At 44.8% G+C, this 70229-nt stretch overlaps 5 protein-coding genes across 9 annotated transcripts; 3 read left to right on the top strand and 2 right to left on the bottom strand.

Annotated features, from left to right (window-relative positions):
* Positions 1-7506: 7506 nt before the first annotated feature.
* LOC136524588 (protein ENHANCED DISEASE RESISTANCE 2-like) lies at positions 7507-10896 on the top strand. Its single transcript, XM_066517899.1, has 3 exons — positions 7507-7578; positions 9872-10123; positions 10297-10896. The coding sequence occupies exons 1-3, from the start codon at positions 7507-7509 to the stop codon at positions 10894-10896; spliced, it is 924 nt and encodes a 307-aa protein (XP_066373996.1).
* Positions 10897-18579: 7683 nt separating this feature from the next.
* On the bottom strand, positions 18580-32025 carry LOC136519536 (E3 ubiquitin-protein ligase BRE1-like 1). Of its 4 annotated transcripts, XR_010774948.1 has the most exons (23): positions 31567-32025; positions 29331-29483; positions 29051-29213; positions 27552-27713; positions 27381-27468; positions 26782-26982; positions 26521-26688; positions 26036-26229; positions 25860-25943; positions 25590-25709; positions 25311-25497; positions 25059-25219; positions 24900-24971; positions 24683-24759; positions 24198-24392; positions 23938-24010; positions 23766-23852; positions 20531-20668; positions 20252-20454; positions 20007-20172; positions 19788-19927; positions 19178-19249; positions 18580-19043 (listed from the first exon to the last, which is right to left on the bottom strand). XR_010774948.1 is itself a non-coding variant. In XM_066512922.1 (21 exons), the coding sequence occupies exons 3-21, from the start codon at positions 29102-29104 to the stop codon at positions 19796-19798; spliced, it is 2562 nt and encodes an 853-aa protein (XP_066369019.1). In that variant the 5' UTR covers positions 29105-29213; positions 29331-29483; positions 31567-32024; the 3' UTR covers positions 19318-19795. The 4 variants fall into 4 exon arrangements, 3 of the variants coding, with proteins under 3 accessions (XP_066369019.1, XP_066369020.1, XP_066369021.1); XM_066512922.1 differs by lacking the exons at positions 18580-19043; positions 19178-19249 and having other exon boundaries at positions 19318-19927; positions 31567-32024; XM_066512923.1 differs by lacking the exons at positions 18580-19043; positions 19178-19249 and having other exon boundaries at positions 19318-19927; positions 26782-26976; positions 31567-32024.
* An 8156-nt stretch (positions 32026-40181) lies between these two features.
* Positions 40182-41021, bottom strand: LOC136520328 (cleavage stimulating factor 64-like). The gene has a single exon (XM_066513795.1). The coding sequence runs from the start codon at positions 40907-40909 to the stop codon at positions 40229-40231; it is 681 nt and encodes a 226-aa protein (XP_066369892.1). The 5' UTR covers positions 40910-41021; the 3' UTR covers positions 40182-40228.
* A 1448-nt stretch (positions 41022-42469) lies between these two features.
* Positions 42470-45158, top strand: LOC136520327 (probable protein phosphatase 2C 59). 2 transcript variants are annotated; one of them, XM_066513793.1, is made up of 8 exons: positions 42470-42892; positions 43274-43419; positions 43643-43741; positions 43822-43980; positions 44205-44291; positions 44391-44482; positions 44594-44668; positions 44744-45158. In XM_066513793.1, exons 1-8 carry the CDS (start codon positions 42846-42848, stop codon positions 44909-44911), a joined length of 873 nt encoding a protein of 290 aa, XP_066369890.1. In that variant the 5' UTR covers positions 42470-42845; the 3' UTR covers positions 44912-45158. The 2 variants fall into 2 exon arrangements, with proteins under 2 accessions (XP_066369890.1, XP_066369891.1); XM_066513794.1 differs by having other exon boundaries at positions 42473-42892; positions 43292-43419.
* Positions 45159-46214: 1056 nt separating this feature from the next.
* LOC136520329 (uncharacterized) lies at positions 46215-49271 on the top strand. The gene is made up of 2 exons (XM_066513796.1): positions 46215-46730; positions 46876-49271. Exons 1-2 carry the CDS (start codon positions 46299-46301, stop codon positions 47053-47055), a joined length of 612 nt encoding a protein of 203 aa, XP_066369893.1. The 5' UTR covers positions 46215-46298; the 3' UTR covers positions 47056-49271.
* Positions 49272-70229: the final 20958 nt, after the last annotated feature.

The following is a 70229-nucleotide window of genomic DNA, read 5'->3' as shown; positions in this document are numbered from 1 at the left end:
TACATAAATTAATCAAGAAAATCATTCATAAGAATCAATATGGTTTTATTAAAACCAGAACCATACAAGATTGTCTAGCATGGGCATTGGAGTATCTACATCTTTGCCACAAATAAAAAAAGTAGCTAATCATCCTAAAGCTTGATTTTGAAAAAGCTTTTGATAAGGTAGAACATGAGGCCATCCTTCAAGTTTTAAAGGCAAAAGGTTTTGAGGACAAATGGAACAGATGGATCAAGCAAATTCTAGACACTGGGACTTCTTCTGTATTACTAAATGGAAAACCTGGAAAGGTCCTCCACTGTAGAAGGGGGGGGGGGGGGGGGGGTCAGACAGGGTGACCCACTGTCACCACTCCTTTTTATGCTGGTGGCAGATCTATTACAAACACTACTAAATAAGGCCAAGGATATGAACTTATTAAAGCTGCCTTTACCAATCAGATGCACAAATGACTTTCCAATAGTCCAATATGCTGATGACACCCTCATAATCATGGAAGCATGCAGTAGACAATTGATGACTCTAAAGGCTCTCCTTCATTCTTTCAGTGAATCAACAGGCCTAAAGGTTAACTATAGCAAACCAGTCATGGTTCCAATCAATCTCCATGAGCAAAGGCTAGCAAGAACCTTCAACTGTGAAAAAGGGTCACTGCCCTTCACTTACTTAGGTTTATCTCTGGGCTTAACAAAGCCAAGAATCATCGATTTCTCCCCATTGGTAAGCAGGTGTGAAAGGAGACTAGCTGCAACCTCAACATTTCTAAACCGGGCTGGCAGACTGCAATTGACCAACTCAATGTTTTCTGCCTTCCCCACTTTCTGCATGAGCACCTTTACAGTTCACAAAATAGTAATAGCACAGATTGATAAATACAGGAAAATTTGCCTCTGGAGAGGAGCTGACATAAATACAAAGCAAAGGCCTAAAGCTGCTTGGGTTGATGTTTGTAAATCAAAAGATGAAGGAGGTTTGGGAGTTATTGACCTCCAAACATAGAATGAAGCACTGCTACTGAAGCACCTGATCAATTTTTTTAACAGAGAAGACATCCCATGGGTTGCCCTCATCTGGGAAAGCTATTATGAATCTGGTAGTTTGACACTGCGGACTAATAAAGGGTCATTTTGGTGGAGGGACATCCTAAAGCTTTTAGACAAATTTAAAGGTATGGCAATGGTAAACATCAACAATGCAAAAACCTGTTACTTATGGTTAGACCTATGGAGTGGAAAAGTGCCATCAATATCATATCCAGAGCTTCACTCTTATACCAAGTCTGATACTACAATCCTGGCTGAAGCGAAAATTTTAAATAATATTCTAGATATTTTCAACCTGCCACTATCTCAGCAAGCTTTCAGTCAACTGGGGCAACTTCAGCAAGATATAAATGCCTTATAAGTAAATGAGAATAATGATTACTGGACTTGCATTTGGAATTTAAGGAGATTCACAGTTGCCAGAGCCTATAAACATCTAAAAGGTCACAGATCAATACATCCAAGCTTCAAATGGATTTGGAAATGTTCTTGTCAAAACAAGCACAAAGTCTTTGCCTAGCTAATTCTAAAAGATCGTCTAAGCACCAGGGAGCTACTGAGGAGAAAGAACATGGAACTTCAAGACTACAACTGTATCCTTTGCAACAACATGATAGAAGAATCTCTGTTTCACCTTCTTATAGGCTGCCCTTTCGCAGAGGCATGCTGGAATCAAATTGGTATCCATGTCAATCATCAAGATGATTTACTACAATGTTTTGATAGCTTCAGAAGGCAGCTACAGGTTCCCTTTTACATGGAGGTCATCATCATAATGAGCTGGACAATTTGGCAAATGAGGAACGGCCTTATCTTCAACAATAAGCCTCCTTCTCTCCAGGAGGCGTCAAGAGCTTTCAAGTTAGAATTTGCAATGCTTCTGCAACGTGCAAAAAGGAGCTACTTCCCAAGCATGAATCTATGGTTAAACAACCCTATTTAATCTTCTTAGTTATGCTCATCTTTTTCTTTTCCTTCTTTGTATCTTGAACTACCCCCCTCTCTCTCTCATACTTTCTGCTTTGTACTGTTCCCTTGTTGTGAACTCCTGTCTTGTTTTTTTTTTTTTTTTTTTTTTTGCTAATAAATTTCAGTAGGGGCGCGCCCCTCCTGTTTCCCGTCAAAAAAAAAATCTCGTCTTCCTTTGTTCCAAAGGAGACCGAAAACTGCTCTTTGATTTCAGCATTGCAGTACGCAGAGCAATGCAGTACGCATGGGCAGCAGACATAAAAGAGAGAGGCTACGACGATCAGGCGGATGGAATATTGGAATGGAAGGTCGTGTATCGCTGTAGTGCATTAGCAGCACGAGGCACAAAGCATAATGGGATACGTCTAGTACTTCGCTGGTACTGGCGGTATGGCTTGACAGAAAGGAACACAGCAACGCCCTTCATTGCCCATACCAGTGCCTGCCTGCCTCCAGAGCTGCAGCTCGTTCTTCGCACACTAATCACACTGCACGCACTGGAGCTGGACATACGGAGAACGGAAGATCGACGACGAAGCAAAGCAAACCATGCCGGGCGAGAAAAAAAAACTGCAGACTCCGTTCCGCTTATTCCATATTCGGTTTGTTTTTTCGGCCGGAACAGTGTTTTCTCTCCCAATAATTCAGCCAGAACCGTGTTTTTCAGCAAGTTTCAGCCAACATTCACCCAGCCGAACGGGTTCCAGGTTTTCAGCAATGTACGACTGGTTCGTAAATGCGGAACTGGATGCCCGCACGCATGATCCGCACGCGTCCTTTTCTCTGACTCCTGCAAACCACGCCACAGCATGCACAGCACCGCCGTCCACACCACACCGTCTTCCCAACCACTAGTGCGGCCTTCTTTGAAATCCTGTGGACAGGGCTAGCAACCGTTCACCTGTCGGAAGAACACAGGGGGGAGCTGGGAGCAGCTTTGCTTTGCATGGGAAGTGCTACTACGTGCCATCAGATCAGCTGCCTGTGAGGATGTGGCAGAGGTCTTCAGCAGAGCAATGTACACTCCGTCGCTCCTAACACTTGGGGTTGGCGAAGGAAAATGGCGACCATCTCCATTGACAGACTCCTGACTTGCTGACTTGCTGAGAGGCTGGGATGTGGCCAGTTGGTCAGCTACCTGGACCTGAGTGGATCCATGCACGGATGCGAGGGACAGAGGCTTTTCAAGTACAGCTGCAGTGCTGCACTTTGCCTGATGTGATGTGATCTGATCTGACTTGGTCGGTTTCGTGCATTTCTTGCTATTCGGAAAGGGGTCAGAGTACTTGTTTGTGTGAATATAGGCTCAGGATAGAGCTCTGGTCATGTGGAAATTAGTTGCTGCTAATCTGCCGGCAAACTGCTGGAATGTAAACATGGCCTGCAAACTGCTGGAATATAGCAATATGGACTGATGGGCTGCATTGGGCCGGAAATTAGGCATTTCTGCATCTAGAGGACCAGTTAGGTAAACGGGCCTTTTTGTATACATACTGTTGGAGTTTGTCACTTATTAGTCCCTTGTTGGGCTTGGGACTGGGCTTCTTCTCTATATGTAACTGCAAGATGGATCCCTTTTATTTACTGTCTGAAAGAGCATCTTTACGATATTTAGAAATTCCGTTTTTTTCTTGAAAGAAAAAAAATGCTCGGGTGACGTACAAGTACAACCAAAACTGCCAGTATTTGTTAGCATCAGTACTCAACTACTCGTGCCTTACGCTTAGAACTTGAGCTTCACTTGCCAGACACTCGTAACAATTGCACATCCCTTCACTCCTAGTCTGGCACCACGGCACCACGCATCATCCTGGTTTATCTCGCACTCCTCGATAACTTGGCCTTTTTTTCTTCCGAGCAACACGCTTTGCTTGCAAACATATACTCCCTCCGTCACATAAGGAATATAACTCTTACTTTCTGAAAAGTCAAATATTTTAAATTTTATGATGCTTAAATAACTATACAAAATGTTTATGATGCTCAAATAACTATACAAAATCACAAATGTTTATGATGCTACGTAAGTATCATTAAGTTCATCACCTACCAAATATTGAAGCCATAAGTGTTTGATATTCTTTTTTTATAAGTATCGATTAAACATGAACAAATTAATAATTAACAGCATACATAGAGTTGTATATCCTTCTTAGGACGGTGAGAGTGGTAGTGTCCAGTGTCCAGTCCAGATGATGAGGCGAGCAGCGAGAATCGTGCAGGGAGGCCGGCCGGTAGCACGGTAGATTACTTTCCATTCACCGTTTTCCCAACCACTTGTGCTCGTTCAGAACTTCAGCCTAGATGCTGGACGAGCAGGAACAGCCCGGTGATTGTGCGGCACTGTTCTCCACTTGGCCCTGCCCTGCCGTCTGCTGCTGCTGCCAATAATAATTGGCCGGCCTCAATCCTGATGAGACGAACCCATGCATCAGTCAGTGTCAGTCAGCGAATGAATTCAACGGGGTCGTCAGCGGCAGGGGAACCACAACCATAACCACTAGATGCTGGGCTGCTGTAGCATTCCGATGCATGCCAGGATCTCTCTCCCTCGCTCTCGTCGCCTCGCCGAGGCCTTTTGAAATTTGTGATCTCTGCTGGTTGTGCGCTGTCCGTCCCGCCGGCGAGCTTGTGGACTCAGCCGGTTCGGAGCCGCATTGCATGTGGCAACTAGGTTATCACCAATAATCCACATCGTATTATGCTTGCTCGTCGGATTGTACTAGCTGACAGCCATTTTCCAGATGGGGTAGCATGCAGTGCAGCTGGCCAGGCATTTCGAGCGGTCAGCCGGTCAGGGTATTGTTCTCTCAAACTTTTGCCGTGAATTATTTGTGGTGTCAGCTGGACATGCGGTGCCAATGATGCGCTGCCGATACGTACCGTACTGCAGGGAATAAACAAGTGAAGAGATGCCAGGAGCCGGAGTGGCGAACGCTGCTCTTGCGCATCGACTGGAAAGTTGCTGCTGATCGTGCAGTACTGGCGTCCATCTGGTATTCAGGTGAGACGAGACTATGAGAGTATCAGAATCGAACAACTGTGTTGGGCGCCTCCGAGATTATTTTTAAGCGCCTGCGCACATGCTGGTGCGCTGTTTCCGAGAGACTAGCGAGCACAGGCATCGTTCTTCATGGAGTACGTATATATATTTGATGGCAGGTGGCAGGCGAGACGCCGCCGGCCGGATGAGGCGAGCGATGAGCCCATGCATGCTCCCGCCGGCGTGCCTTGCGTGCGTGCAGTGCAGTACGTGTACGCCGGCCGGTGCCGGTGCCGACGCTGATAACCGGCGTGAATGCTCTGCTCTGCTAGCTTGCGATCCATTCGAGCGGCACCGCTTGTTAGGTGGGGGCGGGGCCGTTTGGAGTATGGCGGGCGGCGGATAGATACGGCGAGAATCGATCGGCTCGGGGGATCTGAATCCAAATCTTGTCGGTGGCGCTGGCTCGTCGCATCACACCCCACGTGCCGCCCGCGCTGCTCCCCTACCCTACTCTCCCGCCTCGGCGTTCGATCGGCGAGGACGCTCCACGCCTCCACCCTCTCCCCACTCGTGAGTCGTGATCGTGACGTGAGCGCGGCGGCCGCGCGCGCACTGCACGTCTGCACCGCGTGTCTTGGTGCGCTTGCGCTTGTACACACCCGCACCGATGGGCGATGGATGCCGTGCGGTACGGCCGCCACCGCCGACATGACAGCCAGCGCCGTCCGGGACATGGGGACACCCACGCACGGCGGCCGCGCTCGCGCAGCGCGCACTGCGCGTCCGCACACCGCGTGTCTTGGTGCACCCGCACACGCACCGATGGATTCCGTGCGGCCGCCCGCCCACCGGCGACAGGAACAGAACAGCCAGCGCACGGCAAGCAGGTCGCTCTCGCCCCGATCCGTGCCAAGGACGGCGTGGCCAATGGTTTCGTTTTGGCCCGGCGCGTTTCCTTCCTTCGTTTTTGGCACGGTTCGTGACTTCGTGCCACGTTTTCGTTCTTCTTCTTCTTTCTGTTTCGCGCGTTGACAACGCCGCTCCTGGTGTCGTGGTTTCTTCCTCGTGATCGCGGCAAAGCGGTTAGCGGCGGCAGCAGGGTACCACTCCCGTATTTGACTTCCCGTCATCATCCTAGGCCTGGATTAACTAGACTTAAAAGATTCGTCTCGTGATTTACAACCAAACTGTATAATTAGTTATTTTTTTACCTACATTTAATGCTCCATACATACGTCCAAAAATTAATGTGATGAAGAGAGAGTGAAAAAACTTAGAATTCGGAGATGATCTAAACAAGGCCATACTCCTGGCGCACGGCACGGCATGGGGTGGCCGGCCAGGGTAGTGGCATGCTGCCGTACAAGACGACTTCAACGTAGCCGCCTCTAGAATACAGACAAATTTGAACTCCGTTGGGGCTTGTTCGGTTTCTTACCAACGAAGCCTTGAAATAATTTTTACCTAGAATGGTTCACTAATTTGTATAATTTTGACATGCTGAAATTGTTGCTGGGTCCAATCCTAAGCAACCGAACGGACCCTTAAACGGATCCAAAATCAGATTAGTTTGCACTCTTGCCCACCTTCACATCAACTGACTGTGACTCAGAGCATTGTGTAAAAAAAAAGTGGCTTAGAGCCGGACAAATGTAATCAAACGATAGTAATAGTCTCCTGAAAAAACTTACAGACTATGTAAACACTGAAATTTTAAGACCATTATTAGACGCTCATGGAAAGCCATGCTTTTTTTTCCCTACGATGACCTCACTCCTCTTATTTCTCTTCTCCACGAGCCACTCCTCGTTTCCCATCCCTCTTTTTAAGTTTTCTCGATAGTGCCAGCTCTAGCTACAATTCATCTTGGGGGCATTGCATTGCATACTTTGGAGAACGATAAAGTTTATCATAACACACCGCTAGCTAGAGCATTTTAATTCTTCTTCTTCGTAGTTGCAATTCTTTATGCTACATCTTATAGCAATTTCCTCCACTCAATGGGACATTTTCCACTTTAATTGCCCCTTTCTATGGCGGCGCAACAAAATCTCCCACATCCAAAAAAAACCATTACCCTTCTCTTGACAGAGTACAGAATATAGATGTTCCAGCAGTGATAAAAAAATGTTTGGAGATGTTTTGTGCAATGTTATGCATTCCAGTTGCATATGCGACATACAGTTGCTCATTTGTCCCTCACTTTGTTGCCACCCTAACAAAGGCTTTGACAGCTAAAATGAACAAGGCCATGTTTAGTTCATCAAAAATCCAAACTTTGGCACTATGCAAAAAGAAGATTCCCTGTCACATCAAACTTGCGGTATATGCATGGAGTACTAAATGTTGACGAAATCAAAAACTAATTGCACAGTTTGGTTGTACTTTGCGAGATGAACGTTTTAAGCCTAATTAGTTAACGATTGGACAACTATTACCAAATAAAAACAAAACGCTACAGTAAGAGGCCGGCCTCAACTAAACGCGGCCCAAGAGACACCAACCATGAGTGCTGGTTCTGCTGCTACCCTAACCAACTCAGACAACTCAACACCAGCAGAGTTGTTGTCATGGACTGTCACTACTCACTACCGCTAACACAGTAAGAGGCCGGCCACGTAGGACTTCACTATCAGAGACAAGACAAAAACATATAGCAGAGGCATAGCCCCTGCGGGCCATGTACATTGAAGTATATGTATATTACACAGATATAGGATATGAATACAAAAGTAGCATAAAATTTTCCATATTTGCTCTCCTTTATTCCAAAGACTATCGATTGACCACTCTGATATTCTTGTAATTTTGTTTAGGCTCCATCACACCACATCATGTGGCACTATTAGAGATGTAAGTGGGCTAGCCCGTGGATCTGTCTATATACAGATTCGCGGACACTTAGACACCATCCAACGTGTTACCAATAATCCATGCATGTCCCTATCCTAACCTTTAGTCCACGACCCTAATATCTAATTGTTTTTACTGTGGCAGGAACAGAGAGATTCCATTCAGTGGAGGGTATGCAGCGTCACAGTCACGGAGCACCAAAAGCTCAACTTGAAACATCAGCAACCATGTCCTATCGTGCTTTTGAACATGTTCACCATATTGGACAAGCTCATTAGCTACCATATTTTAATCTCCTTGCTATATTATTCTTGTGAAATCTAGGTTCAAAATTTAGGTGACTTATGTATTTGCAAGATGTAGATCATCATATATGTTTAACAAATCTGTTAAAGAAAGGTAATGTTGAGAACCATCTGAAAACATAATATAGAGTAAAAGGGGGAAACAATGCTTTATTTCAATGTCACCTTTATTCTTAATTTATCTTTATCCAAAACAATTCTTATTTCGCGTAAATTGGTGGGAAAAATGTCCAAGACATCAATCCATATTATCTTCTATCCCATCTAGAACTTTTTTTTCAAACCACTGTCAATATAGACACAGACGCTCACGATGCATATTCATCCCGCTCACAATCATACATTGACACTCGCTCCTATGGACACAATGACGTACACCCTACGTATATGAGTGCTTTCGAAAGACTCAACCAAAAAAATCTTAAGACTAACGAAGTCATCATAGATATATAATTATTGACGAACATGCCATTTACCACTAAAAGATTAGTGCAATTAAATTATTGAAGTAAATTTAGAAGATACGAGCCTCCGTGTTAAGTCCAGAAATTAACCCAAGTCAGCAGGTTACGTCTACAAGAAAATCTAACCAGCTAAGACCCTATCCATTTTTATTTCTTCAGAGCATCTTCAAAAGACTCTCTATATCCTTTTTAATTGCTAGGAATAGAGATTTTAGTAAAAAAAAAACTACCCTCCAACAGCTTATCTAAATGGTTATCCAAATATAGCTATCTTCTATTTCGTATTTATCGCTAGCCAAAAAATAGAAGACGGGAATAACTCTCTAGAGTACGCATTAAATATAGAAGAACTGTTGAAGAGTGAAAATATATAGAAAGCGGTTTTTATGTAAGTGATTATCTAAATAATGATTTAAAGAGTGAGATTCAGAAAGGCCATGTTGAGAAATCCGGTGGTGAAGTATGGATAAAGATGTCGAGACCTCATCTGGGACAAAAGGCGGACATATAATGTCTAGTTTTTTATTTTAATAGCCTCTATATATTAGTAATACAAAAGAGGGTGCATGTTTTACAAGGTGCAAATGGGCATGATGCCTTTGGGCAAAGGGAAAGGCTAAAACCATCTCCATCGGATCTCTTATATATTACATCTCCTAAAAATACTTAGGGTATGTTTGATCTTAGCACTAAATTATTAGTTGAAGGGTTGTTAACTATCAGTTTCATTAACAGGTTTAGAGACGCTAATGGTTTATATATATCTTCAGCTCACTATCCAACCACCTATTAGCAGGTGAATCCAAACAGTCTCCTATTAAAAATTAGCTAGTTAAAAATTAGTAACTATTAGCTAATTTTTAGTGCTAATAGATCCAAACATACCATTAAATGGTCTAAGGTGTTTTAATTTTTTTAATCTTTTACATATTCATGTTTTGTTTTTTTAACCTTGTTGAGTCACTTTGTCCGCTCGTTAGTTTTAGCCAGGCTTATTCAACCAGTCAACAGTATTTTTCTCTCACAACAAACCAGCACAAGTCAGCCCAAACAAACCAGCGAACACACCAAGTGTCGGATTGTCACATTGCTCAGCGTATGAGCTTGGCAACAAATTAAAGGAAGGTCGATGTGCTTAAAAGCAAAGGCACCGCGTGACATTTTTTTTTCAGTGCCAGTATTTCATTTTATTATTAATTTTTTTTCTTCCAGAAGACCTTGGCCATCCCACCCCCCACTGTTTTGTAGGCAGCTCCTCCGAAAGCGAAGTCCCGCGGCGCCAACGGCTGGGCCTCGCCGCCGGGGGACCTCTTTCACCTGCGCGTGCGCGGCGGCGGGAAGCGCGGCAAGGCGCCGTCCGCCGCGGACTGGCTGCTCCGCTCCCACGCCCGCCTCGACCACGTGCTCGCCCGCGACGACAACCATGTCGCCGCCGCCTTCCGCCGCGCCCGCCTCAGGAAGGACCCCACCGCGCACTTCCTCCTCGCCCTCAATCTCCGGGTGCACCCTCCCCCCACCGCCCGACCCCGATCGCATCGCATCGCACCTAGATTCTACCACCAGGGACAGGGAGGCGCGTGATGCCCGCCCGTGAGGAGCGAGGCAGGAGAAAAGAAAAAAAGATTCGATTTTTCTTTGTTTGGTGACGCGTCCCGGTGCTTGTGATTCCGCAGGTGCCGGGGCGGCCGGACGCGTACAGCGCCGTGTTCTACTTCGCGGCGGAGGCGCCCATCCCGCCGGACTCGCTGCTGGGCCGCTTCATCCACGGCGACGACGCGTACCGCAACGCGCGCTTCAAGATCGCCAACCGCATCGTCAAGGGCCCCTGGCTCGTCCGCGCCACCGTCGGCAACTACGCGGCCTGCCTGCTCGGCCGCGCGCTCACGTGCCGCTACCACAAGGGCGACGACTACCTCGAGATCGACGTCGACATCGGCAGCTCCGCGATCGCCAGCGCCATCCTGCATCTCGCGCTCGGCGCCGTCACGTCGGTGACCATCGACATGGGGTTTCTCGTCGAGTCCCAGTCCGAGGAGGAGCTGCCTGAAAGGCTGTTCGGCGCCGTGCGCATCGCGCAGATGGAGATGGGTGCCGCCAAGTACGTGGAGCTGCCCCCTGATGAGGCCATGCCTGAGACGGCCGGCAGGGCCGGGGCGGGGTTCAGGTTAAGCTCGGCGAAGGTGGTCAATCATAGCCGCCAACAAGACCATGCCGGCGGCAAGGTCGGCAGGTCGATGAGTTGCCCGGAGCGTGACAGCGGAGGTGAGCGCTGAATCCCCATGGCATTATCTCCATATTATTATTGTTAAACGCAGTAATGCAGTTAGCTTTATCACAACTATCCGATGACCGCAGATGCGATGTTGAATTATAGAATATAAAAGATGCAATAATTCTGTTCATGCATATGCCAGCTCGTGATGACAAGTTCTTGTTTATGTTATTATGTAGCACATGGTCACATGCTCATCTTTTAGTTAGGTATGTCACTAACTGAAGTCTCAGGGAGGACTGGATTGTTAAGTGGAGCAGTTGTCTCTTACTACAAGGCATGACAAATAATGGCAATGGTTCATGGCCGTTTTCGGTCTTCCACAGTTCCACGCATCATTGGTACCTGGAGATTTGAGAGTTGTTTAGTGAACTGGCTTGATATGCGAGCAATTTTTTATTTGATTATTTCGTCTGGTACTGGGATGACAAGGACCATTGCTGCTGTCATTGCTTATGTGAGTGTGCTCTAGGGATCTGATGCTTTGAGCGGCCATTGTCAAAAAGGAAGGCCAGCACTTGTCTTGATGTGACTTTTTTAGTGTGGTCTAACTAAGATTGGGAAATCGGATGACAATGCCAATATCTGTCAAGATAATCTCATGTTTCTTCTTGGTGGTAAGATAGGGAATTGTATCCACTTTGTTCCATTAGCTTCAGGATATGTAAAGTTCTGCAAATTTGGGTTCTCTTCACCTGCATGCAACCACAGTACCCCTTTACAAGTTCCTCACTAGGTTAGCCTGTGGCACCTGCACATAACATACACTGTAGTAGGTGAAAATGTGGAATGTAGGTAGAAATGGTAAACAGTGAAGTTTAGGCAATATTTGTCACATTGGCCACTGCTGCCAGGGTAGATGGGAGTAATTGGAAAGATGTGCATTTGCCATTTTGCTGTCCCTCCATTATGCTTCCAATGATGTCTGTTAAATTTTACCTGTTTATTCTGTTCCGCTGGTCACAGATCTATGTGGTACTGTGGTCCATGTTGGCCATGATCTGTGGCTGGAAAAGCATGTTGCTTCACTTGTTGAGGATGGGTGGATTGGTGCTGTGTTTAAAACTTTTCTTGAACACAAGATTTTCTTCATTGTTCCTCTGCTTGCATGTGTAGTTGTTTAGTTGCTTGAGGGAGACAACATGGACATGTGGCCCAGTACATGACTGATAACAACACACATTTAGGACCTCCATGTACTTTAGGTGGGTTGCTAATCAACCTTTGGCCCTGTCTGATAGTTTCATGCAGTATACAAATGGGTTAGGTTTTCTTTCTTTGTTGAACTATCCTAACTGTTTTTTGGTGAACGGAAGGTTGATTGTTTGGACAAGAGAACATGATTTCTGGTAGTGCCTTGGTGGGCAAGGACATCTGAAAACAGTCATATGCAAAGCAATTCAGTAGTAATTTTTGGGCACGTCATTTGGAAGCATAAGAAATTTTAGCAGTTTGAAACTTGCAACTGAACATTTCAAATCTGGATGAATTATGCAATTGTGCTCGTAAATCAGAAAAGATGTGGGGTTCTCGGTTATGGAGTGCCCTTATTATGTTAATGTCAATGAAAACAAAACTGAACCACCTCCTGCAAGGTGACTTGTGAGGGTGTGCATCTTATCACTAGAGTTTTGACTCTTTACTCTGTGTTTTCAAGTTTCAGCGAAGACTTGAGCCTTCATTTTTATTACCCTTGTCATCAAGAAAAACCTATGGTAAACCAAATTTGGCCCTTTTTCAGGAAAATAGGCGGGAAGTACGCCGGTGCACTGCAAAAAGAAACCATCCATCGGTGGGAGAGCGATGGCGAGAACCGGAAGACGAAGGCCGGGCATCCCCAACACATAAAACACTGAAGCTGGTGCCATGACCACGACCTCGAACACTGAAGCTGGTGCCCCTTCATCATTCATAAAGTCCTGACTTCATTTGGTTGTGATGATGAGAACTTAAAACCTGATGGATGCGAAATCAATTAATAGCAGCATGTTAATCTATCTATGGCTGAGTTCCATGACATAATTATGATGATGCCCGGCTTGTCTTCAGCTGCTGCCAGCCATTGACATATATGATATCTCGGCTCGGCCTCTCTCTCCTTGTTGGAAAATATCTCTGGCCTGAATGCCTGATCTTGTTGCTCAACTGTGATCTACTGCTGGATCCAAAAAATAAACTGTGATCCGCTACTGAACTGTGAATGCTTCTCAGTAGACCTAAAACCGGAAAATCCTTTGGTAACGTAGTAGCTTGTGATGCTGCAATCTGCACTGCACAGGCATGGCAACGTATTTCTACTCTGAATGTCAAGAGATGTACTGACGATAGTGGAAAAGTCTAGGACAGATAATAATATTGCCCCGTTCGGCTGGCAGAATTTTGGCTGAAAAATACTGTTCTGGCTAAATTGTTGTGAGAGAAAAATACTGTTCCGACTGAAAAAAGAAGCCGAACAAGTTGAATATGGGGTAAGCCAAACGGGGTTGTAAACAATGCAGAAAAGGATCTTGGTTGCCGACCATGAGTCAGACCTTGGTTGCCATGCCTGGCCGGAAAGTCTGCGCAGGAAGCCTGTTGCGGCAAGGAAGGCATATCCTGACTGACTGGGCAACGAGCTACAGTACTAGACCGCGCAGGCTGCGATGTGACGTCTCCGGGCAGGATCTGCAAAAGCAGATCGCAGTGGGGGGGAAGAAGAAAGCACGAAGCAGAGGGAGGACGAGTGCTGCCTGCGCGGTGTCGTGTCATCGTGTGGGCGCCTGCATGCTCGTGTCAATTCATTCGCCCGTCCGCTAGCCCTTCACGACGATGGGTTCAGACTTCAGAGACAGGGGCGGCAGCGAGATGGGAATGGGATCCATCGTTGTCCTCCGTCGCTGGGGGAAGATCGCAACTCGCGTAGGGCCCTCGATTGATGTCGTTGGATCCGTCCGTCAGCATGTTTTGATTCCTGATCCCAACTGTGGCATGTTATTATTAGAATTAATAAAGATGATGATCGAGACAAGGTGTGCTAATAAGGTGCCTTTTCTGTCTATGGATCTATTAGCACCTATGAACAAGTGAGATGGTGTATGTGCTAAACAGGAGTAGTTAGCAGCATGCTAAAATTAGTAAGATCCAAACAGTCCTCCTCAGTATATGATGAAGTAGATGTTGTGTTCACTATAAAAGCAGTCTTCGTAATCATAGGTCCCGTTCGGCTTATCCAGAAACCGGCTTGTTCGGCTTGTTTTTTCAGCCGAAACATTGTTTTTCTCTCATAACAATTCAGTCAGAACATTGTTTTTCAGCCAGTTTCAGCAAACCGAACGGGGGCATACCGTTTTACGCTGCCAATGATGAAGCACGTGGATTCAAGTAATACCGTTTTACGCTGCCAATGATGAAGCACGTGGATTCAAGTAAATACGTGTAGCCAGAAAATCAAGTGAGAAAATGAGAGGGGGGGGGGGGGGGGGGGGGGGGGGCGGGGAGTGAGAGAGAGATTCACATAGAGAAGGTGTGCACGAGGTCAAACCGGCTATTTTCAGCAGTTCAAAATAGTTCGACTAGCATCATCATCATGCTAGATCATCGTGCATCTACGTGAACGTACCAGCATCAACCATAAATCGGTTTCTCACTCTCAGTAACGAAGGAGTTCATATATTTCCCCCAAATCGTGTGCATGCTGTAGGGTACTCCAGAATGGACACTTAAGAATCGCCCTGGGCAAATTTAACCGAGAACCGAAAACCGAACCAAAAGAACCGGAACCGAAACCGAAAAAAACAGAGCCGAAAAATTCGGTTCCTGATATTGAGGAACCGAAATAACCGAAGAAAATTCGGTTCCTACTCTCGGTTAACCTATTAACCGAAAGAACCGAATTACATGAATTATACTTCACTTGTATTTGTAAGATTATGTTTGGTTTATGTGTAGTGTTTTATATTTGAATTGCTATATATTTGTGTTACCGTATTGCTATTGTTTTTCTATACATTATTATTATGAAAAATGAACATAGTGTTGCATAAATTTGCCTTACAACAGATATATTTATTGTTGTCCTGAGGTCTTCTAAAAAAATTCGGTTAGTTCAGTTAGAACCGGAACCGAACCGAAATAACCGAGAACCGAAATGCTCGGTTCCTAAATTTTTTTGGAACCGATCGGTTCCCATTTTCCAGGAACCGAATTTCATCAATAACCGAGAGAACCGAACCGAAACTGAACCGAGAACCGAACGCCCACCCTGACTCATAGATGGCCAACGGGCCGGCCCGGCCCGGCACGGCACGGGCCCGGGCCAGCACGGCACGCCGTGCCTCTCGGGCCGTGCCTCACAGGGCCACGGGCCTGGCCTTCGGCCCAGGTACGGCCCTATGGGCCGATTTCTGTGCCGGGCCAGCCCGAGAAGCACGGCCATTTTCACAGGTCGTGCCAGCCCGAGGCCCACTGAGGCCAGCCACCACGCGGGAGCCTTGGGGGAGGAGGGCGGCTGCCGGCGTGCTCGAGACAAGGTGTCCATCGTTGTCCTCCGTCGCTGGGGGAAGATCGCAACTCGCGTAGGGCCCTCGATTGATGTCGTTGGATCCGTCCGTCGGCATGTTTTGATTCCTGGTCCTAACTGTGGCATGTTATTATTAGAATTAATAAAGATGATGATCGAGACAAGGTGTGCTAATAAGGTGCTTTTTCTGTCTATGGATCTATTAGCACCTATGAACAAGTGAGATGGTGTATGTGCTAAACAGGAGTAGTTAGCAGCATGCTAAAATTAGTAAGATCCAAACAGTCCTCCTCAGTATATGATGAAGTAGATGTTGTGTTAACTATAAAAGCAGTCTTCGTAATCATAGGTCCCGTTCGGCTTATCCAGAAACCGGTTTGTTCGGCTTGTTTTTTCAGCCGGAACATTGTTTTTCTCTCATAACAATTCAGTCAGAACATTGTTTTTCAGCCAGTTTCAGCAAACCGAACGGGGGCATACCGTTTTACGCTGCCAATGATGAAGCACGTGGATTCAAGTAATACCGTTTTACGCTGCCAATGATGAAGCACGTGGATTCAAGTAAATACGTGTAGCCAGAAAATCAAGTGAGAAAATGAGAGGGGGGGGGGGGGGGGGGGGGGGGAGTGAGAGAGAGATTCACATAGAGAAGGTGTGCACGAGGTCAAACCGGCTATTTTCAGCAGTTCAAAATAGTTCGACTAGCATCATCATCATGCTAGATCATCGTGCATCTACGTGAACGTACCAGCATCAACCATAAATCGGTTTCTCACTCTCAGTAACGAAGGAGTTCATATATTTCCCCCAAATCGTGTGCATGCTGTAGGGTACTCCAGAATGGACACTTAAGAATCGCCCTGGGCAAATTTAACCGAGAACCGAAAACCGAACCAAAAGAACCGGAACCGAAACCGAAAAAAACAGAGCCGAAAAATTCGGTTCCTGATATTGAGGAACCGAAATAACCGAAGAAAATTCGGTTCCTACTCTCGGTTAACCTATTAACCGAAAGAACCGAATTACATGAATTATACTTCACTTGTATTTGTAAGATTATGTTTGGTTTATGTGTAGTGTTTTATATTTGAATTGCTATATATTTGTGTTACCGTATTGCTATTGTTTTTCTATACATTATTATTATGAAAAATGAACATAGTGTTGCATAAATTTGCCTTACAACAGATATATTTATTGTTGTCCTGAGGTCTTCTAAAAAAATTCGGTTAGTTCAGTTAGAACCGGAACCGAACCGAAATAACCGAGAACCGAAATGCTCGGTTCCTAAATTTTTTTGGAACCGATCGGTTCCCATTTTCCAGGAACCGAATTTCATCAATAACCGAGAGAACCGAACCGAAACTGAACCGAGAACCGAACGCCCACCCTGACTCATAGATGGCCAACGGGCCGGCCCGGCCCGGCACGGCACGGGCCCGGGCCAGCACGGCACGCCGTGCCTCTCGGGCCGTGCCTCACAGGGCCACGGGCCTGGCCTTCGGCCCAGGTACGGCCCTATGGGCCGATTTCTGTGCCGGGCCAGCCCGAGAAGCACGGCCATTTTCACAGGTCGTGCCAGCCCGAGGCCCACTGAGGCCAGCCACCACGCGGGAGCCTTGGGGGAGGAGGGCGGCTGCCGGCGTGCTCGAGGCCGGCGCGTGCGCCGCGGCCGCGCGGGGAGGCGAGGAGGTGGCCACCGGGGCTGGGAGCGGCGGAGCTCCGGATCTCGGGGGAAGGAGCTGCGTAGGCGGTGCCCTCCCTCAAGCGATGGAGAGGAGATGAAGAGGGGGTGGGAGGGAGCCCGCCGTGCAGCGAGGATGAGGGAGAGAGGGAGGCCACCGCCACCGGATCTGAGCTGAGGGAGGGAGGGAGAGGGAGAGGGAAAGGGGGATCCGAACGTACGAGGAGGGAGGGATGGAGGATGGGGGGAGAGGGAGGGCGCCGCCGTGCACCGAGGATGAGGGAGAGAGGGAGGCCACTGGATCTGAGCTGAGGGAGGAAGGGAGAGGGAGAGAGATCCGCACGGGGCAGCCGGATCTGAGCTGAGGGAGGGACAGGGAGAGGGAGGGAGAGATGGACGCAGGGTAGCCGTGGGAGGTGGCGGCGGTCGTCGGCGTGCTCGTCCCCGAGGTAGATCCGGCTGGAGGCGGCGGCCGCGCACCCGCGCGTGGCAGGAGGAGGTAGGGGCAGCCCGTGGGAGGTGGCGGTGGACGCCACCGAGGAGGATCCGGCCGCGTGCGTGGGGAGGGGACTGCGCGGGACGGCGGGGAGGGGGAGGAGAAGCCAGGAAGGGAGTTAGGGTTCGGGGAATCGGGGGTTGGTGCGATCGTGCGAGTGCGAGCGGAGCGGAGAAGGGTGAGGCGCGGCCGCGGCGAGTCGGCGACTGGGCGAGCAGCTTCCGCTTAGATATGCGGGGGCGACCGGGCGGGGCGCGTGGCGGGGCGCGAGCAGGCCGGGCCGCTAGCGGGCCAGCTGCTCTGTAGCAGGCCATGCCGTGCCGGCCCACGTGCCTGGGGTAAGGCCCAGGCACGGCCTGCTCCTCCAGGCCGGGCCAGCCCGAGCCCGCTAGCTTCCGTGCCGGGCCGTGCTTGGGCCGGACCAAAAAAAGGGCCTTGGGCCAGGCCGACGGGCTCAGGCTGCATGGCCAAATATACCCTGACTTAAGAAGTCATGCCATGATAAGGTCACCTCATTTTCGGTTTTCTAAAGTCGTTATCTCAACCTGATAGGATTTTAGATTTTAAAGTTGTTAAGAATGCCATGGGTTCTTTTATCTCTATCACACTCTGTTCTTTTAATAATAGTAAAAGTTTTTTTTCTCTTTGCAGCGCATTAGTATCTATATCTATACATCTTATATTTTCAAACCCACTACGAGTCTTATCTCAATATACAAGCTATCCATATTATTTCTCGCTAACTACTCACATCATCTCCCATGCAAGACATCTATATCATCTCCACTAAGTGCAATTATTATTTAATATATAAAAATATACAAGGAATTCATTATTACTATTTGTTTTGTCGTTCCATCATCTTATAATTTGATCCAACTTTTTTTAGGTTTTTTTTTTTTTGAATTCGTTCATTGCCATGCCCAATTTTGATAAGAATCAATGCAAGAACAAGTAGATCTAACTCATACATGTACATGCATCATTTTTATTTTTTAAAAAAAGTCCAGCGGCCTTTTCTAGTATATAAAAATAAAAGGTGCTCACTCTGCTAGTGCATAATTCCTATAACACCGTTTTAAACTGCATTTACAAACAGACAACTAATGTAAACCAGCAGTGGCGGAGCCTGAAGCAAATTGTAGGAGGGGCCAATTTGCATCTGAACAAAAAAATATACACAAGCATCTTCCAATTTTCTTGTTTTCTTCCTTAAATTGGCATAGTGCTCCACAAGTAACAGCTCAATACCTGCTTTCTCTGTCATCAGTCGAGTATCATCAGAGACACCACCCTTTTCTCTTCTCTTGCATGGCCAGCCAAGGCGTCGCTGCTCAATCGTCTTCTCTTCGTTCTTTTATCCTCCTCAAGCCAACTAACAGCAAAGCCACGTCCATTCTGATTTACTAGTCCAAAATTCTCGGTGGCAAGGGGGGGCCGTGGCCCACTTTGGCCCCAACGTGGCTCCACCTATGTATACCAGGGCGTGCAAACCGAATCAACAAAACATACACTGCAAAATACTGGTAACGATTCTAATACCATAGGGGCCTGAGGTCTCTGTTCATAAACAATACAGTAAAAAAGAGAGAATATCAACTCACTCTTTCTAATAACTCTTAGAAATAAGTACAGGCAACGCCTCGTTACGTGACCATAGCGGCGAGCCCGAAAGCCTAATAAGAAACAGAAAAGTGAAGATCAATGCTTTTCTGGTTGAAGTCCACACAGAAGCAATGCATGAAACTGGAATCTCACCTTTTTTTTTATAGACGTAATCTCACTATTGGCAATCTCGTGAAACATACAAAATGGATAACCAGTATATTTCAAAAAGAGAAAACTACATTCTTACTGTCAGCTACAGCAATGAAATTAACTAAAGCTATATATTATACATTGCACACTATTGCGGAGAGCATCAATCCTCATTTGTTGGATCTGTCTCTCCTAAAAAGAACTAGTGGTTTGACGAGGTCAGGCTATCCTACCAGATTGGGCAAGGCAAGCAAACTTTACAAAAGGCGCTTGAGGTAACACCAGCATCATATATGCCAGCGGGTACCAGCAATCACATGTAGCGTCTTGCATGTTTGGTTGTACAAACTACAGAAGCTTATGCTACATCACCAACTGAACCACCATGGCCGCCTACCATATACCGAAAATTAGTAAGCACCAAGCAGTTTTGGTGCGTGCGACAAAGGTGCCAACCTTCTGTTTCATATGTAGATAGGTCTCACATCGTTAACACCAAAGCTTAGTCCACAAGATGGACACCTCTTCTGACGGCTACCAAGTGACTTCTGTATGCACTGATTGCAGAAGAGATGGTAGCATTTGGCAATCACAACCTACAAACAGAAAAATCATCATTCGATTAAATATTCATTTCTATTGTCAGTATACCAGGAACAACTAAAGACTACGTACCTCTTTCTGCCTATCATGACAAATACCACACTTTAGTATTCCCCTGTACTCCTTGGCCTCATGGAGAAGTTTTTGAAGGACTGCTGAATTATCTGTCTTTTCTCTTAGAGAATTAGCTTTACTTGACATTAGATCCAAATCATCCTCTATTCTCTTTTTACTAAACCTGGAGAAAAACTGATCTTGTTAGACCAAACATTAAGAAACCAGTTGCTAAAATAAAAGGAAATGCGTGTATAAACCACCTCTCCTTCTCTAGTTCTATAAGCAGCTCAGCAACTTCCAGCCGATTGCTCCCAACCTTTGCTTGTAGAACATCCATTGACTGCCTGAGCTTTGGAGCTTCTCCATGCATACCAGCCAGCTTTCTTTGAGAATTGCCCAATGAAATAGACTGCTGCATTCCATCCTCTGACAGTCTCCTCAACCGCTCTGACCAACCTCTTAGCTAGAAATTCATAATTTTCAATATTCAGATCTCCAGCAAGAATAGTATAGCTCTTCAGTATGAATGTGCCACCAACCTGGTCCTCTAGGCGGATAATTTTCTGGTTACACAGATCCATCAAAGTACTTGCATGCTGCAAATTTCTTTGCAACGAGCACACTTCCAAATGCAAAGCATCATGTGACTGTTTTGCTTTAACACCCTCCATGAAAAGCTGCAGTAGCAATTAGGTAACTAAGATACTACGTCAACATCCACTGAAAAATGGTATGATCCTTATTCCTTACAGTTCCATACATTCAAAACAACCTAGGTCTAACTTCAGTTCACATAAGTAACCAAGCTTCACTACCAGTGAAACCCCAACAAAATCACACTCACTTCATGATCACAACAAAATTAACTCAACTATAATGCCCTAAGCATATCATTACAGTATGCTAAGACATCTTAAACAGATTATTTGCAAAAAAAAGAAAAAAAAACTAAGCAATAATCCATATTAGTTTTCTCAGGGCCATTGGTAACACTTAAGTGCAAGATGGCTAGCACAAGTTACAAAAAGGGAAAACAAGAGAAAGCAAAGGGAAGTAGAAGATGTTGGCTTTGCTCCTACTTCAATACAATGGCTAACAGTTCTCCTGTGCATTCAATAAAAACAGAACCAGCACAGGGTACAATGCACTCTTTTTGCTTTACACAATGCTACAATCTGTAAAATCAAAATGCAAAATAACATGCCCATTTTCAGGAAGTCGACCTTTTCCATTACTTCATTAAAAATGTAGGTCGTTTTTATTTTATCTTGAGTCAAATTTCCTAACTTTGGCCAAGGGCACAGAAAAACACATCAACATCTACAAAATCAAATTAGTTTCATTATATGCACCACGAATGATCGTGCATTTATTTGGTATGTAGATATTAATACATTTTCCTATGAACTTGGTAAAAAATAAATAAGTCTGACATAGGACAAAACTAAAACAAACTACATTTTGGAACGGAGGGACTACGTTACATGGATACGTGGCTGAGGGAGCGTATCGCGTGTCGGATATGTATCGATACGGATACGCGTCAGATACACGCCCGATACGTATCTGCAGAGTATCCAATTTTTTTATTAATTTCGCAATTCTTGAGTACGCCTGTGGATACGTATCTGTATCTGGGATATGGCCCAGCCCAACAAAAACAATGTCTCCCTGTGTCTCCCCGACGCCCTAGCCCCCGACGCTCGCACCTCGTGCGGTCGCGCCGCCTCCAGCGAACACGCACAAGGAAGCCTCGTCCCTGCTCACCGGTCACCGGCGATGAGCCTCCGCCACCGCTTGCCGGCCGCCGGCGACGAGCCTCCGTCCCCCGCTCGCTGGAGACGAGCCTCCATCCCCGCGCACAGCCTCCTGCGTACATGTGCACCGCCTCCTGCGCAGGGGATGCGCCACTGCTCGCCTGCCGCCGTCGCCGAGCCTCTGGCCCCTCCATGCCATCCTCCTCCAGATCGCCGTGCTGGGGAGCACCTAGCAGTTCGTCATGGTCGCGGCCAGCTCCCGTGATGCAGGGGATGCAGGGGAGAGGATGCTGTCTACTCTAATTCTGCATGTACATCCCCTTCCCTATTCTTGATCTACTCTACTTCTGCAGTTCTTGCTTAATTTTGTTTGTTCCCCACTTCCCCTTCCTGATTTTTTCCCATTCTTGATTGCTTCATTGCTTGCATGCAATAGGTGGTCTCTCCAAATTTGGTAGTGCTGGCACAAGCTAAGTGCTACTGCTAATCCTAGCATAGGATCTGTGGGCTGTGGCTACCAGCCACAATCACAATAGAGAACCGACATTAGGATTTCCTGTAACTCGAGTTTTAGACTTTCACAATTTTAATTTGTATTATTATTTATTTATTAAAAATAGTAAAACGTATCCACGTATCATGTTTTCTAGAAAATTGCCGTATCCACGTATCCGTATCCTTCCGATACCGATACACGTATCCGTATCCGTGTTGCATAGCAGAGGGAGCATTCAACTTCAAAGCAACGCAGGTTGCCAAATTCCTTTGGCCAAGAAACTATCTCCATAGCAGGTATTACAAATCCAGGAAACCACCATGGTTTCTATACAACAACAACAAAGCCTTTTAGTCCCCCAAGCAAGTTGGGGTAGGCTAGAGTTGAAACCCACCATGGTTTCTATAGCCACTGATAATTATTCACCAGGGCTTAAAGGCTCACCACTCATGTACTCAGTATTAAGTTTTGATTCCTAGTTTGGTCTGAAATAACAGACGTCAGAAGTATCTAGTTCTACAGTCAGGAAAAGTTGAAACACTGCAACTCTGGTCTCTGGATTCCATTATAAGGGCGTACCCAGTGCAGAGAGCTCCCGCTCTGGATTCCATTATGCTTCATATATTTGCTTTAATATGTAGCCTTTTTTTTATTTGATCGGCATGCTCAGAGCACGCTCTCACATCTTCTTAATGGTCTGGCAGTAATCCTTCCTATGGCTTCCATGCCATACATTCCTCCTTTTGCTTATTTTAAGGCGCCAAATATAAGAAACTCCTTAACCACTGATCCTAAGCTACAATATCACACTTTTTTTAAAAAAAAAAACACTGAAAATCTCAACGCCATGCCTGAATATGCAGCAAAATCTAAATCCAAAAGGCTACAAGAAGCACCCCTATAAATTCAAAAACTATGGATGGCATAATGAATGCATGGACTCTCTGGCAGGATGCCAAGCCACCATGGTGACATTTTTGTACAAGGTGCTGTATCAAGCATGGCACGGCGCAGTTGAGACACCAAAAGTTGGGGAAAACCAGTAACCCACAACCCAAGTCTCTTCGGCCACACAGACACACCAGTCAACCCAGAAAACTGGCCCCTTTTTCTGCTGAACTCAATGGTGACCCTCCATCCCCACCTGATGTCCCTAGCCATGGTGATCCCTTGTCCTCAATATCCCTCTACTTATTCTTCCTTTAGATCATCTCATTCCACCAAACTATCTTCTAAATTGTTCCTCTCGCCTGTTTTTAGGAGGATAAGAATTGAATTGGATAGTAGCATAGCCATAGCCCATAGAGATGTGCGTTGATGCAGCAAAAATAAACTGGATGCATTAGTCAGAGTAACAATGAAAAAATATTTCACATAAAGCGATTTAATGGGGGTGGAAAACAGGACCTCTTCTTAAGGAGTAAAGAATTAAAGTAAAACTATACAGGAGTCATAAACAATAACACGGAGAGAACAAATCAACAAAAAATAATTGATTAAATCGGTTCTTTGAATCATCACCTTGGTATTATGATCATCTCTTTCAATAATCTGCTGTAGCAATTGTTGATTTTGTGACATTATGTCTTCATAGGCATGGCTAATGCTCTGTAGTAGAAAATAAAATTTTGAGGCCTGAAAATATAATATTGATAACCATGGTCGAAAGGTATACATGGAAGATTGTCCACACCTCGATCTCCACCACGTACGCTTCACATTCTTCATGTTTAGACTTCAGTATATCAGATTGTTTCACTAGATCTCTGAGCCATAGAAACCCAGCACTTGATATCACTTTACTTGAAAATTTTATAAAAGAAAATATGCCTCCTGTACTATTTCAACAGTCTTGAACCCACCCAGTATAAAAAAATGGAGATAAATTGTCTTTTCTGACTGTGTTTCTAATTTCTAAATGATAGCAGGAAGAGTGAATAGATGCATGAATACCTCCTAGAAGTTTCTAGCTTCTGCCCTAATTCAGCAATCTCAGCTTCAGCAGTTGCCAGTCTCTGCTGAGAGATCGCTTCAGCTTCATTGGCTGCAATTACACGCTGCTCTAATTTACTTTCATTAAGAGAATATTTGAGAACGTGGACTCGAGCCCATTCAGCGAGTTCCCTATCTCTCGATTCCATCAGCTGTCTGCCACAAGAGAGTAAGACATGTGAATATAGCAGAAACTCGTAACCATAAATGAACTGGAGAGTAGACAAGCTGAAATGCTCAGTTAAGTATTTTCATCACTAAAATAGGAGTAAAATTACAAAAAAAAGAACTGCAATAGCTAGCGTGATCACACAGGCCAATGGGACTAAGGATGAGCTACAAGATATAACATGCCATAAACGAGTAGCATGCAACCCACCCCACCCCCAGAAATGTCACCCTTAGAAGTTATTCCACAATTTGATTACGACATAAGATGAACCTACCTGGAATCAGTGGACTCATGCTTATACAACTCCACAAATAGCTTAAGCTCCTGAGTATTTTCCCTCAACTCACGGACCTACGATATGTAAAATATGTTAATATAAATAAAACAATGGCATGAACAAATCATGCAGTAGATGCATTGCACCTTTGTAACCAGTACAGAAAATATTAAGTTTTCAAGGTACAAAGAAAATCCAAAAGGAAGATGCTTACCAGAGATTGAAGTTGGCTTATATCAGATCCAGCATGGGCAGATCTACATGATGTTTCTTCAATTTCTTGTTCCTAAAAAACAAAATGTAAAAAGTTGACATATCAGCAAATCAACTCCACTTGCCCACTGACCGTGCAAACTAACAAAATGGAACTTACCTTTCTAGTTCGGATACTAGAAAGTGAATGAACTTCTGCTCGCAAGGAATGCAACTGTAAGGAAGCATCCTTGTGTTTGGACAGTTCACTTTGCACAGCACCCATTTCCCTCGGTAGTGATGACACCAAAGCTTTAAATTCCGAGATAACCTGGTTCCGACCTGACAGATAAAAAAAAGAATATTATTTCCAGCTTTGAACAATGACCCGATAGAAAAGTATTTCAAACTTGCTGTGTTGTGATTACAGCACCAGGTTCTCTCGAAGCCTCTTCAAGTTTCAGCACAAGCATATTCTTTTCATTACATAGTTTCTGCACATCCTTTTCAAGATCAGCAATTCTAGATACACAGTATGCAGAAACCTTCTGGGGGATTTCAGCCAAATCAACCTTTTGATTAAATTGCCTTTCTCTCCAAACAAAGGTATCCATCTCAACCTGAAACATGGAAAATAGAAGTTTAACCAAAGATCAGATCTTGGGAAACAAATCTGCTATACAGACATGCAAATGCACTGACCAGTAACCACCTGTAATTTCTCTAACAATGTTTGGTGATCATCAAGTTCTGCTTGTGACTTCTGAAGTTGGTCATTGACAAGTTGAAAAGCTTTGGAAGAGCGAATGCTTTTGAAATCCGTCAGTATATTCTGGGAGCAACAAAACAAGGTTAAAAAGGGCATATTAAGTTTGACATTACAAAGTCTAACCTTCAACCACACAATAAAAATTAGGTATGGGAGTCCAAAATTATGAAGCAATGTGTTCTGGGTTGATCGTGTATATTTGGTTCAACGAACCTGAAAAGCTGCTAACTTGTTCAAAATTTCAATTCTCTCTGTATGCAGTCTTCTAATTTCCTCCAAACGTTTTGAAATCAACTCCTGCTCATATTAGCGTGCAAGCTTAAAAGTCCATACACATCTAGCATTCTAGACAATAGTTTGGAGCTCTAAAAATAAGAACTTGATATTACCATTAACTCCTTGTGGGTAGCTTCAAGATCTTGCAGTTCTGTTTGTTTATCTCTCACCTTTTCTGCAGTCATATTTTTGTTTCCCAGCGTAGGAACAAGGATCGGTGTTGCTTGCTTATTGTCTCCCTGTGCTTTCAGTACTGCCAGTTTTTGTTTACTTCCTTCCAACTTGGCAACAACACTAGTCAACTCCTCTTGAGAAGTACATAAATACTGGGTTAGTTTACCATTACGCGACAGCTAGGTACACATAATAGAAGAAAACATAGTATCGGTATGCCATGTGTTGGCAGTGCCACTGCAAGAAACAATCGATTTACAGTTTCACAACATAATGAACTTATTATTGCCACAAGGCATTCACCATTTTAACTGAGATTAGTATTAACTTGTTTGATGATCTTACGCAAAAAAAAAAAGAACACAAATACTATTAGAGATGGAAACCCCTCAAAAATACCGTCCACAAAACAAATACAAAATACCTTTCAGACGTTTCTGTTCAGCTCTGTTCCAGGCATTCAAATCTCTTTGTTTTTGATAGTTCCCTGCTAACTGCCTGTGTTTCAAGTGAAGATTATCTACCGCACACATCATCACATGAAGCTTGGATAACACATCGCTGGTAGCACTGTGCAATTGCCTGCTGTGTTCTAGAGAACATGAGCAAATTAAGGAAAATTTTAGCATACCTTAAATGACACATGAAAGCTATTCTACAACAGAAAATATGGGGCAGAACAAACCATTTTCTGGCAACTTCGTGAGAGCAGCAGAAACAAACTCGTTATTCACATGCCATGGACCATTTGATGGAAGGAATAGCTTCTGCAGAATATCAATTGTTGTTGATTGTTCTGAAGAGACGTCATTTCCTAGTTGGCAATTGGGAGAACCTGAACTTTCTGTGGCACCAGCCTCCATAAGTCCATTTAAAAAGTCTGTTTCTAGGCGAAAGCATATACCATCCGACAAATAAGATGTGCATGTATATGAAGGACAAACGAAAAAATAAGACACATCTAAAGTAGACAATATAAATCAGCAAAGGCTATATAGTAGCCAGCTATTCAAATAAATAATTTATCTGTTAACACTCATCAATTGGTAACAGCTAGTTCTGGAGACATGCATGTAAATCTCTTGTCATAAATTTACTTTCAAAAGAGAAAAGAACTACAAACACCTCAAATAGAAAATGTTTCAAAATACTACTACTTCGCTCCATTAGTAGAAAGAAGTATAAGCAACCAGCAGCCAGCGACATCATAGAATCCTTCCATGTATGATTCTAGAACAATGCAATATCCAATATATACGTAATGCATAAAGTATAATTCCATACCCTTTCGTACATTGTTGTTCCCTGTACTGCAGCTTGAATGTGAAGATTCACTTTTGGAAACAGGAACTATACCCAGATCTGCTACGAGCTGTTTGGACAAGGGAATTTCAGCAGAGAGCCTATGATGTATATATATGTTACAGTAACATGGGCAAGGTTAGAACAACTTACTCGCTCCCAATAACTTTTGACTAGGACAAGTGTCTCATTATGTGTCTTCTGTTTCTCTTTTAAATCATTAAATCTACTCTCAAGAGCACGGAACTCAAATTTGTGGACTTCCAGTTGTTCCGCAAGCTTTTGATTTTTGTATTTAAGCACAGCAAAATCGAGCTGCCAGAAAGGAAACATAAGATGCTGGTGCAGCACAACTATAAACTAAAAACAAACACTGTATAAAAAATATAAAATAGTAATTCCAATGCAGATAGAACATCATAGACCAACACATGAGCACCTTCAATTTTCGAACCTCAAGAAATGCAAAGATCCTACAGATACCTTCAATTAATTAATACCGTTTTTTTGTCACACATGCAATATGGTTTCTTAAATTGAAAATACAAAAATATTAGACAAAATTACATCACTTTTGAACATATGTGAAATGTGCACCGATGCTAATCAGTAATGAGAGCGAAATCACAGTATTATTTTAGTTGGAATAGTAAGATATCATGTAATGTAACTTCAACAGCTAAACATACTTGAGTAAATTTTGTTTGGTACATACTTGCATCATAGATAGACGTGCAACAGATCTTCACAGCTCTTTTCATGTGCTAGGTTTTGTGCATTGTAATTTGCAGCTTGCAATGTATCCAAATAAAAGATCATTGATAAACTGTATGGTTGTAGATAAGAAAGGAGTTCCCAGATGACTTCTTTAATGCTTACAGCGTGAAATAACTTTTTGCAGATAGATTATATATTTCTTAGTATTATGATCATAAGCTGAATCGCCCAATGGCTATATCATTGGTTTATTAATGGCTCATCTTACATCACAGGAGTGAGATAATTGTCGGAAGTCACTTTTTTTTCTCGAATATGCAGGAGATCCGTGTATCAATATATTAAGAAATTGTCGGAAGTCACTCAGTAAAAATGAAATTTATTTCATGGTAATCATGCTGTAATCATCTATCAGCCTATGAAAATGATTGCCTACCTGATTATTTTGTTTTACAAGACGGGGAAGTGGGGTAAAGGTTACAATAGTATGCCCATATTGCTAGAGCTAATCCATTGCTCCATGATTTTGTTATAGCTTTATTAATCAGGTAGAGTACAACAAGGTAAACTCATTGTGGTTCCCTCATTAGGATTTGAATATGCCAAGCCATTACACTTAAGGTAACTTTTGGGTACCTACATCACATAATAACCTCTCTCAAGTACCAGGCTGCGCAAAATTATACCTAATGCATTTTTTTACAAATTTATCATAAGGTAACTATTCTTTAGAAGTAAATGTAATAACATGGAGCGCATAGTTTCATTTTTCCTTGCAGCAAGGAGTCAAATAAGATGCAGCAACTAAACAAACAGAAAGCATAGAAAGACAAAAGGTGCAGAAGACTGTACAGTACACAGCTGTTTCATTTTCAGTAAACTACTACTAGGAAAACCTCGCAAACCACAGAAAATAATTGCTCATTTGTACTTACCGGACGAGACATAGCAATGTTTCTGGGATCTTGCACGTGGAGGCAAGTTGACATTCAGCTAAGCTTGAACTGCCTAAGATTTGTTATGATTGGAGAAAGGAAAGTACATAAGTATGAACTTTGAACTCTAGGAGCGCCAACAAAATCCGTTTCCAACCAGTGCCTGTGCATGGTGATGTAGAGTGTTAAGAGCACTTATTTGGCTTAGACCTTAGAGAGGTACAGGAGCTTATAGTAAGTTCAAAGGACTGACAAGATGCGCATGTATTATGCAATTCACCTGTCTTCAAGAGGCATGCCACCTGCCCCCGTTTGGGCGGTGGTGGTGATTGAGTAGGCCCTCCGCACCACAATTCGTCATCCACCTCAGCACTGTCTAAACCATGTGGTCATAGGATGCTGGGAGGCAGAGTGGCAGGATCTAGAGTTTGATCTGTCACATGATTTGGATTAAAAACACGGTATTAATTAATTGGTCTCATTAGCAGACATGATTTACAATAAAAAAATATAGCTAAAGCATTTTTTTCCTTCTCTGAGCACCCTTAGTGCTTTGTTCTGGAATTTTTTAGTCTTTATTAATGTGCAAGAAAACCATGTGTTGGGACAGAACATATAACAAGATAAATAGAAATGAATTGATTGAGGCAGTTTCTAGATTTCACATAGCAGATAAATTACATTTGAAACCCAATGAATATTGGTATCAAGCATAAGACAAAATGAAACACTGCAATTTCATCCAAACTGTATCTTCTAGTAGACTCATGGGTCAAAAGCTCAATAATCTTTAGCAAAAATATAGCATTTGGTTCTATACACTTACAGATACCGGAATATTATATTATGCCTAAATCCTCCAAGGTTCATTATCATTTTATCAAAATTTCTGTTATGAAGATAACTATTGCTCAAATTGCCCCTTGAAGCTGTATAATGTTTGTTCCAGTATTTCATCCCTTAGTTTGCTTGACATGTACAGTGTAATGGGAACAAAATACCTATCATGTCTCATTTCAGTAGTTTCTAGGATTCTTGTGAAGTTCATTTAGAAACTTTGTGTAACAAAATTACAAAAAGAAATCTTTATCTAAAAAATATATAGTTTTCTTACAAAAAGAATAGCAGGCTATGCAAATAACATTACTTATCCAGTCAAATGCATCCTACTTGTGATCCAATTTCTTCAGTAGCAGGCATAGGCCCAGTGGACAATGTTGCACCCCATGAGACCCATCCAGATCAACCGTGGCAACACTCGGGATACCAGGATCAAGGTACAGGGCTCTGGCAACATTGTTAGCCATGTGTTCCTCCTCACCAATAGCCACAGCAGGTTCACAAGTTCAAGCATTCCAGCTGGCAACCGAGTCAAAATCTCTTATAAGTTGGGCCGCCTCAACTCGTGGGGCAGAGGACGGGCAACTAGTGCTCGGCATCGAGGCTGCTTCCGACTCATGCCGTAATTCTTCATGATAGGTCAATGTAGATCCTTTGCATGCCCCTTCGCCTCCACCGTGCCTCCAAGCCCACACCCTTCAACTCAAGAAACAGGGAACCCAAGGCGCCGGGAACGCAACCATGGCAGAACATGCAAAGGGACCGAAACAGCCGCCCTGAATTCCAGGGCCACGTCCACGATAGGCAAGGCGCCGCCAGCAGCATGCACCAACGGACCCTGTGGCTGGAATCCCAGGGCGTTATCAAGACATCGAGATGCTTGTTTGGAATGTCGCCATTTACGCCGCAGACGTCCGCAAGGGTTTCAACTCATTGGCCATGTTGGCGGCAAGGTGTATTAGGAAACATATAAATGGGTGTGTTTGTCTTTTTAAGGGCTTTTCGCCTAACCTTGGTGCCATCATGCGGGTTATTAGAGATGAGGCCCAAGTTGTGGTGTATGGCGGGAGCAAGGGGCACCATAGCATATGGCCATGATGGTCTCTCTTTCTTGGTCGCTGGTTTGCATTATTATCCGTTTGGCGAGTCCTTTCCGTATTGCCCCTATTAGGGGTTGTACAACTACAAGTCATCTAGACTCCTTTTTTTTTCCTTTTCTTCTGTAATCCAAAAAATAGACTCCTTTTCTTATTAATATAATTAATATAATACAATGTGGAGTTCTCCTGCATGTTCGGGGGAACAAACGGACATTCATCGTCCGTTATTTCTGAATGAAATTTCAGGTTCTGGTACATGCTTGCTTTTTCCCTTGGATTCGCTTCCATTACCAAGTAAACCATCTCAGTACATAGCTTGCGCTTTTGCACATCTATTGAAAGCAGGGGCGGACTCAGTAAAGGGAATGGGTGTATACATGTACACCCAATAATTTTTGCAAAGCAATCGAAGTTAGTTAGTAGTCATAATATATGCATATACACCTGTAATTAGATTCAGATCCGATTACGAATAGTATGTTAGGGTTTGGGCGCACGGTTTTACCTACGAATTACGTTAAGGTTTGGGCGCACGGCTTCGCACAGCAGAAAGGGAGGACCAAGGGGAGGGAATACCTGGTGTCCTGTTGGTGCTTGTCGCCGGCCAAGGTGGCGAGTGGCGAAGTAGGACAGCAGCGACGGTCGCGGGGCCACCGGGGCTGGGGCGGACGCCGCGCCGGAGCTGGTCGCGAGGACGCTGGACCCTAGGTGGTGCTCGACCGAGCGCAGTCTCCTCTCCGGGTTGCGGCGCGGCGAGCGGATGGAGGAGATCGGCCGCGGGCGAGACGAGTTCAGGCGGCGGGCGGTCGAGCCAAGGTTAGAAAAAGCGCTAGGCGGTAGACAGTGATCAGGTTCAGGCGGCGGAGGAGAGGTGGCCGAGGAAGAGCAGTATGGGAGGAGGAGCGTAGGAAGGGAAGGAGTGGCGACGGAGGAAGAGGAGCGGCGGCGGCAGAGGATGCGGCGCTGGGAGAGTCGGAGGTCGCGGGGAACGGCTGAGCACAGGAAAAACAGAAGAAAGGGTGTGAACGACAAATTGGACCCAGATGTCATATGAGATATTGAACGTGAGATTTTCTGGTTCCATCGGAGACGAGGTCTTTTAAAACCCTTAAAATATACACATAACTCCACCTATAACTAATTTTAGGGTTGAGATTTTCTTCTACCGCAGGAGCAACACCAATGACCCCTGCTTCTCATTTGAGTAGTGGGAACAAAAAAAAAAAAATTCAAACAGACCTTCTACTAAACCCCCTAGATTTGGTGTAGCTACCCATTCATGTTAGCCCCTACTCTGGGCTACCCAAATATGTTTTCCCCCTGACGTGGCTTCTTCTCCAACGAAAGCGTTCGGCGTGGCTTCTTCCCAACGACGCTGCCAGCCCCGGCAACGGTGCTCTTTTCCATCGCGGTGGGCGGTTCCCGGCTGTAACACCCCAGGTGTTTATCACCAGTTAAGCAATGGGTTTAAACTCAAACATGACATGTCGAGTGGTAATGTAGGTGTCAAGATCAAATCTACATGATGGAGCTCCAACTTAAACTTGGGCCATGCACATTTGCTTACATATGGACCCTTATTAAGATTATGCAAGAGTAATGTTAAACATGCTTATTCCATGTACATTACATCCCCATGCATCCATCTAGACCCGTGGAAAAGTTTCATGAAGTTTGGAATCAAAAAGTCACATGAAATGATAAGTCATATCTTTGCATGAATTACTTTATCAAGTAGATGGAAACCTATGACGTCAACCAAACCTTGCAACCTTGCTCCAACAACTCTAATTGAGCTCTACAACAAAAGTTATGAAGGGTTCGTATTGAGCAAAGATGGAGAAAATATCCGAAAATCATGGAAACCCTAGATTCTATAACAAAAAGGGCTTTGCGTTGACCGAGAAATAAAGTTGACTTCTGGACCAGATATGAGGTTTGACCAGAAATGAAAGTTGAATAAAAGTTTGATTATAACAAACTTTGTTAAAAGACCAAGTCATGATTCGGTTTCAAAATGGATCAAAACAAGGCTCAAAGTCTAATAGAAAAGCTGAATCAGCCCGACAGTGTTTGCAGTCCGGAATTCACTGACATCGACATTGACATCCCGCGTTCTCCAAATTTTGCTAAGCAACTTGAGTTGGTCCAAAAATAAAAGATGAAGGTTATATTATGGAGAGGAGCATACAAAAAGTTGCACTGAGTTTGACCGAGTTTTGACCTCCGAAAGCGAATTTCCGTGATCGCTATCAATGTGTTGACACTATCACTTTGAGGCTTAATTACCTACTAATACATAGCTCAAATGACTTGGCACCCTTAATAAGAAATGTAGAGCTGACCAGGGTGAGCAAACTTCGTTTTGGGCCCATGTCCAAATTTGGCCTGCAAACGGCCCAAATCGGCTCCCACCTTGCCTACACTGCTGCCCGCCACGTGCTCGGTAAAATGCCCCAATGGGCGGCGCGTGTCCAGGGCGTGGCCGCCATGCACAGAGCGCACCCGCCATTGCAGCGCGCCTCTTGCCGCGTGGCTGCCCTGTCGCGTCCCCGGCGCCCTTCTGGAGTGAAAGCCGAGCGGCCCTCGCCTCCTCACTCGCCTCTCTGCTCGCCCTGCTCTCCTCCTCCCTCGCCCTCTGTGCCGCACGCGCGTGCCAGAGCGCGTCCGCCATTGACGCCGAGCGAAGCTCACGCTGCCGCTGATGCTTTAGGCGTGGCTCCCTCTCCTCCTCCACTGCGGTGCCTAGGCACGGCACGCATGCGCCGCCGTAGCCCTTGCCGCGCCGGCCCTCTCGTTTTTCCCGCAGCGCCGTCACCGCCACGCCGCTGTTCTAGTGCTCGGACCGCCGTAGGCCATCGCTGGCCAGACCGGCCCTTCCTTGGCCGCCCGTGGGTCAGTCCACTGCCATTGTCAGCCACGCCTCGCCTTCGCCATCACGCATGCAGCCGCCGACGTAGCACCACCGCGCCGGAGTTGGCCGATTCGTCTGTCCTCTGCGCTGTGCGACGAAGAAGAAAGAAGAAGGACCGTGCGAGCAAATAGAAGGTTGTCCAGGGGGTTATGTGAAGAACTAGTGACTCCAGTGAATAGTGCCGAGAAGGGTCGATTCGCTGACGTTTAATTTATGTTTTCACAAGGACCCCGATGCAAGATTTCAATTTCCTTTTTATTCTCTGGTTTTTACAGATTTGAATGCTACACATTGGAAATTCGTAGTAATTTGTAGAAAACTTGTAAAATAGTAAATGAGGACTTTTTGGAATCCTTGTGAAATTCTCTATGCATTAGATCTATAATATGGAATGTTTTAGTTTCAATATTTTACGGTAAAAATAGATTTGTGCAGTAAGGTTGTAATGCTAGTTGAATTTGTTATTTTCCATAACTGCAGATCTAGGGCTCCAAATGAAGTGAAATTTTTGTGGCATGCTACTCATGTGATAGTTGATGTGTGGTAAAAATTTCATGAGTATTGGATGAAGTATGAGTGAGTTATTGGTTTATCTCGCTCTCACATGATTTCTTGCTTTAGCAACTTGTCTTTTTCATAGAGGTTGCTATACAAATTCAAATGGAGTGAACTTTGTACAGTAGACTATTGAGAGGATATGTGAGCCACTGTAATTTTTGTAGAATTTATTGTATACTTTTGGTATATGTTCATTAAGTCATCTTGTTATCTAAAATAAATTAAGAAATACATTAAAAGAATTTATTTGGTCATGGACACTAGGTTTTCTGGTGTTCTTTAGTCATGTGTGACATGTTGGTAAAGTTGGTCTTGCCTAATTATGTGTTTGCAATATAAGTTAATATTTATTTTCTTGCCGATGTGGTTTATGGACAGATCTGGGAACTTAGCAAAGTTCTTCATGATAATGTGCTTTGTTGTGAAACTTGTTTATATAAAAGTTGTAGACAATTCATGTATCTAGCTTCTATTAAAATTTGGTGTTATTTGGCCAAGTAGTTTGTGAGTTATGCCTGTTTAAAGTTGGGTTTCAGAAATGGCTGCTCTCTGTCAATTGTGGACCAGTTTATGTAAATGTATAATTTCGACCTACTTAACTTGTGAATCATGCTATGATGGTTATAGATGAAATGTATATAATTTTATAAGCTTTCTAAAATGTCTTCTTGCAAGTCATTTGGATTTGTGTAACTCCAGTTATAGCTAAATCTTGTAGCTGTTGTTTGCATGTCCAGAAATTGGCAGATTCCAATTATAGTGTTTGCTTGTATATTGTTAAGTGTGACTTATGCCTTGAATGATGACTGAGTTAGAGCACCTGAGATTTTGGAAAACTCGTGTCATGTTTGGTGTTGTCTTCTTCTTTGCCATCTTAGCATGATAGATTGTGTGATGTTTAAGTAAGCATCGCAAAGTACTTAAGTGTGTTAGTGTAAACTATGCTTGTCTTGCTTGCTATTTTATGATGCGTCTCATGGTACTATTCTTCATATTTATGCACTTGCATATTGCATCTCATCTAGGTACGCTAGATGCACCACGTGAAGGATGCGATGTTGGAGCCAAACCCGAAGTTTTGGTTTGATGGATCTATCCCGAAGATGGAAGGACTAAGCAAGTGTTAGGACCTGAGATGTCACCAGGACGGTGCAACCTAACTGAACTGACTTGTGTCGGATCCCAGGCAAGCCCTGGAGCATATTAAGCCTCCTAATTTTCGAAATGCAGTTAAAGTATTATTGTTACATATATATTGTTGCATTAAGTTTAGGTGTTGGATGCAAACACTTGCTGCATTGGTTATCCAATCCTTGTCCAGATATTGATACCCTGAATCCTATGTAGCTCAGGCTCGTGTAGTGCTTAGCCCTGCTTAAACACGGTAGAAGTCAGGTGATTTCCTGTCACCTGCGAGATATAGGAAGATACATATGGCACGGTTGGCTATATTTGCTATCGTGGAAAAGAATCAGTCTTAATTTGAAATGAAGACCGGACGGAGGCTTGCCGGTTTGCAGTGACTCCGTCTGTGTCGATTAAGGACTGAATCTTGGAGCCTTTCCTGTTCATGTTGAACGCATGCCTCTCTCTTAGTTGGCCGTGTCCGAAGACCGACCGCGAAGCCGAGTAGCTCACCTCAGGCCAGGAGTCGATAAGTATAAAGTGTGCCTCAGAAGGGAGCCGTAGGCGTGAGTCCAAGGGCGGGTGATTTAAAAGTCCTGATCGTCCTGGCAGAAGGGTAATCCCTGAGAGTGCTGGCGCTGATCGAACCCGCGAATTTGGTTCCTGAGTTGTCCCAAAGGTGACCCACGGCTACCCTTGCAAAGTATGCTAGGATGAGAGTTAGGAATACCCCCTCAGCTGAGTTGTAATTCGATTCGAGTCGCCGTCTCTCCCGGTTAGTGAGAACTTGACGGGCTTATCTCCAAAGTAGATACACTAAATAACCTAATGGTTCGGAAATGATGATATGATGATGACAGCCTTATTATACCTGCTATGGTTAATATTGTTTGCTCCTAATAAGTGAGTGCTCTAGTACAGGTGCTAATCTAGTGGGCAGGTAAATGATGATAAGCTTGATGCTAAGTTTTAATCGGTCACTACATTCATAAGCTCTTTTTATGCAACTGTGTTAAGCTAGCCCACCTTATAAGCCTTGCATGACCCTTGGTGTCCTTTATTTCTGGTTTTGACGGGTAAGTCTAGCTGGGTACCTTCTCGTACTCAGGGTTTATCTCACCATGTTGCAGGTGAAGTTCTCGGCCTGTGAAGATGGTGGCTAACCGCCGGTGGCTCGGTGATTCTATAGTTACTTCTCATCTATATGCTTTTGTCGGATGATGTCACTTATGCTAGCAATGTATTTGGAACATATATTAATGTAACCTTTTGAAAGCTATGTTGTTTTCACTAATCGGTTTTGAAACCCAAACTTGTACTATTATTTGTGAATTCATTTGTAATATTATTTTCCGCTGCAATCCTGTGTATGTGATGTATATTTGCTTAATCACGCGATCTTGGTTGTGATGTTGATTTACCGAGGTCTTTCGGGACACTCGGCGGACTACTGGGTTTATATGAGTGAAAGTATGCGCGTGTCAACGTGTTAGCGGGGACAACCGTACTTGATCTTGTATAAATTGGGCAGTTCTGTTACACCGGCGCTGACCTACCTTCCCTAGGCCGCTCCTCCCCGCCGGCGTCCGCCCTCCCCACTGGTGTCCGCCCTCCCCCAGTGCAGACCAGCCTTCCTCAGGCGCGTCCCTTCCCACCGACGTCCGCCCTCCCCCCTGCTGCCTCTGCTTCATGTGTGCAAGGAAGAAGAATAAAGGATGACATGTGGATCACATGTGTCATTCTCTGTTAGGATAGGTTTGGGGTCTGTTTTAGGCAGTATTACTGAATCAAACAAGAAAAAATAGGTAGTATTAAAATAGGTGACTAATAACGAGTGGATGACATGTGGATCCCACATGTCATTCTCTCTCTCACCTCCTCCTCCCAACGGCTCGCGGATCTTCCTCTCTACCTCTGTCACCATACCTTTCCTCTTCATATCTCAGTTTCGGTAGTGGCCCTCGCTTGTGTCACTTATCTCTTTGCTGATTCCATGTCGTGTTCCCTTCTCTAGCCACCTCTGCGTAGGATTTGGAAAGTTTCTTGGTGACGGAACCCTAACCAGCTTGCACATTGTGTGACCAAATCTATTTACTTCTTCTCTACTTGTTGAATAAAGTTCCTCCTCAACTCATCCGGTCTAGGCTTCCAAAATTCTGCTCCGGAAATATAAAGTATATGATTGTTTATATAGGCTACTGGAGATGTTCTTAGTAGATTTATAATAAAAGGGATTGCTTATATCATGTTTTACATGGTCCTTGACTTTTCGTACTCACTTTTTTATTTATTTTATTCCACGCTAGCTAATAACGAGTGTGAACCAAATTTTATGGTGTGACCTTACAAATTTCATGGTATGAACTTATGATAAACTATCTCATCTATCTACGATATTTTAGTTGCTTGATTTTTTCTATATAACATGCAATTTTTTATTGTTTGGCTAAGATAAAAATTATGAGTTATTTCTTGAGAGTTATCATTTTAATTATACTAGGTGATTGTATAAAACTTCCTAAAAATCCAGGCACCTAAAATGCAACTACCGTATTTTTTTTTCAAAAGAAGCCATAACAATTCGATGAGTTCATCAAGGGATTTTTAACTTTTTACCATTCTTACGGATGATACTCCTTCGGTTGCTAGTTTTGTGTGTGCTCCTACACAATTGCTATCAAACAGTAAACCTCCTACGATTTTGTCACTTTTGCTGACGTGCCACGCCAGGTGGCATGCCAGCATGGTAGCGAGCCTAGGAACCTCTACAAAACATGCGAAAATGGCCTATTTATCCTTGTTGCTCTTTCCTTCCACTCACTTACGTATGTGACCCACATGTCAGCTTCTTCTTCAACCTCTAGCTCTGGCCGACCACCGCTCCAGCTGTTGCGGCCTATGTGCCCTGACCACCGCAGACCTCTCCTGGCGCGCTGCTCAACCAGTCCACGTGTCGCCTGCCACTGTCGCGCCCTGCTGCCGCGTCCGTTGTCCGTGACCGCTTGCCTGACGCCGTCGCGCTAGCACGTTACTCCGCGGTGCCATGGCAGCTCCGTATGTACGCATGCACTTGTAGCGCTCGCTCGCTCTTGCTCGCACGCATAGGATGGTCCTGGGCGGCGCCCATCGCCGCCACCACCACGAACCGCACCGTTGCCGCCGCCGCCGAGCGGCTGGCTTGCCTCAGTAGGCGGCCCTTTTGTTTTCCCAAAGGTTCGTGGTTGCCATGGTGGCCATGCACGAGGACGCGCACGGCCACGGGATTGCCTTCGCGCTGGCGCCATCGCCAATGGATCGTCTGAGCTCCGCCGCCCGCCCTGCACTGTGAGCCAAGGTCGTCGGCTGCACGCTCTGCATCTGTGTTGATGGGGCGCCTAGCTGCTCACCGATGCCGAGCACGCACGTACGTCGACGGGCGTCCTTGCTATTCACCGCCGATGCCGAGCCACGCGCACACGCTGACAAGTGGCCTCGCCGTCTCGCTGTGGGCAGCCTCGGTCGCTCCGCGGCGGCTCGTCGGGCCCGCTGCATGCTTGCACGCACAACTAGGGAAGGTCACGCGGCCTCCATTATGCCGTCACACATGAGCTGGCCTCCGTGGTGCTGTCGCACACGAGCTGGCCTCCGCGATGCTGCTCGCAGTCGCAGCCAACCACGCGCGTGCACCTCCCATGCTCAGTAGCGCCTCGTCCTCCTATCGTTGGTAGTGCACTCGGATCCCACCTATGTTCCTCTCCGCGTTGCTGTGTGTGACTGGAACTAACGCCGTGACGCCATTCGATCGCCACCACGGCCAAGCTAGCTTACCATAAGTCAAGCGTTTATTAATTATTATTGGTGTAGTAGTATTGCGATATGTCGCCGAGCTCTAGATGGAGTTTAGTGGTAGCTTCTATGCTGTTTTCTCCTTTGCCCTATCCCAACACTATCGCCGCCCCGTCACCTCGCTCTGCCGAAGCAAGTTACACACGCACACTGTCTTGCCAAGGCCATGCACAATGCAGCCAAGCACTACCCGTCGCCCAAGCTCATCCACTGCAGCCCCACGACCACGCCTTGCCACCTGGTTGGCTGGAGCTCCTCCCCTTCCCTCACTGCATGGTGATGACAGGAGGTTGAAGAAGAAAGTGACATGTGGAGCTCATACGCCAATGAGTGGAAGGAGAGAAACAGTAGGGATAAAAAGATCATTTGGCATGTCCTATAAAGATTACAGGCCCACTGCCACGTTGGTATACTCACCTAGCGTGTCAGGTTAGCAAAAATAAAGGCTCTTGTGTTATTGCCCCTACTTTGATGTGCAATTGTGATTTTGTCCTCGTTTTTCTAGCTTTGTGATTTAGCCCTTCACTACAAGCAAGTCAATACGATTTTGTCCCTAGTCAACGTTCAAAACAGGGCCAAATTCACAAAGACCAGAGGCAAAATCGCGTTGACTTGCCAGTAGTGAAAGACAAAATCACAGAGTTAGAAAAACGAGGGTAAAATCACAACTGCACTTCAAAATAAAGGGGCAAGAACACCAAAAAACCCACAAAAATATAGGTTTACCATTTACGATGGCAATTATACACAAAGCTACCTAACGAAGGAGTGCTGTCCTAAGGATGGCAAAAAAAAAAAAAAAAAAAATCCCGTCCATCAGTGGTAGGCGACGCCAGGAACGTACTCGCCGTCCTGCACCCTTCTCGGCTTGTTCGCCTGGGCTGCGGCCTCCGGTGAACGTGAATCACCAGGCCGGTCCTGCCCCCTCGCGCCGCGTTTCCTGTTGTTAGCCGCGGCGGCGCCAGGCGCCGAAGCCATGTCGAGCAGCACCCGCGCCTGCTCAATCAACGTGTCCAGCCCGGCGAACTCCCGCCTGGCATGCTCCATGAGCGCCAAGTCCTCCCGCTCCAGAGCGTCCAGAAGCTCGCGCAGCTGCCGGCGGCTCAGCCCGGCCAGGTACGACGTGACGGCGCCGCGGGGGCGGGCGCCCGGCGCGAGGAGCGACGCGGCGTGCGTGGCGCCCTCGACGCCCACGGGCTCGTCGCCGTCGCCGGCGTGCGGCGGCGTGCGCTGCGCCAGGCCCACGCGGAGGTCGCGGCCGCGGAGGGCCCGGCCGTGCAGGTTGCGGCAGGCGCTGAGGGCCGTCTCGTCGTCGAGGTACTCGACGAAGGCGAAGCCCCGGGGCCTGTTGCTGCCCTTGTTGTCGGTGGCCACGCGGAGGGACACCACGGGGCCGATCTCCTCGCACGCGGCGCGGAGCTCGTCCTCGCTGGCGTGGTAGGGGATGTTGCCCACGAACACCACGCTGCTGCAGCGGCACGAGGCGGCGGCGGCCATGGCTATCGATCGGTTGTCGGTCGTTCGCAGCTAGCGCGCTTAGGAGCGAGCGAGGCGTGGGTTTGGGGTTAAGCTAAGCTTCGTGTTTACTGGGAAAGGTTTGTTTATGAGGGGCGCCCGCGCCGCGACGTGTGGTGACTATAGTCGCCTAGTCGGTTCGACTCGGAGGCGGTGATGTCGCGTCGGCGTGTCCGCCACGTGTTGTCTTCGGAACCGATGACTCGTGTGGCTGCTTGCGACTTGCGATCGAGTTGTGATGCACCGGGGCGCGCTTCCAGGTGTCGCGCGGCCGACACGGCCCGGCCCGGTCCGGCCAAAATAAATTCCGTCGCCCAAGTGTTGACTGAAGCTGTTGTATCCATATCCGCAACTGGGCTTTGATGAAGATTTCAAACAAACTGAATTCTTTTAAAAGGATGCACATAGGAATTGGCAAGCCTAATGCCTAATTTTGTGCAGGATATCTTTTTTTTTTGGCATATATTCCTGGATGTTTACTTTTTTATCATCAGAAAAGCTCCAGAGAAACTATGTCATCGACAATTTACAGTATATACATGTACTCCATCCGTTCCGAAAAAGAGTGTCGTTTTTTTACTTTCAAACATCTTGTTTGACCATTCGTCTTATTCAAAATTTTATATAAATATCATCTATTTTGTTATGACTTATTTTATCATCGGAGATACTTTAATTATGATTTATTTATTTTATAATTTACACAAATTTTTTAAATAAGACGAACGGTCAAACACGATGTTTGAAAGGGTCACTCTTTTTGGAACGAACGGAGGGAGTACATGTATTCATTCATCCTCTCAGCATAACATGCTGAAAACAGTGCGACACGGATCACATCTTCTCCCTACAAACCGATTTGAGTGATGAAGAGGCAAGTAAAGGCAATGCAGAATTGTATCCTTAGCGGCTCAATCCTGGATTATGACGACTATGATATGAGTACGGCATGGAGCATCAAACTTGGCTACATCAAGCGTGCGTCGACTTGTGGACAGCACAGTTGAAGCTACGAGTAGAGAAGAATAGACAGCCGCTTCTCAGCTGCGGCACGTCTCCTTCCCCCTCACCGGCGGTCGCGCCACGTGCCCGCTCACGACGAGCCGCAGTCTCCTCGCACTCCAATCCCAAGTCGACTAAGGCCCTGTTTGGTTACCTCTTCTAAAAACTTTAGGAGCTAAAATCTAGATAGAATTTGTCTGAAGAACCAAACACCCCCTTCTAAAACCTCCTAAAAATTCTAGGAGGCTGAGCTCCACCTCTTCCTAAAATCTCCTATAGTTCTTTCTAGACCCTCACTACCCCTCATTTATTGTCCCCTCTCCCTCTCTCTCTCCTAAAGAAAGGTAAAAGTGTCTTTGTTCAATAACATTTATTGTTTTTAGTCAGTTTTAGAGGTACAACTAAACACACTTTTAGAAAGTTTTAGAAGGCTGTCTATGACTTTTAGGAACTAAAGTTTTAGGAGCTCGGAAGGGCCTGACTGACGCGCCGCGCGCGGCGTGCTGGCGCGCTACGGTACGCAACGCGCAGGCAGTTCGGCAGAAGCGCGAGGAGGGAGGGCCACGTGTCCTACACCGTCACGCTCGACGGCGAGACGCGCCAAGAAAAGGAGGGCCGGTGCGGGCGGCGCCGCGGGGGTGTCCACGAGCCCCCTCTGGCTTGCCGCCACGTACGTCGCCTCCTCCCCCACGCACGCCACCGCGCATCGTGCCCGTCCGCTCCGCGCTTTTAGGCGCACGAGCCCCGCGTTGCAGCCCCGGCCATCCTGCCTCCCTCCTCCTCCATTTACGCGTACTCGAGAGAAGCTCCAGCCGGGGCCATTGCTTATGTTCCTGGGCCTTGTCGCGTCGTCGCCGTTACGGTGCTCTGTTCCTGGTGGTGCCGAGAGGATCCGTCGCCGTCGTCAGCGGCCGTGATGGAATTCACCGAGAAAGGATCCCCCGTCACTGGCGGAGGGCTCAGGTGCGATCATCGTTCTTGCTTATTTCCTTCTCTTCTTGTGCGTAAATCTTTTGAAAATAGTACAGATTTGCTTTGCTTTGGTTGTAGAAGCTCTCACTATCTCCGCTCCTGTTTAGCCTCATTTTTTGTGATGAAATCTGTGCCCGCCGTGTTATGCGTAGTGTTACGTGGTCTTCATCTTCAAATTGTTTCTTGGTAGATTGTTTCTTGCTACCCTGTTAATATGTTATATGCAGTGGACAGAGCTATCTGTTAACAGGATGAAGGCATGGCCTATATCTATACCAAAATTTCTTCTCCGTGACACTGGCTAATTGAATTTGTGATTAGGCTGTATAATATTAACGCGTCCATTTGATGGTGAATCCTTGTGACCTCCAGCGCTGTTTATCTTGGCAGTGAAAATGGCAAGTTCAGCTATGGGTATGCAAGCTCTCCTGGGAAAAGATCCTCCATGGAGGACTTCCATGAAACAAGAGTTGACGGTGTTGATGGAGAGACTGTTGGACTATTTGGCGTCTTTGACGGTAAGACGCTGTTCAAGTTTCACATCTCAATAAGCGTTTCAGGTTTACGCATTGCGGTGTAAACGATGTCTTACTTTACATTACGTCAACCAAATGTCTGACCAGTTTACTGGTGGCTGAAATTTCTACTGCTAGAGCCGATGAAGTCACTGACTTACTTTTTGCATGAGGGCTGGATGCAGGATACTGTTTGATTGCTAACCAATTTTATCCCCCCCTGCAGGTCATGGTGGAGCTCGAGCAGCAGAGTTTGTGAAACAGAACCTTTTCACAAATTTAACCAAGCACCCAAAGTTCTTCAGTGATACCAAGTCCGCTATTGGTATTATAAAATCCCTGTGCCTGCTAGAGCTTTGAACAGAAATACTTCACTCCTGAATGAACCCCTGTGATCTCCTGCAGCGGAAACTTACACTCACACGGACTCGGAGCTTCTGAAAGCTGATACCAGCCATCACCGCGATGCCGGGTCAACCGCTTCCACGGCCATTCTCGTAGGCGATCGCCTGTTAGTTGCAAACGTTGGGGACTCCAGGGCAGTCATCTGTAGAGGAGGGGATGGTAAGTCAAATTCTCTTGGACATATTCCATCCTTGGTTGCGGTTTGTAGCTGTTCTGCGGTAGAACTGAAGTTTCTTCATCTTCATGTCACTAACGTGTTAACACAGATACACCACGTATTCTATGAATTAATAAGCATAACTAAATGGTAGCATATACCTTTTGTGTTCTGTTTTTCTAAGAAACCACAAGTCCTCCATTAAAATTTCTTGGTGATGATGCAGCTGTAGCAGTTTCAAGAGACCACAAGCCGGACCAGACAGATGAGAGACAGAGAATAGAGGAAGCAGGAGGTTTTGTGATGTGGGCCGGTATGTCTTCATGCCCTTGGTTTAAAATCCACCACTGAATGACGAAGTTATTGGAAAATAATTGTTATTGTTACTAAAAAAAACAAAAACTTTATGCAGGAACGTGGCGTGTAGGTGGCGTCCTTGCTGTTTCTCGAGCATTTGGGGACAAGCTCTTGAAGCAGTATGTGGTTGCTGATCCAGAGATCAATGTTTGTGTTCTTTAATCTTAGTGATAGCCTTGGGCCATTAGTAGGAAACTCAAATGGGCATAGGAGAGCTCTCTGGAAGCGATTGACTTGGAAGATCGCTGCTTGGTGCAGGAGGAGGTGGTGGACAGCTCGCTCGAGTTCCTCATCCTTGCAAGCGATGGCCTCTGGGACGTGGTGACCAACGAGGTAACAGACCACGAAACGAAACCCATTCATTCATCATCTGCGATTCTTCCAGGCGCCTCACTGCTACGTTGGCAGGAAGCCGTTGCCATGGTGAAGCCGATCCTGGACTCGGAGCAGGCGGCCAAGACGCTCCTGGCGGAGGCCTCCCAGCGCGGCAGCGCCGACAACATCACCTGCGTCGTCGTGCGCTTCCTGGAGCAGCACAACGGGCTTGCCAGGGCCACCAACGAGCAGGCATCGTGAGATCATCCTGGTGCCGGTGTTGTTAAAGTGCTAGCGTGGTCATTGCAAGATTCCTCATGTTCGTTCACAGGGCCAAGCTGCTGCTGCAGTTGATTGTAATGTGCATAATGTGCCGAGTTGATGCTTTAATTTTAATTTGGGGATTGTTTGTACAAATAGTTTGCTGAAGTGAAATGAGATGCAATGTTTGCGTTTGGGCTCAGCATTACATGATATTTAGAAAATTAAATCATTTGGGTTCTTATTATCTTGTTGCCCACATTGATAATCATCCATATTATCTTGTCGCCAAAATTGTTATAGCAAAGCGAAATCACGAGTGGGGATGGTTGGGTTGCTCAGGTAACCGCTCAGGAGGAAACAACGCAAGATTATTTCCCAAGCTCACGGAGCAGAGCTCTCAGCACATGAGATCTCATCATCGCAACACGCCAACACCGCTTCCACAGAACAAACGAAAACGCCACAGAACAGCTAAGAAAACACAGGCCAGAAAACGCAAGAGTGGATCAGATCTGGGTCCAGAGGAGGGAGACGAGGGGCTCGGACTACTTTTAAGCTCAGCAAGGCAGGGGGATTGAACCCGCCGCCGTTCAGACGAGCGAACCATAGTTTTTCATCATCGCCGTCCTCCTCCCTCCTCGTCAAGACCGAACAAGCCTCACCGGCAAACGGAGCCAAGGAAACACGAACACGAACCAAAACGAAAGGGCTGCGCGAAGAACGAACCAATTACACGACCCAAAGAGAGAAGAACAGACAGCAAGCCCAGCTTAGAACCCCGTAACGAGCGGTGGACTGAGCAGACCTCCACGAGGAACCCTATACTGGGGCGATGTGGACTGGCGGGTCGCTTTATAAGCCGACCGCTCGGCGAATGCCCACGGGGTCTCGTTTATTCCCGTACGTGCCACCGTCTAGTGGGCCGTGATCTCGGCCCGTCCGATGGAAGGCTTAATTCTCCTGGGCTGAGAATTTTGATGAGCCTCGTTTTCAGGAATTGTTCCTGTGGACTGTGGACAGAAAGTTCTTTTGACTTGTGCTAAAGAAAAAGTTCTTTTGACGCTCAACTACGAGTCCGATTTCGCTCAAAATCAGATGTTGGCACCTCCTTGACTTTTGAAACATTTATGTTTTAATCTATATACCTAATAATAAAAAGGTAAAATTTCAACCTCTTTTTTGGTCTGGGCCGTTTTTCGTCTGGCCCATTCAATGGCCCACCTGTCTCGCTTACTTCGGCCTTCGGCAGCCCATTCGCTCGCATGTGAAAGGCCCGCTTTCTCACGTTCCTGACGACGCACTCGCTCCCGTACGTGCGTGCCCGACGTGGCGACGCTCCTCTCCCTTCCGCGCCCCCTCCCCGTCGCGGTGGCGCACGGCGTCCATGTCCCCGTGCCCCCGGCTGCCGGCGGCCGGCGCCCCCTCCCCGTTGCGGTGGCGCACGGCGTCCATGTCCACGCGCCCCCGGCGGCCATCAACGACCCCGCGCCCTCCCCCGCCGCGCCAATCCATCTCGGCCTCCCGGCGGCCGGCCCATCTGCGTCTGCCTCCCGGCTGCCGGCGGCTGGCGCACGCCGTCCTCGCGCCCATAGGTATCGGCCTCCCGGCGGTCATCTGCCGGAGGTCGCCGTACATGGCCTCGCTCCCTCCTCTGCAGCGGTGGCGCCGCACGCGAGACACATCCTTCAATATTAAATTAGACTATGCTGATAATTTAGAGGTCCGACCTTTATTTAAAGAGATCAAAACTCATGGATTCGAGTCTGCCAAAGATGTGAATGAGAATTCCCCATCTCCTCCATCACCATCCATCCAGGTATCAAATACAAATAACCCACACTCTCCTTGGAGCCCAATAACTGTCCTTTTGTTCTCAATCCAATGGTCCTCATCTATTATTTCTCCCATATTATTTGCAGAAATTACTCACTGAATTGATAATTTTTTTTTTCATTTTGCAGACTGATTTGGGCATTGTTATGGATTCAAATGTTCAGTACTCAGAAGAAGAAAACTGTTCTGCGGATGAACACATGATTGACAATAAGCATCCAGGAGAAATTGAACAAAAATACAAAAATGACCAAACACAGAGCACTGGTAGCAAGATGTATTATAGAGAAATGCTGGTTCTTATCTGATGCTCTTTTATCTGCATGGTTCAAAGTCTCCTATTTTTATTACTGCTACTGGTTAAATTTATGTCAAAAGGTTCCTAGCAGATATTATTGAGTTACTGTATCAAGTTGAGTTTCATTAGGGAGTTACATTGCTATACAAACAAACTTCATTTTGTGTTTCAGGGCAACTAATTCCACTAAATGCTTCTGTTTATGCTCAACAATAAGGCAAATATGTACTATTCCTTATTATATTTGGTAGAGAAGTGTATATTATCATAATATTCTAGAATTTGACAAGACTATAAGCTTTGAGACCTGCTTTGTTAACCCATGGTTGAGCAGCATGATCTAATTAAATGTTTACTCCAGTTGAATGTTTGTGGCCACATAGAGCTGCAAATTGTTTGTGAATTGCATAAGCATGGTTGTTAGCTAATGGCATCCAATCAATAAGTACTTTTTTTAGCATCTTTCTGTCTGGAAGAGGACACAGTTCTTGGTAACAAAGTGAGAAGTTCCTCTTCTGCTAGATTGCACTTTATTATAAGCAAAATGATATGTTAGCTGGCCTTTCGACAATTCGGCATCGAGTTTTGAAAAGAGTTATTTGTGACTGGTGCAATGAAAATTTTGCTTATTTCATTTTTCTGCTGGGACAAGTTTAGTTGGGATGCAAATGGGCTGCACTTATTGATGGACTGGTTTGGTTTGGATTGCAAGAGGAAACAGTTTGGTGTGGTCTAAGAATGGATTCATTTCTTCAGGTCCAAACGGTTTGAACCCTCTGGTTTTGATAGGGGAAAACAGGCAAGGTCGCTACTTAGTTTTCCTTCCCCTTTTCGTGCTAACTCTTTTGGTTTGTTGGACCCAAATGTTTGGGTGGTACATGTTTCACAATATTAGTTGGTGTTTAAATATATGAAGAAAAGTTCCGATTTGCTTTTGATTGTGGATGGAAGGAGGTTTTAGAAATTGTCCAAGCTAATCACACCAGTTACTTGGCGATGAACATTTCTATCTTTTCATTTTTTGCTCTTGTGGAAATCGGCACTAGACCACATCCATCCAGTATCAAAAGGTATCATGCTTCTGACTTTCCAGAATCTGTGGTAAAGTAGCTTACCTGCTTGGTTCTTAGAGATTCCAGTTCATGTGGTCATTGGTAAGTAGATTCTTTTAAGTATGCTTTCCTGAGACATTTTTTTCTCTCTTCATGTGTTTCCTTACCAATGCCTGGCATTTCCATAAGAACCATGTTAGCTTCATCTGTTTTCTTATGGTTCTAAGGTATAGTAATATTAGCCCTGATCGGAACTGCTACTTCCAGGTCTGTTCTCTTATGGTTCTAAGGTAGAGTATTGGCCCTGATCGGAACTGCTACTTCCTGGTTAGCTTGAGCTTTGCAGCGACAACAGCATGATAATCAAATCAGGCTGATTATTTGGCTTGCATCAATACAATCTCTTTATAGATGCCCCATGTTCCTTTTGATTATAAGATACAAGGGGTCTACTGATACTCTTTCCCCTCTCAGTTCTTTGTTGATGATGCTCGGCTTGTTGCTCAGCCAATAACTAAGTGAAATATTATTGACTTCATTTGGTACTTTTGTGTTTCTATCAGATTACTGCTGGGAGCCTGTTCAAGAACCTGACCCAGGAGAAGGCACTGTTGTTTTCCCAGAATGATGAAGTACTGTGGAGTAGTGCAAGAAGTCTGGGGATTCCAATTATTAGCTTGGCCACGTGTATCACCGGACTTTGATGGTGGTCAGAGCATCTCTAAGGGACTGTCCATATCCTTCCTAAATGCTAGGAATAGCGATTTTAGTGAAAAACTACTCTCCAACAGCCTTTCTAAATTATCATCTAAATATAGCCATCTTCTAATCCGGATTTTTTGCTAACAAAAAATAGAAGACGAGAATGGCTCTCTAGAGTGCGCATGAGAAATAGAAAAAATGTTGTAGAGTGAAAAGGTATAGAACCCGATTTTTATGCAAATGGCTCTTCAAATGATGATTTAGAGAGTGAGATTTAGAAAGGCTTTTGGAGATGCTCTTATTAGATTCTCGGTTGTTTCCTTATTTGGAACATTGGCAGTTGTATCATTTGAACTCTGATTAAGGTTGATGGAGACATGGAGTTGCACTTAGCCGCTTACCAATTGTGTTTGGCATTCCGGTTGGAGACTACTTCAACTGATGGTCCTTATCACCTTATTTCTCAGCCAAATTGATTTATTTTTCTTCCGTTGCAACGCACGGGCATATTTAGTAATACTAGAATCATGCCCGTGCGTTGCACGACACCACAAATTTTTGCCCACACTTATAGAGGCGGAGTTGATCATTTTCAAAAGTTGATAAAGGTTAATATGCGATTTTGCATTGAGAACCCTAAACTATTTTCAAATAAAGACGGGATCCTCCTCCTTCACATATGAGGGAGGTCCATTGAATTGGGGATGCTAAGCTGCGGCGGTGCCGATCCTGCTTGGCCTTCTTGGCTAGGGTTTAGTGGGATTTGCAGACGATGGCGGCCACAAATTGTCGGGGGCATGATAGCGCACTTTGTACAAGAATTGATGGAGGACGTGATCGAGCGGAAGTCTTGATCCTGAGTGTGGACGATCCGGAGCGAGAGGGGTGACGGCATCGGCACGAGTGGGTCTAGCGGGGCAGGGCGACAACGGCGATCACACTATGTATTTTTTAGTTGCATCGGAGCCTTGAATTTTTGTCACGCCTACGACCAACGACACAATTAACACTTGATATGGTTTTTGTTCAAAAATCGCTAATGGGGTGATGGAGTCAAACACTTTGAGGTCAAGTTTTTTTAAACCCTGAATTCCTCACGGCTTTAGTTTAGGAAGAAGAATTTTCGGATATCCTATTGTATACTTTGGAGAATCTATATCCACTTAATTTTGCCAGCTGTATATCTTATCCCATATCCGCACACAATTGGATTCAGATTATTTGTATCTGTATGCATAATAAAAGTGTTCTCCATATCTTTAAAATTCAGATTCAGAGGAGTGGAAAATTTTTGACACCACTTTGGCCTCTAAAATTATCACATACAGGCTGTAATTAATAATTAATTAGTGAACAAGAGAATACCCGCCCGGGCCGGTCTGTTATGCATGGTTGCGACGTATCTGAGGAATGGTAGTTTTCTTCTTTTGGACCGTGGACCGTGGGTCTACGCCTAGCTATTTTTCCTTTTTTCCGATTTGCTTTCCTTTTTCTTTTCAATTCGATTTCCTTTTTTTTCGTTGGAGACGGCTTTGCACGCGAGAGCGACGGGTGACGGAGCGATTAGGGGGGCGTCCGACGATGACATTACTTATCTGGCTCTAAATTTTTTGTCCAGCCTAATCCGATCCTAATCGGAATCGGAGTAGCCTTTCAGTTAACGCAGCCTCCTCCTCCTGCCGCATCCGTGGTGAGTGTCCGTAGTTTTTCTTTTCGTCAACCCCCTCTCCTTTTTTTTTTTGAGACTCAGGGACTTCATTCATTCATTAAGGAGTGACAGAATTACATATTCTTCATTCAGTCACCAGATGATCGATGCACGTTGGGGCGATTTACAAAAATGAGACTCGAAATATCGGTCGTTTATAGATTTGACACTGGACCTACATTTATAGACTAGACTTATTTATCATCCACCCGAGTGTCATCATAATTAATGAGTCAATCTTTCGAGTGTCATTTTTGTAATTTTTTCATGCACGTTGGGGTTACACGCCACTCCCCCAACCTGACCCCCTCTCTTGTTCGATCTAAAACGCCATCTCTCTCCTCCTAAGTTCCTCTCGCATCTCAGCCTCGCCACCGCGTCCAATCTGGCAGTTCTTAATCCATCACCGCTCCTCTCTCTGCGGATCTCGACCCGGGCTCTTGATTCCGTCATATACGCACGGTAGCCTAGCTCAGCTAGGCCTGCGGCCCAACAAAGGCACGGTCAAGGCCTGCCTCTGCCAGGCGCATGGCTCCGCCAACAGCAAAAAGGAAGAGGAGCACGGGACCATAGCCAGCCAAGGTGCGACGTTGCTGGCAGTAGGCATGCCGGCCCGTGCAGGGCGAGAGCCAGAGGAAAAAGCAGGGAGGGGCATGAGGCTAGAGAAAGGGAGCCAAGCACCCATAGGACGGAAGAGCAGGGGAGGGGTGCCGACCAGCTGCGGAAGGACCTGTGTGGGGAAGGAGAAGGAGGCCGATCCCTGACATTGTGCCACTGTGCTAGCGGTTCTCTCCGCGCTCGCTTGCTCCGGCATTCGGATATGAGATTTGGGTGGGCGCCCACTCCGGGTGGGTGAGTGGTTTGGCGGACTTAATGCAGAGCCCCGTGGCGGTGCACGCACAATGCACAACACACGGCGAGTCCCAAGCCCCACGGCGACAGATGTTGAGTCCCGCACCTTGCGGCGACAGACGTCGTGCCCTGTGTCCGAGTCATGCGCGAATCCGGCCCGTCTTCACATAGATGTCGCTCTTTACTCATCACTCCGTTGTAGCATTACCTGGTTTTCCATGGCTGGAGTCCTCGCCAAGACGGGCGTTCGGCACGGGACACCCTCGTTCTCATTTCGGATGAGCAGATCATGGAGATTCCCAGACGCCGATGCCGGCAGCTCCCACGGGTCGCACCAAATGTGCTCGTGCGTTGTAACGGGATTAAAAAAGCTATCAAACTTTCGTAGAAAACGGTGATGGAACGGTGCATATGTATTTATGTTTTATTCTTTCTACAAAATTTGCAAAATATAATTTATTTTATGAAGACCTCGGCATCCATACTATAAGTTAATGTTGGCAACAGTATGACAATGGTCTATTATAAGTTTGTTTCAAATTAAAATACAACCTTGATAGATTTTATTTCTGCTACACAATTCAGAAATATTTACTTATGAATATATAATAATTTTAATTTACATACTATCCATTGTTTTATTATAGTTGGACCATCAGTTGATATACATTTTAATAAGAATGAATTTTATTTCTAGTCACAATCGCATCAACAACTTAATGATTGGAATCTTTGTTTCTTAGAGAAGGATAAATAGTTCAAAGATTCACAATATTGTATTTTTTATGTTTATGAGAAAAAAACATAAGAAAGAGGTACTCATCAGATAAGAAATAAAAGGCTGAAGAATGGGCTAGACGAAAAACGGCCCAAACGAAAAAAAGATTGAAATTTTGCCTTTTTATTATTAGGGATAAATATACTTTTAGATAGCGGCATGTCAGGTACAAGGAGTTAGAACTATGTTAATACCCCATCTGTCCCCAAATAAATAGATTCCTAGAGTTGTTCTGAGTCAAGCCTTTTTAAATTTTGACTGAATTTCTAGAAAAAATCGTCAAAATTTATCACATGGAATATATTTTTATAATATGCTCATGTTATGTCATAGATGTTGTTACATTTTTTTATAAAGTTATTCAAACTTAAGATAGTTTGACTTGCACGGATTCTAGAAATTGATTTATTTGGGGACGGAGGGAGTAGTTTAGAATAAAATACACTTTATAAAAGAAGCTAAATATTTTTTTTAAACATGAAACCAGTTTCAATTGTGCTCTATTTTGTTGTCTCCGTCTTTAGAATTGTTCTAAGCTTATACAACGCTCTTGATTTAAGTAAAAGACAGGAGCTCTGCCACTCAATAAAGATGAGAAAAGAGATGTGCGTCTCGCAATATTAGTTTGTAGTTTGACCCCCCCCCCCCCCAGTTCAGTGCCCTGTGCATTGGCACTATGTCCTCTTTGGTAAAAACAAAATGCCACCGATACCTGGCTTTAATGCCCACAAATATAATAACGGGTCATTTAAAAACATATAGATATTTTCTTCACTGCTCATTGTGCTTAGCCGTATATCAAATGGCACTTGTATTATATTGAATAACATCAAAATCGAAACGGACACATGAAAATTGTATTGTCGTCAAAGTTACTTGGTCGTCTACGTACCCTAGATTGTCGACGTCGATTAATATTATAACAGATGATGAAATCATGTACTATACTATCAAAAAAGACTCAAACAGCTCCAAGCTATGCACCAGAAGTTGGATAATGATCTTACGAAAAATTGCAACCAATTTCATAATTTCTTAATGTAAATCAATTTTTCTGTTAATTTCTAAAAATATATTTTAGGAATATTAATTGCATAACTATTCTAAAAAACTGATTAACTTTTTTTCTTGAAAAAACATCTGTATATTTTTTTATTGATAAAGTCTAGTATTTTCTTATTACCACAACATGATATGGTTTACACCTCACGCTGATGGTGTGACACCAGTATAATGAAATCGTTGGTTTTATCTAAACCACCCCACTGGGATGAAAGAAACATACGGTTTCAAATGCTAAGATGGTCCAATACCCGGATTATATAATTGATTGTACGGAAAAACAGGAAAGTCAGCCTCCAAGCGTAGTTGATGAGATTATGAGAAGGTCAGATCGTCAAAAGTTTTTTTTCTTTGTCCTACCTATGTCTAGGGAACTCAGGATTGGTGATCAGATGCTGGACGCCCCAGGAGGAGAAGACCCGCTGGGCGCTGGCTGCCGACCGCCGCCAAAACGGAAAAAAGGCTGTTCCGACCCTTGGACAGTTACAGCAGATCGGTTTTCGCGAGGGCGGAAAAGGACGCACAGGCCAGTACACAGTACTGCAGCTACCGAGCTACGTACGGCAACAGCAACCGAGCAATGCAAATCTCATCATCAAAGAATCACGCGCGGGAAAAACTTGCCGTCGGGCGTCGGCCGTCGCTTTTTCAAGCTTGAAACGTTGGACCGCGGCGCGCGCGCGCGCTCGTGCGTCTTCTTCGACCTTCGTCATCGCGGCGGACTTGGAGCCCGCGCTCCGCTCGTGCGGGCGGCGCGACGGCCGGCGGGATCGAGCCGGCGCTTACGGGCGGGCTACGGCACCAGAAATCACGACGACGGTTTCTTTTCCACGGTGCTAATCGTAGGCTAGTAGCAGCAGCTAGCTTGTTTGGCGGAGACACGGACGGGGCGCCGTACCGGCCGGCGCGCACGCATCGAAGACGAGCGGCCGACATGCTGGATCTTTATCCTCGAGACGGTGGCGTTCCTGTCCGAGTCCAGACCATGAACGCACCAGGTGCTGTTCGCCTGTTCAGCCTCACCAGTACAGAAACGGGCTTTACTTCCGGTTGGAAAACCCCTTAAGTCTTGGTTTCTCAATCGGGAGCACGAATCCGGGACTAAAGGGCTCATCCTTTAATCCCGGCTTTTCGCCCGGGAGTAAAGGCACCTTTACTCCTGGTTGGTAAGACCAACCGGGACTAAAGAGGCCTCCCGGCCTGGCCACGTGGGGCGGCCATTTAGTCCCGGTTGGTATTACCAACCGGGACTAAAGGTTTCCTTTTTTTTTCTTTTTGTTTCTATTTTCAATTGATGATTCGTTTTGGTTTTCGAATACGCATTCTACGCTGCTAATAATATACGTATTCTACATGTTTATAATGTTCGAACATTTTATACAAACTAAAGTATGAAACTAAGGCCCCGTTTAGATGTCACCCAAAAGCCAAAATTTTTTGCATAGTACCCGTCACATCGAATCTTGCGACACATGCATGGAGTACTAAATGTAGACGAAAAAAAACTAATTGCACAGTTGGGTGAGAAATCGCGAGACGAACCTTTCGAACCTAATTAATCCATAGTTAGACACTAATTGTCAAATAAAAACGAAAGTGCTACAGTAGCCAAAATCCAAAAAATTTTGGATCTAAACGGGGCCTAACGTATATATTACATGCATATACATATATTGTACGTTATTTTATGTACATAATATATATATATATATATATATATATATATATATATATATATATATATATATATATTACAAATAAAGCTTGCATTGTATATTCTATCATATCCTTAGATAACAAATTCACTTCATCTGGTTTGGCTTCCATGTTTCGTTGACGTCATTGTAGAACTCGCCGGCGGGGTTGAGGACCTGGTCATTAAGAAATCCTGCTATGGTCTCTTGAATTGCTTTCAGTTGGTCATGTCGTATGACTTTTTTCTTCAACCATAGAGTCTTTCAATAAAAGTTAAAGGATATATATATATATATATATATATATATATATATATATATATATATATATATATATATATATATATATATATATATATATATATATATATATGTGTGTGTGTGTGTTGGTCACGTGATTACTTATATATATGAGCAATAAAAGAAATTGTGAATATATGAATATATTTATATAACGTACTTTGAGAATCTCTTCAGGAGTTTTTTTTGCGTACGCCATGATGAACTCGCAAACATAGTATCCGCAGTAGTTGTTCTCCTGTTCTCGCCTCAGAACCCACTTTTACAAGAAAAAAGATCCGGTAAATTGAAAGCATGCATGGTGTTAATTGAATTATATATATATATATATAAATGTAGCTAGTACTTACTTTGTGTGCGATTACATCCAGTGGCGTTTTGTAATGTTTCATGTGGTGTTCCTCAATGAAACTTTACCAAATACTGCGCCCAATAAAATAAAAAATTAATTTGGCCTTTAATAATTGTTGCAGTTAAGAGATCGGGGTATATATAGTTGCTAGAGAGATCAAATTACCCTTGCATAATATCTATCATGTCTTGGTACTCTGTTTGCTCTTTTCTTAACGAGTCTAAGATGCTCAAGCGACTATTGGCCATATCGATTACCATCAATATCCAGTGATTGCTGCATATGTTTTTATACATAAATATGATCGACATTAACTAGAGTCAATATATATATATATATATATATATATATACATATATATATATATATATATATATATATATATATATATATATATATATATATATATATATATATATATATATATGGGAGATAGCTTAGCTAGTAAGCAAATAATTGAATAAATGTCCATATGATCGACATTAATTATTTAACACTCACTTGAAGTTATAGGGGAAGAGTATGTTCTTGTTTTGTTGGTTCACTAAGAACCTCATGAGATTTTTCTCGAGTTCAGCTTTCTATTGAGGCGGGGGTTAGGGTATTTGAATACGACATTTGGATCAATAAAACCAACATCATTATCCTTTCTCTTTCTGAGTTCTGTTATCTCATATCTGCATATATAAAAATATAGTGTGAGGATATATAATTTATATATATACATGTAGCTTTATATATATACACTTTAATAGTAGAAAATAATCACACTTATAGACAATAGCAGCTAATAAGACTTTTGTCGAGAGAGTCCAGGTGGCATAGTTGGTGTAATTCTACAAACTCGACATATATAACGTCATCGTCACGGCAGTAATATTGGTTTCTAACTCTGACAGGAACAAAGGCCTCTCCCTGTTCACACGCCGCCATGTACCACTTGTTTAGCAGGTACATTTACGTATCCAGATCACCTAAGGCCTTAGGGTTGCATAGACTCTTTCCATGTTCAAATTTCTTTCAAGGATCCACTTTCAGAGCAGATGGTCCTTCAGCGAGCACTTGGGCAAGGTCCAAACCAGTTTCCTCGTAAAACCGAGCCAGCTCCTCAAAATCGACGTCTAAGTCTAAGTTCGAACCATATTCATTATGAACGATAAGAGGGGGGATAGATTGTTGCGATTGTTGTCCGAGTTGTGCAACACCTTTCTCTGGTCTAGTCTTTTTTCTGTACCGCCTCAAATGACTTGGTGAGAGAGCGGTCGTAGTCCGATTTTGACAGGGTCTTTTGAGATTCCCGCTTTTTCTGGTCCACCTTCTTTCTTAGAAGATCTGGAGGTAGGTAGAAGTACGGTTTCTCCGGGTTCTCCCTCGCTTTTCGTTGCTTTTTCACTTTTTCGAAGAAACTGTCCACAACTTTTTGTACTGCAGCATTTAATTCATTTTCACTTTTCTCGTAAGACAGTTTTGGGGAATAATTGGATTAGATGTGACTTTCTTCTTTGCCGGCTGGTGGGCCAACGACTTTGTTTGCGGGGCGGACCTCTTAGGAGCTGGCTTCTTCTTAGTCATCAAGGGAGGCGGGGAAGCCGTTGGAGACCTCCTTGGAGGTGGCGGCGTTGCTACCTGATTTCTCGGAGCACTATGATGATCTGAAGATTAGATAATTGGACTTAGGTTGGCGGAGACCCTACAGTGTGAGTACAAAAAAGAATAATTAGGTATAAGAAATTGTTATTTTTAATCATGCATGTCAATAGAAAATTAGTGAAATTTTTTTTGTTCACTTATGTTCGCATCTATTGTCTGGCAATTGAGGAAGCGGCGGTGGACTAGAGACCCCAGGAATAATGATGTAGCGCTTGCGCCATAGTATGAATGTCTTCTCTGCTTCTCCTAGAGTCTTCTCCCCATCACCTCCTGGAATGTCAAGAGCCAGATCACTAAAACATTTGTTAACTCTATCCACTGAGATGCTAACATATTCAGGTGGTATTATTGCCCCATTGATTCTTGGTGTCTTGGTAGGATCTAGAGGAGAAAAAACACCGAGAGCCACCATGATTGTGGCATTCTCTTTTGGAATATGTAGCTCACATGATGTAAACGGTGCAGTGATGTCATCCACAGGGAAACGTAGCATTGCATCATCTTGATTTGGCAACTCCGTGGAAGCGCAACTACTTTTCAACTGATCAGGGGGCTAATATTAATATTGATTCCTGCATCCGATGCCTGCCTTTGGGCACTCATTGCTATTTGCACTTGCTTTATGATTTCGTCTTGCATTCTAGCTTGCATGTTTTTTTCGCGCTCTTGTGCTTGAAGCAATGCCTCCCGTGACTCACGAACATATTCCTCCAACCTGCTGATCCGCGCTGCTTCCTCATCCTTCCTTCTCTACTGGCTTCTGTAGGTATCTCTGTCGTTAGGAAACCATGCTCCCAAGAAATGTTCCGTCCTAAACCTCTTGTTCGGCCACTGTGTTTAGCAGTCCCGATGGCATACGTCAGTTTATCCTTCTCTCTATTGGGCCTGAACGCACCAATAGCTTTAGCTTGTAGAGCATAAGATAATCTTTGTGTTGCTCTTTTGAGTTTTGGGCCATGAACCAGCTTTCCAGTCTCTAGGTCCAGTCTTCCCCCATGAGTGAAAAACTAATTCTTCGCGCGTTTGGGCCAATTGAGTGATTCTAGTGTGATACCCTTGGCAAGAACGTCCGCTTCCATTTTTTCCCACTTGGGAATGGCAGTCGCGTAGCCACCAGATCCCATGCCATGGTGGTATACCTTCTGTCGGGCATTCTCTTGGTTACTTCTGACCCGTTTCTCACCCTTTTCCGATGTCTTGTACTGTACAAAATCATTCTAGTAGGGCCTCAACTTCGCGAGCGGGTTACTAGTATTGAAATTGGGCGTTAGGTTCTTCTTGATGTATTTTGTGTATAGAGATTTCTTCCAAGTCTGGAATTGTGTGGACATCTTCTTCATAGCCCACTTTCGAACTAGCTCCTTCAATTCACGATCGTTGATATCATCATAATCATCCGCTTGCAATGTGAAATGTTGAAGGATATCATCCCAAATTAAATTCTTGTCAAGATCAGAGACAAAACTAACATGAGGCTCGTTGATCTTTTGCTTCCATTCACGTGCACTGATTGGAACTCTGTCCCTTACAAGGTACCCACAGTGTTGCACGGATTTCCTTGCATGTGGACCAAGTGGTTCGCCTATCTCGATATTGAATTCCGATATTATGTAGCGCCCCTCCAATAGCTTTTTCGGGCCTCGAATATTTTTGCTTTTCGCCGTTGTGGTCGTCGATCCAGAGGGCTACGTATAAAAAAAGAATAAATAAATATCATGTGTACACATAATAGATGATAGATATTCAAATATATATATACAATATTCAAATATATATATAAATATATATATACCTCGCCAGTATTTTCTTGCACAATATTTTCTTGGTTTTCTTCAAGAGCCAGGTATTGACTCCCGTCATCTACATCCTGCTGGTTACCATCGGCAAATTGAGTGCCGGTGTTGATAATATTCATCATTTCTTCATCGATGTTGTCTCTCGGGGCAGCCATCTAGCTTTTACTCCACTAGATATATCTATAAAAAATAAAACATGTTTCAATAAATAACCATCCATACTAGTTGACCTTGCTTACGTGATCATCTCGGCGAGCATTTCTCCACCGGACGGCACCGTACTTGGCCAAGGAAGAGCTCCGATTCTGCGAGGAAGGGAACACGGTCTTCCACGACCGTTGTCGCTCTCCCTCGTAGAATCAAAGCTCCTTTTTTACGTCCATTACCGCTCGGCAGAGAACATGCTCGCCAAGATGAACACGGTCCGCAAATTCAACTAGTACAGATTTTCTACAATTTTCTAACTATTTTCTAAGTTTTTCATTTCATGAAAAAATTAATTCTAAAAAATAAAAGGCATGCTTTCTAAGTATTTCATTTCATGAAAAAAATAATTCTAAGTGACCTGCTCGATATCGGCGAGCTCGCGGGCGTTTAGGTTGCCGAGGATAGTAACATTTGCAGATGACATTTGTAGGTCAAAAATTATCAAATATCCATCAAATTATAGCTCAAAAACATGTTTCAATAAATAACCATCCGTACTAGTTGACCATGCTGACGTGATCATCTCAGCGAGTATTTCTCCACCGGACGGCACCATACTTGGCCAAGGAAGAGCTCCGATTCTACGAGGAAGGGAACACGGTCTTCCACGACCGTTGTCGCTATCCCTCATAGAATCAAAGCTCCTCCTTAACGTCCGTTACCGCTCGGCAGAGAACATGCTCGCCGAGCTGATCACGGTCCGCAAGTTCAACTAGTACGAATTTTCTACAATTTTATAACTATTTTCTAAGTTTTTTATTTCATGGAAAAATTAATTCTAAAAAATAAAAGGCATGATTTCTAAGTATTTCATTTCATGGAAGAAATAATTCTAAGTGACCTGCTCGATATCGGCGAGCTCGCGGGAGTTTAGGTTGCCGAGGATAGTAACATTTGTGACATTTGTAGGTCTAAAGTTATCAAATATCCATCAAATTATAGCTCAAAAATATGTTTCAATAAATAACCATCCGTACTAGTTGACCTTGCTTACGTGATCATCTCGGCGAGCATTTCTCCACCGGACGGCACCGTACGTGGCCAAGGAAGAGCTCCGATTCTACGAGGAAGGAAACACGGTCTTCCATGACCGTTGCCGCTCTTCCTCGTAGAATTAAAGCTCCTCCTTAACGTCCGTTATCGCTCGGCAGAGAACATGCCCGCCGAGCTGATCACGGTCCGCAAGTTCAACTAGTACGGATTTTCTAAAATTTTCTAACTATTTTCTAAGTTTTCCATTTCATAAAAAGTTAAAATAAAATGTTTAGTCGCGGAGTCGAAACGACCATATTTTGACCTAGCAACGCATTGTCAATTGTCATTACGTTGCATTGCACCCTGGACAGCAGCAACGAAACGAAAACTATCAGGCCGGCTGTTCGGGCTCCGATTCTACGAATGAAGTGCACAAGACAGCAACGCAACCGCAAAACCATGATTGGCAGAGCTGAACGACGACGACTGACGCCTGCCTGGCGCTACCGATGGAAACGAGCTGCACTACTGGGCACCGCAGCCGCATGGAGTCGATCGGCAGCACGAGTTCTCCGTCGTCCCGCACGTCTCAAACATACAATGCTCGACCGGTGAGGCTCGGCAGCGCATACAAGACAGGCAGCACGAGTCGATCGGTAGCGCGCTCGGAGAAGGCTCAAACACGCAACGGACAGGCACATACAAGAGATCGAAACTAATTACAAGGCTCGGCCGATGACGCAGCGCGCTTGGAGAAGGCTCGGGCGAACTCCGGTGTGGCAGCGCGGGGAAGACTCGGCCGCCCTCCAGTGAGGCAGCGCGCGCGGGGAAGGCTCGGGCGAGCTCCGGTGAGGCAGCGCGGTGAAGGCTTGGGCTGGTTGGCCAGAGAAGAAGCGCGCTGGCCGACCGGAGAAGAGGCGCGCTGATGAGACAAGGGTAGGGTGGTCGCCTGGGAGCGGCGGCACTGTTGGATCGATCTGGTGGAGAAGATGAGGCGACGGCGTGGCGGAGACAGAGAGAAAGAGAACTAGGGCGTGGGTTATAAAGGGATACCTTTAGTCCTGATTGGAGTTACCAACCGGGACTAAAGAATCTTTAGTCCCGAGCTATTATTACAACCGAGACTAAAGGTCTGAGCTTTAGTCCCGGGTGTACCCACGACCCGGGAGTAAAGGGCATTTGGGCGGGCTGTGAAAACTGCAGCTCTACCTTTAGTCCTGGGTGGTTGATCCACCCGGGAGTAAAGGGGGATCTGTCCCGGCTAGTGTATACACCCGGGACTAAAGCACCACCTTTAGTCCCGGGTGGTTTATCCACCCGGGAGTAAAGTAAGTTTTTCCTTTTTTATATATTTCTTTTATATAAATATGCAGAGAGTTATTAATTGCCTAATAAATAAAATATTATCCAAAAAAATTATAAAAAAAATTCTTTGACTTGGTTTTGCATTATTATACGCAACAAAAATTTGTAAACTAAACTTTTTTGTTTTACTGTATAAATATTTGATATAGTGTAAATAATAATTACAATTTACACCATGCAAAAATATACTACTTAATTAAAATCATTAAAACTATTGTTTTTCGACAGGAAATTAGTTTTCACATCTTATTAACGTTCATCATTTGGTTTTTCATCACACATTCTCTACGGAAAATCCACCGTCTAGCAGAAAATTCATCTGAACCGTAGAAAATATGAAAACACGACAATAAAATCTGAAGTCACAATTATTACATAATAGGTATAATACATCACTATATATATATCAAGCGGGCACAGTAGTGAACTTTTTCTTAACATATATCCCTTGGTTATGATCGCGCCATTACCATGGAATGTCCTCATCATTTAACTGGATGCTTGGGTCTTTAGTCACTGTGAAGGGTGGAATTCGGTCATCCTTTTCATAATCTTCTGATATGTCTGACTTGTCTTCAATTCTGATGATGTTTTTTCTCCCTGAAAGAACTATGTGGCGCTTTGGCTCATTGATTGGGTCGTTGTTGTTTTTCCCTCTCTTCGGTTTTGTAGCCATGTCCTTGACATAGAACATCTGATTCACATCCTTAGCAAGGACGAACGGTTCGTCTTTGTACCCAATATTGTTGAGGTCCACGGTTGTCATTCCATACTGGTTGTCGACTGCTACCCCGCCTCCAGTCGCCTTTACCCATTGGCACTTGAACAAAGGTACCTTAAAAGTAGGTGCATAGTTTAGTTCCCATATCTCCTCTATGCGGCCATAATATGTTTGCTTATTTCTATTAGGGTCGGTGGCATCTATGCGGACACCACTGTTTTGGTTGGTGCTCCTTTTATCTTGGGCTACTGTGTAAAATATATTCTCATTTATCTCGTACCCTTTGTATGTGAGAATATGCCACGATGGCTACCTAGCCAACAAATAAAGTTGCTCATCAATACTCTCATCACCCTGATATTCTTTTCACAACCAATCGCTGAAAGTTTCCATGTGCTAACGCGTAATCCAAGCTTTAGACTTCCCTTGAAACTCGGATCGGAGCAACTCTTTATGTGTCTCGATATACGGATCCACCAAAGAGGAGTTTTGCAGAATTGTGTAGTGTGCTTTATTAAAATAATTGTCCTGCATACCAATATATGGTTTCTTCCCTAGTGTCCCCTTTCCACTTAGTCTCCCCTCGTGTCGCGATTCAGGAACACCAATCGGGTCAAGGTCGGGAATAAAGTCAACACAAAACTCAATGACCTCCTCTGTTCCATAGCCCTTGGCGATGCTTCCTTCTGGTCGAGCACGGTTGTGAACATATTTCTTTAGGACTCCCATGAACCTCTCAAAGGGGAACATGTTGTGCAGGAACACAGGACCGATAATGCTAATCTCCTTGACCAGGTGAACTAGGAGGTGTGTCATGATATTAAAGAAGGAAGGAGGGAACACCAACTCAAAGCTGACAAGACATTGAACCACATCATTCTGTAGTTTAGCTAGATCCATTGGATCGATTGCCTTCTGAGAAATTGCATTTAGGAATGCACATAGCTTCACGGTGGCTAGACGTACATTTGGAGGTAGAATTCCTCTTAATGCAACGGGAAGCAATTGTGTCATGAGCACATGGCAGTCATGGGACTTTAAGTTTAGGAATTTCTTCTCTGGCACATTTATTATACCCTTTATATTCGAGGAGAATCCAGATGGTACCTTGATGCTTGCTAGGCATTCAAACATGCTTTCCTTCTCTTCTTTGCTAAGAGTGTAGCTGGCAGGACTTAAGTAATGGCGTCCATCATCTGTCTTCTCTGGATGCAGGTTGTCTCGTTCTTTCAAACACCGCAGGTCTTGTCGTGCTTCAAGTGTGTCCTTAGGCTTCCCATACACACCCATGAAGCCTAGCAGGTTCACACAAAGATTCTTCATCAGGTGCATCACGTCGATCGCGCTACGGACCTCTAGGACTTGCCAATAGGGTAGCTCCCAAAATATGGACTTCTTCTTCCACATGGGTGCGTGATCATCGGCGTCGTTCAGAATAGGTTCGCTGCCATGTGCCTTTCCAAATACTACTTTCACATCCTTGACCATATTGAGTACATCCTTACCAGTTCGGTTGCCTGGCTTGGTCTGGTGGTCTGCCTTACATTTAAAATGCTTGCCTTTCTTTCTTAGGGGGTGATTCACAGGAAGAAATCGACGATGGCCAAGGTACATGACCTTTTGACATTTTTTCAAGAATATACCTTTAATGTCATCGAAACAGTGCGTGCACGCATTATATCCCTTGTTTGATTGTCCTGAAAGATTACTTAGAGCAGGCCAATTATTGATTGTTACAAACAACAATGCGCGTAGGTCAAAGTGCTCCTGTTTGTGCTCATCCCACACACGTACACCTGGTCTGTTCCACAAAAGTAGAAGTTCTTCAACTAGTGGCCTCAGGTATACATCGATATCGTTGCCAGGTTGCCTTGGGCCTTGGATGAGCACTGGCATCATAATAAACTTACGCTTCATGCATAACCAGGGAGGAAGGTTGTAGATACATAGAGTAACATGCCAAGTGCTATGACTACTGCTCTGCTCCCCGAAAGGATTCATACCATCCGTACTTAAAGCAAACCTTAAGTTTCTTGCGTCATTTGCAAACTCCGAGAATTCTCTATCGATTGCTCTCCACTGGGACCCATCAGTAGGGTGTCTCAACATATTGTCTACCTTACGGTCTTCTTTGTGCCATCGCAACAACTTTACATGGTCTTTGTTTCTGAACAGACATTTCAAGCGTGGTATTATATGAGCATACCACATAATCTTGGCAGAGATTTTCTTCATGGGACGTTCACCCTCAACATCACCAGGGTCATCTCGCCTGATCTTATACCGCGATGCATGACATACCGGGCATGCATATAACTTCTCATACTCCTCGCCACGGTAGAGGATGCAGTCATTAGGACATGCATGTATCTTCTGGATTTCTAATCCCAAAGGGCAGAGTACCTGTTTTGCTTCGTACGTAGTGGCGGGCAATTCGTTATCCTTCGGAAGCATTTTCTTTTGGATTTTCAGTAACTCCCCAAATCCCTTGTCAGATACACCATTCTTTGCCTTCCATTGCAGCAATTCCAGTGTGGTACCCAACTTTTTCTGCCCCGCATCACAAGTTGGGTATAGCAATTTCTTGTGATCCTCTAGCATGCGCTCGAACTTGATCTTCTCCTTTTCACTTTCGCATTCTCTTTGTGCATCACGAATGGCCTAACCAAGATCATCAGCGGGCTCATCTTCTGCCCCTACCTCTTCTTCAGCTTCCTCCATTGCAGTATCATTGAAGGCCCCATATTCAGCAATACTGTCATCATCGTCCCATTGTTCTTCTTCACCTTCTTCTATTACAACCCCGGTTTCTCCGTGCTTCGTCCAACAAATATAGTTTTGCATGAAACCCGACTTCAACAAGTGTGAATGAAGACTCCTTGAGCTAGCATATTCCTTCAAATTCTTACATATGACATATGGGCAGCATATGAAACCATCATGTTTGTTTGCCTCGACCACACGTAAGAAAGAATGCACGCCCTCAATGAACTCTTGGGAGCGGCGATCAGCATTGTACATCTAATACCGTCTCATCTGCATTACATGACATACTAGAACATAATTAGTTAATTATACGACATGCATGCCACCACACAAGGTATTAATTTATGAAAGTCTCGCTACAATGTAGACAATCCCAACTACCACTAAAAAAACTAAAGCTAAAATGCACTTCAGCAGCATAAGGATTTCGCGACCAATCCCAACTAAAACAGACAGATCATGCGTTTGTTCAACATCTATGGGCTTCTTCCGCAGGATCACTGCCTCATCAGCCGCCGTAACCGCCTATGTAAGAGAGTTTTGCACGTGTTCAACATACTCTTCCTCTCAGTACCAGCCTGAACATCCAGTGCCATCCCACTGAAATTAAAATAAAAAATTAGAACTTTAATCACAATCATCATGAAAATAAGTATAAATTAACCATAATCATCAAATGCGACAAAATAACTCACATTGCGATCCGGACACTTGTAGAAGATATGGCCCTTGTTGGGACACTCCTTCCTCATCCGGTACTCCATCACAATCTTCTCCTCACACTTGCCGCATGCAATGAGAGGGAGGTCCGGCCTCAGTCGTTTTGTAACCCGATGAGAGGCCGAGGACCCGAAAGCAGTTGCCATCTACTCTCTATACTCATTTTTAATATAATATAAATTTCTCATTTTATAAACAAATAAAATTAAAAATCTACCATAACGTTCCTTCATCCAAATATGCAAACTTTAAAGTGATTTTGAGCTTAAATGGCTTACAAATAAAAAAAAATCTACCATAAAAAACCCCACATATATCTAGTCCACAAAATGAAATAAGCTACTGATGAAACATGAGAGTATAAAGTTGGTAACCTTTAGAACCGAAGAATCGATGGAGGAATGGAAGAAATCTTGTGATCACCGAAGAAGAGAGGCCGGCGATGAAGCAAGAACACTGAGCTCGAAGTGGCTCGGGCTCGGGGAGGAACAAGGGGTATATAGGAGGAGAACTGTAGTCCCGGTTGTATACAGAAATCAGGACTAAATGTCCCTTTCTAGTCCTGGACGGAGCCTCCAGCCGGGAGTAGACTTTTACTCCCGGTTGGAGGTACAAACCGGGAGTAAAAGTGAACCTTTAGTCCTGGTTGGTAGCTCCAACCGGGACTAAAGGTCCCCTGCAGCAAAAGCCTGCCGCAGTAGCCGTTGGGCAGGGACTTTTAGTCCCGGTTGGAGCTACAAACCAGGACTAAAGGTCTGTCTACTCCCGAGCGCGAAAAATACCGGAACTAAAGCCAAATTTCGAGGTGGGATCAAAGGTCGTTTCTCTACTAGTGCCTGTTCACTTGTTGAGTTCAGCCAGGGCTTATCAGTCGTGGTACATTGTTTTTCTCTCACAACAAGACTTATTAGCCCAGAAACCAACCAGCGAATATGCTGGTTGTCACCACGTGTCGGCCGTCGCTCACCTCATTCACCGGAGGCGGAGGGCTTCTGTTTCGCAGAAGCAGCAACCTGGCCAGGCCACGAGTCCAGCGTGGAACCATATATCATCCTTTCTTCTATCTCAGCTCTACATCTGCTGCCTTTTGGTTGCCTTTTGAATGACTTTTTTTTGTAGGGACGCAGGGAGTATCCCTGTTTGAGGAGTTTTTTTTTAAAAAAAATACGTATCTCGCCGGCGGCCGGTCAATGAACCGTGACCAGTAGATCCATGTATACACACACATCAATGCTTACGTGCGCAGCTGAGTCGGAGAGAAAGGTATGGATCAGTCTCCTAGTCAAAACCTGCACTGATTGGGCCCGTTTGGTTCCGGAGCCTATTCGATCGATTCTAGGCGTCTCAGCTCCCGTCCCAGTCCGGCAGTCCCAGAGGCAGAGATGAAACAGACGAAAGCTGCATGCAGCCAGCGGTAGAAATGCAGCCTGCTCGAATGCGCTTCTCGCAGCCCCGACGAACCTTCTGGGAAGGAATGCATGCAGATGCAGCTGCCTAGCTAGCGGAGGGAACTTTAGCGCTACGTGCTACCTGTCCCAGTTAACTACAATCTGATGATTTCCACGCAGGTGTGCACCAAAAATGACTGATATGATATGTATTAGCCGTACGTCTAGCCGATGAAATGAGAGACCGTTTCATACACGGTACGTAGGCTGGTCCCTAGCTAGGAGATGACGACCTGACAACATTAGGGGTTGAATTCTTCTGACTAGACGACCCATGCTGCTGCTTCTTCTTCTTCTTACTAGATCGCTTGCTTGTTAACACGTGTGAGCTAACACGAACAACCTTGCAGAAAATAAAACCGAGAAAAGAGACACACGTCGCTGTTTCTTCCAAAGGATCGATGGCGCGCGCCAAGATGGCTGGGATTCTTTTGAACAAATTGCTGGTTTTAATTTGTTTGTATTACCAGAGAAGACATATATGTCATTTTTCGTATCCCTTGAATAATTCAGCTTGGCACGCCGCAATAGTATTCCATTCCATATATATGTAGGACGGCAAATGCAAATCCCGTATATATAGTACTTACTCGCTCAGTTTCGAATTATAAGTCGCTTTGATTTTTTTACATCCATTTTTTTATTCATCTAGCTATAATATTATATCTAGATACATAGCAAAATAGATGAACTAAAAATTAAAGTCAAAACGACATATAGATTGGAACGGAGGGAGTAGCTAATAAAGCCCTCGTGATTGCGTTTTCCTCAAAGACAACGTACTGCATGCGTATGCTTACTTTTGTCCACTTCATGTGCCACATAAAACCCGGATAAGAAACAATTGAAACGACATTTGTACAGAACCGGAAGGAACAGACACATTTTTCAACATAAATCGATCACGGCGCGGGTGGCCTTCCTCTCGATGGTGAGGGTGGAGGACATATCCCCAACGTAGAAGAGCATTCTTTGTAGCACCTTGATCTTGATGCTTCTTTTCGTGCACACGCCAAAGAAATATAGTCAGATAAATCATTTTTATCCCCCCTCGGTCTAATCCAAGAGTAAAGAAAACAACACGCCAAAGAAATTTTGCATGGCATTCAAAAAAGAGGTGTTGAATGGGTTCTTCGTGACTGTAATATATATTCAGATGAGCCTAGATTAATATTAATATAAACCTAGATTAATACTATAATATAAACCTAGATTATTAATACTAATATATATTTTCATAGTAAACATATTTGGATATACAATCATTGATACTTTTATGTGTGTATTTATAGATCTAGTCGAAGTTCGACCCTTCGAAAGGCTATGTGTGTATTTTTTTGGGACGAAGGGAGTATGCATAATTTTGTTTTTTTTTCTGCATGTGGGCCTTCATACCGTATCTTTATTAACCATCCGTCTAGATATATGAAAGAAACATATTGTTGTCTAGCACCTTTTTTACGATGCACGAATTTCAGATGAACCAATTCATTTCATATAGAAAAAAAGATGTAGTACGTACAATCCACCAACGGTATCCAAAGTTGTTTGGAGATGTCATCTAGGTGATGATAATGACCTAACAATAGCTAATTGGTTCAAACCAGCATTAGCTATGTACCATTTTTTTCGCGACCGTGTCGAGGCACGTATTTCATTAAGAGGAGGCAGAAATGGCCCGGTTCACATTACAAGTTCAGATGAGTAATCGCATGATTACCAAACCGAACCCCGGCTTGACAACAAATTAGCGATATTACGCAAAACTATTAGCGACTAGCTACATAGCGCAGCCCATTACAACAACTGTAGTAGCGTCTGGATACGACCGTACCCCGCCCTAGACCACTCTTTGGCCTCTTCAACAATCTTTACCAGCAGCTGAGCAGGAGGCGTGGATGGCCCACCAAAAGTCCTCTCATTCCGCTCCTTCCAAATCATCCAGCTGATGAGGCCAGTGAGTCAAAACCTCGACGTGCCACCTTCCATACCCGTTTCCTGGCGTGCAACCACCAGGAGAAGAAGTTTCCTGATGCACCACAATAGATGAATCCAGGTGCAGCTTTTCCAGGACGATGGACCAAGCCTCCCTGCTGAATACGCAACCCAATAGAATATGATCCATAGACTCAACTCCCTGCGCACATAAGATGCAATCATCTGACTGCTACCCCCCGTGCCTCCGCCTCTGCAGTCCAACAACGGCACGCGAGGCGGCGCGTTTGTTTTCCAGAGTTGCCTTGCCCCCAACGGCCTAGAAGAGCCAATAAACATTGCCGAGTAAGCCGAAGATGCAGAGTACTGAGCATTACTGGACCATCTCCAGTTCAAAGTATCCGGCACCCCAGGTGTTAGCTGAACATCATCAGTGATCAAGTCAAGCTGAGCCTGCGAGCAACATATCGGTGTAGCAAAGCAACACAGTTGTCTATATTGGTGTATAAGCCAGACGCCGTCACAAAGATATCCAATGCCGTTTTCAGCGTTGTGAGACCAGGAACCAGTGGGGCAACAAACAGCACTAAGTCGTCGGCATAGAGGGAAGCCCGGAATCTTATTGACCTGCATGGCAACGGGGAGAGGAAGCGCTGCAAGTCCATCCAGAGCAAGAGCCTGTTGAGGACATCCATGGCTATGACGAAGAGCATGGGCGACAGGGGGTCACCCTGACGCAGTCCTCGCGCATGGCAAATGCGTCGACCCGGTCTTCCATTGTGCAGGATCCTCGTGCTCGCTGTCGACAGCAATATGGAGATCCAGTCACGCCACAGCTGACTAAAACCCAAGTGCTGCAGCACTTCCAACAAATACGGCCACGACACTGAATCAAAGGCTCTGGCGATATCCACCTTTAAGAGAACACAAGGGGTTTTGCAAGCGTGCAAAGCCCGGCATGAAAGCTGCACGGTGCGGAAATTATCACGGATGCAACGCCCCTTGATGAATGCACTTTGGTTGGGCATAATCATCTTGTCCAGATTCCGAGCCAGCCTCGTTGCCAGACACTTCGCAACCAATTTGCCGAAGCTGTGCATC

Source organism: Miscanthus floridulus, chromosome 18 (genome assembly GCF_019320115.1).
Source record: "Miscanthus floridulus cultivar M001 chromosome 18, ASM1932011v1, whole genome shotgun sequence".
NCBI lineage: Eukaryota > Viridiplantae > Streptophyta > Magnoliopsida > Poales > Poaceae > Miscanthus > Miscanthus floridulus.
Note: the sequence above shows the minus strand (reverse complement) of the source record. Positions and strands in the feature narration are given on the sequence as shown.

Coding starts and splice junctions, on each gene's coding strand:
- LOC136520328 (XM_066513795.1), bottom strand. CDS start 40,909: ATGGCCGCCGCCGCCTCGTGCCGCTGCAGCAGCGTGGTGTTCGTGGGC.
- LOC136519536 (XM_066512922.1), bottom strand. CDS start 29,104: ATGTCAACTTGCCTCCACGTGCAAGATCCCAGAAACATTGCTATGTCT. Junction 27,714..29,050: donor ACATTGCTATGTCTCGTCCG/GTAAGTACAAAT, acceptor CCTTTCTGGCAG/CTCGATTTTGCTGTGCTTAA. Junction 20,455..20,530: donor TTATCCGCCTAGAGGACCAG/GTTGGTGGCACA, acceptor ATGAATTTCTAG/CTAAGAGGTTGGTCAGAGCG.
- LOC136524588 (XM_066517899.1), top strand. CDS start 7,507: ATGAGTGCTGGTTCTGCTGCTACCCTAACCAACTCAGACAACTCAACA. Junction 7,579..9,871: donor CAGAGTTGTTGTCATGGACT/GTCACTACTCAC, acceptor ACTGTTTTGTAG/GCAGCTCCTCCGAAAGCGAA. Junction 10,124..10,296: donor TCCTCGCCCTCAATCTCCGG/GTGCACCCTCCC, acceptor GTGATTCCGCAG/GTGCCGGGGCGGCCGGACGC.
- LOC136520327 (XM_066513793.1), top strand. CDS start 42,846: ATGGAATTCACCGAGAAAGGATCCCCCGTCACTGGCGGAGGGCTCAG. Junction 43,981..44,204: donor CATCTGTAGAGGAGGGGATG/GTAAGTCAAATT, acceptor GTGATGATGCAG/CTGTAGCAGTTTCAAGAGAC. Junction 44,292..44,390: donor AGGTTTTGTGATGTGGGCCG/GTATGTCTTCAT, acceptor AACTTTATGCAG/GAACGTGGCGTGTAGGTGGC.
- LOC136520329 (XM_066513796.1), top strand. CDS start 46,299: ATGTCCCCGTGCCCCCGGCTGCCGGCGGCCGGCGCCCCCTCCCCGTTG. Junction 46,731..46,875: donor CTCCATCACCATCCATCCAG/GTATCAAATACA, acceptor TTCATTTTGCAG/ACTGATTTGGGCATTGTTAT.